This window comes from Vulpes lagopus, chromosome 3, assembly GCF_018345385.1.
Source record: "Vulpes lagopus strain Blue_001 chromosome 3, ASM1834538v1, whole genome shotgun sequence".
NCBI lineage: Eukaryota > Metazoa > Chordata > Mammalia > Carnivora > Canidae > Vulpes > Vulpes lagopus.
In genome coordinates, this window is record NC_054826.1 from 53,453,648 (window position 1) to 53,515,201 (window position 61,554).

A 61,554-nucleotide genomic window follows, 5' to 3' on the forward strand; every position below is an offset into this window, starting at 1 on the left:
ATGAAGAATCACACACACAAAAAAATCAGGTAAACATGACATCACCAAAGGAAACAAATATATATATAACTCTAATAACCTATCCTAAAGAAATGGAGAATTATAAGTGTCAGATGAATTCAGGATAATCTTGTTAAAGAAGTAAACTGCAAGAACACACAGAGAGATGACTAAGCTTAAGGCAACAATGTATGAACAAAATGATAAATTCAACAAAGAAATAGAAAATATCAAAAGAAATCCAACAAAAACCCTTGCATTGAAAACTACAATGAAAAAAAAAAAAACTACAATGACTGAAATGAAAAATTCAATAGGGAGCTTCAAAAGAAGACTCATTCAATGGTCCAGAAGCCAGGACATTTGAAATTATCCAGTCAGTGGAGCAAAAGTCAAAAAGAATGGAAAAGAGTAAGGAAATCCCATATCTGCACTATGGTAATTCCAGCATGAAAAGAGAATGAGAAGGGGACAGAAAGTATATTTAAAGCAATAATGGCCACAAGATTCTCAAATCTGGGAAGAGTAGTGTACATCCAGATCCATGAAATACAAAGGACCCTAAACAGGTTAAATCTGAGTAGGGATACACTGAGACACATTATAATTAAATTGTAGAAATCAAAGACAAAGAATTTTGAAAGCAGCTAGAGAAAAGAAGTTACATAGGAGAAAACCTCTTTAAGACTGTTGGCAGATTGGGCACCTGGGTGGCTCAGTGGTTGAGCATCTGCTTTCAACTCGGCATGATCCCAGGATCCTGGGATTGAGTCCTGCATCGGGCTCTCTGTATGGAGCCTACTTCTCCCTCTGCCTACGTCTCTGCCTCTCTCTCTCTGTGTCTCTCATGAATAAATAAAATATTTTTTTAAACAACAATAACAACAACAAAGGTAGCTATACTTAAATGAGACAAAATAGACTTTAAACCAAAAACGGTAAAAAAGAAACAGAGGTCATTATATAACGAGGGATCAGTCCATCAAGAAAATACAACAATTGTAAATATTTAGGCACCCAACTTCGGATCACCTAAGTGTATAAAGCAAAAATTAACAGAACTAAAATGAAAAGTGAACATCAATACAAAAATACTTTGGGGAATTTAATATCCCGCTCCCAATAGTGGATAAATCAAGACAGAATCAATATGTAAACAGTGGATTTGAACACTATAGACCGGACCTAACGGATATATATACAACATTCTATCTGAAAAGAGCAGAATTCAATTCTTCTCAAGAGCCCATGAAACTTTTTCTAGAATAGACCATGTTTTAGGCCACAAAGCAAATTTTAGCAAATGCAAGAAGACTATAATCATACCAAGTATCTTCTCTCACCACGATGGCAAGAAACTAAAAAATCAATAAAAGGAGGAAAACCAGAAAACTCACAAATACATAGAAATTAAACAATGTCCTGAATAATAGATCAAAGAAGACCTTAAAAGAGGAACTTAAAAGTATGTTGAGATAAGTGAAAATGGAAACACAACAAGCCAAAACTTTTGGGATGCAGCAAAAACAATTCTAGGAAGTTCACAGCAATAAATGCCTACTTTACAAAACAAGAAAGATCTCAAATACATGACCTAACTCTGCACTTTAAGGAACTAAAAAGAGAGGAACAAACTGAGCCCAAAGTTAGCAGCAGAAAAAAAAATAATAAAGATTGGAACAGAAATAAATGAAATAGAAAACAGGAAAACAATAGAAAAATTACCATAACTAGGAGTTGGTTCTTTGAAAAGATAAACTGAAAAACCTATAGCTAGACTAACCAAGGAAAAAAAAGAGGACCAAATAAAAAAAATCATATATGAAAAAGGAAACATTGTAACTGATACCACAGAAGTACAAAGGACCATAAGAGTCCACTATGAATAAATACATACCAACAAACTGTACAACCTAGAAGAAATGGAAAAATTCTTAGAAACATATAACCTACCAAGATTAACTCAGAAAAAAAAAATAGAAAAGCTGAACAGACCAATTACTAATAAGCAGACTGAATCAGTAATCAAAAATTTCCCAATGAAGAAAAGCCCAGAACCAGATGGCTTCACTGGTGAATTTTACTAAATTTTTAAAAAGAATTTAATGCCAAATCTTTCTCCAAATCTCCCCCCCCAAAAAAAAAAAATCAAAGAGGAGAAAATACTCAGAGACTCATTTTATGAGGCCAGCATTACCCTCATACCAAAGCCAGAATGGATACTACCAAGAAGGAAAACTACAAATCAATATCCTTGATGCAAATATAGATTCAAAATTCTCTTGTTAAAAAATTATTTATTTATTTATTCATGAGAGACACAGACAGAGAGAGAGGCAGAGACATAGGCAAAGGGAGAAGCAGGCTCCTTGCAGGGAGCACGATAAGGGACCCGATCCCAGATCCCGGGATCACAACCAGAGCCAACGGCAGGTGCCCAACCACTGAGCCACCCAGGCGTCCCCGATTCAAAATTCTCAATAAAATACTAGCAAATCAAATTCAGCAGCACATTAAAAGGATCATTAATCATGATCAAGTGTCATTTGTCCACAACATGCAAGAATGGGTTCACCACCCAGAAATAAATAAATGTGATATATCACATTAATAGAATGAAAAATCATATGACCATCTCAACAGATGAAGAGAAAGCACTTGACAAAATTCAAACTTACTCATTATAAAAATTCTTAACAAATTAGGTAGAGAAGGAACATACTTCAGCGTTATAAAGGCCACATAGGACAAACCCATAGCTATCATACTCACTAGGAAAGGTTGAAATATTTTCCTTTAAGATCAGAAAAGAGAAGAATATCCACTCCCACCACTCCAACTCAACACAGCACTAGAAGTCCTAGCCAGACAGAGCAATAAGGTAAGGAGGAAAAATGCATCAGAATTGGAAGAGAAGAAGTAAAATTGACTCCATTTGCAGATGAGATAATTTGTATATAGGAAATCCCAATGACTCCACTTAAAACTATTATATCTAATTTTGAATACAAAATTCAAAGTAAAGTTGCAGAGTACAAAATTAACATATACAAAATAGCATTTCTATATGAATGCAAGTATTTAACAACAAATTACCCAAAAATAAATAAAGCAATCCCCTTACAATAGCATCAAAACAATGAAATACTTAGGAAAATTTAACCAAGGAAATAAAAGATCTCTACATTGAAAACTTAAAGACATTAATGAAAGAAATTAAAGACAAATAAATGGAAAGGAACTATGATCATGGGTTGGAAGAATTAATACTATTGACATATCCATACTACCGAAAGCCATCTATAAATTCAATGCAATACCTATTAATATTACAATGGCATTTTTACAAGAATATAAAACATAATCTTAAAACTTATACAGAACTACAAAAGACTCCAAGTAACCAAAACAATCCTGAGAAAGAAGAGCAAAGAGAGAAGCATCACACTTCCTGATTTTAAGGTGTATTATGAAAGCTATAGCGATCAAAACAGTATGGTACTACTACTATAAAAACAGAGACACAGACCAGTGGAACAGAATCAAAAGCCTAGAAATAAACCCATGAATATTCAGGCAGCTAATATTTGACAAGGGAGCTCAGCATACTCAATGGGAAAATGATGATCTCTTCAATAAAAGGTGCTGGGAAAATAGGATTCACATGTAAAAGGATGAAAGTACACCCCTATCTTATCTAATAACCCTCACAAGAATTAACTCAAAATGGATTAAAAATTTAAATATAAGACTTTAAATCATAAAGTTCCTAGAAGAAAACATAGGAAAAGTCTTCTTGACATTAGCCTTGCTGATGATTTTTTGGATATGACATCTAAAGCACAAGCAACAAAAGCAAAAATAAATGAGTTGGAGTATATCAGAATCAAAGGCTTCCAAAGAGCAAAAGAAACAATCAACAAAATGAAAAAACCTACAGAATGGGAAAAAATTTTGCAAATGTCCATATGTCTGATAAGAAGCATTTAACCACACATTATCCAAAAAGAAGTAAATAAAGTAATCCCATTTGCAGTAATATCAAAACAAGATACCTCGGAATAAATTTAATAAACAGGCAAAAGATCTCTATACTGAAAATTTAAAGATATTAATGAAAGAAATTTAAGAAGACACAAATAAATGGAAATGTATCCCAAGTTCATAGATTGGAAGAATTAATATTGTTAAAATGCCCCCAAATATATATAAAGAACGCATAACTCAATAGCAAAGAAACAAATACTCTAATTCAAAAAATGAACAAAGGATCTAAACATTTTTCCATATAAAATATATAAATTGCCAACAAGTACATGATAGGTGATGAACATCACTAATCAAAAGGGAAATTCAATCACAATCACAATAATGTTTCACTCATGCCTGTTAGAATAGTTATCATCAAAAAAATAAGAGGTAACAAGTGCTGGTAAAGATGTGGAAAAAGGTGAACATTTATGCACTATTGGTGGGATTGTAATTTGGGAGCCAATATAAGTTTCCCCCAAAATTTTAAAATAGAACTATATGATCCAGCAATCCCAGTTCTGGGAATATATATGTGGAAGAGATATCTGCACCCCCATGTGTATTACTCCATTATTTACAGTAACCACGACATGCAAACAACCTAGTGGCCACCAAGTGCTGAATGAATGAACTAGTTGTGGCATATGTATAAAATGGAATATTATTCATCCAGAAAAAGGAAATCCTGCCATTTGCAACAACATGAATGAAACCTGAGAGCATTACGGTAAGTGAAATAAATCAGAGACATACAAATATTGTATGGTCTCACTTATATGTGAAATCTAAAAAAAAAAAAAAAGTTAAAAACATAGAAGAAGAGATCATGTTTGTGGTTACCAGAGGCAGGAATGGGAGGAGGCACTTGTTTATAAAATAAACAAGTAACAGAAGTGTAAGCACGACACTGCTTTACTGTATATTTGAAAGTGTTTAGGACAGTAGATTCTAAGAACTCTCACCACAGGAAAAACTTTGTTTCTTTTTCTTTTTTGTATCTACATTAGATGATGAATGTCCACTACATTTATTGTGGTAACCATTTCAACACTGTATCAAATTATTATGCTGTAGGCATTAAACTTATACAATGTTGTATGTCGATTACATCTAAATAAAACTGGGAAAAAGAATCTTGGTTAATAAATGCAGAAGAAAAAATAAAATTTGAAATAACTATTTTGCAACTCTTATTGAAATTATAGATTCAGATATCTATAGTAGTTTTAACCATCAGATAAAATGTCAGAGGATTTAATCATGAGTTGAAATGCTAGAGGATTTAACAGTGTAACAGACTCACAAACCTGATCCCATTGACTAATGGGATCTTAGCATCAGTAAAAGTGCAACTATCAACATATGTCTCCACATGTAATGCAGGAAAAATAATATCAACAATACCAAAATGAACCAAAAATTCACCAAGCTTCTAGCTTCTAACTACTGGCCTACGGGAAACTTGATGATAGTATAAAAGGTAATGAGATGATTAGAAAACAATTGACCAAATCTGAAATGTGGGAAAGTCTACAAAATGCCTGTTTTTTTTTTAACATAAATTGGATTAAATAAAAGGCGAAATAATAGTAACAACAACAACAACGATAATGGAGATATATTCTATATCTCTTTTTGTGTTGTGCTTCATACTTTTAAAAAGTTAAGACTAATTTTCACCCTCAGGAGGGTGAAAATCGTCCCTGTTGTGAATGCATACAGTAAGAAAAGACTAAGTTACAGTAGAAATTATAAAGATTAGTACAGACAGAGCAGAAATATAAAAATCAAGTATATTCTGAACAACTTTATACCACTATATATGACACCCAAAATGATTTATGAAAGAAATAGAGGGGTACCTGGGTGGCTCAGTGGTGAAGCATCTGCTTTTGGCTCCGATCATGATCCTGGTCATGATCCCTGCAGGGAGCCTGCTTCTCCCTCTGCCTGTGTCTCTGCCTCTCTCTGTGTGTCTCTCATGAATGAGTAAATAAAATCTTTTAAAAATAAATAATAATAAAGAAATAGAAACACTAAAATAGCACAGTATGCTGGTCTGCTTTGGTCGCTGTAACTAAGTACCACAGGCTGAGTGGCTTTAACAACAGAAATTTATTTTCTCAGTCTACAGGCTGGAAGACTAAGATCAAAGTGCAATCAGGGCTGCCTTCTGATGTGGATTCTCTTCCAGGATTATAGGTGGCCACTTTCTTGGTATGTCCTCACATGGTCCCATTCTCTGTGTGTCTGTGAAAAAAAGAGCTCTAAGATTTCTTATGAGGACACCTGTTCTTTTTTTATTTTTATTTTTTTAATTTTTATTTATTTATGATAGTCACAGAGAGAGAGAGAGAGAGGCAGAGACATAGGCAGAGGGAGAAGCAGGCTCCATGCACCGGAAGCCCGACGTGGGATTCGATCCCGGGTCTCCAGGATCGCGCCCTGGGCCAAAGGCAGGCGCCAAACCACTGCGCCACCCAGGGATCCCGAGGACACCTGTTCTATGGGATTAGAGTCCACATGTAATGATATCAATTAATCTCAGCCACCTTCTTAAAGACCATATCTCCAATTACAGTCACATTAGCATTAGGACTTCAAAATATAAATGAGGGCAAGGGGCAGAATTCGGTCCACAACATTCAGTATATATTAAATAAATTATATCAGTAGTTTATCAACATCACAAAAAAACAAGCATAGATGATATCACACCAAATATTCAAGGGGTAGATTATTGTGATCATATTCAAAGTCTTTCCAAGAGAAAATAAAGTAAAAACACTCCCAAGTGCATTTTATAAAGCTAGTATTACATAATATCAAAATCAGATCAGAACAGGACAAAAATAGGAAATTATAAGCCAATTTTTCATGGTAGGTAAAAAAAAATCTAAGCTAATAGTAAACTCAATCCAGCAGTACTTTTAAAAATTACCAAGGCCAGGATAGGTTTTGTCTGTTAAATGTTAAAATTAGTTTCACATGCACTAATGCAATACATCATACTAATAGATTACTGGTGAAAAATATATATTCATCACAAAATATGCAAAAAAATATATAAAAAATTCATCACTTATTCAAAATTTGTAGCCAATAGGAAATACTCTAATCTGATACAGAATTTCTACCAAAAGCCTTCCATCAATATTATTCTTAATAGTGATACATTAGAAGTATTCTTTTTAAAGTCAAGAATGCCTCCATCACAGGTTCCAGTCAACATGTCATTGGAGAACTAGTCAGAGCAATGTTTTTGGTTTCTGGTTTTGGTTTCTATAAAAACCAAAAGATATATATTTCAGAATGAGGGAGCTTAGCAGGTTGTATGAATAATCAATAAATTAATATAACTGTCCACAACACCAATAAAGTTTGAAAGCATTAATTTTTAAATGCCATTTCCAATAACAAAAGAAACAAAAGATATTTAGGGAAGGCACTTGACAAAAAAGTTAAGATCTTCATAGGGAAATTCATATGGAAGGCACTGGAAAAGGTGTAAATAGAGACATTGCCAGGTTCGTTGATTTTGGTAGTCCAGATGGCAGATTCAAATCCAACCAAGGGTATCTATATATTTAATGTTACTGTGATCATATAGTTTGAGGGACTTTTCATAAAATCAGACAACTAAAACAAATGACAAATGCCAATATGAATTCAAAATTGGACAAATGAGGAACAATGGACATGTTGAAAGTATAGCCCATAGCAATCTCAGCTCTTACTGTTATCAAGGGCTGAGGGTGTGATCACTAGAATCAATTTAGGAAAATCATAAGCCTATGATCTACATAAAATGTAAGAGGTTCATCAAGAAGAAGGAGGAGGAGGAGGAGTTGAGGGAAAGAAGAAGAAAAGGAGATGAAAAAGAAGAAGGAGGAGGAGGGGGAGGAGAAGATGGTGGAGAAGAAGGAGGAGGAGTTGGAGGAGTTGGAGAAGAAGATAAAGAAAAAGAAGGGTGGAGAAGGAGGGGAGAAGGAGGAGGAGGAAGAGGAGAAGGAGGAGTAGGAGGAGAAGGAGAACAAGGAGGAAGAGGAGGAAAAGGAGGAGGAGGAGGATAAGAAGAAGCTGTAGAAGGAGGAGGGGGAGGGGAAGGAGAAGACAGAAGTAGTAGTCCTTTGCGGGAAGCGAAGAGGATGTGCTACTTCCAAAATTTATATGAAAGAGCAAGTGGGTTTTCTGTGTTTTCCGTGAAACAGGGACAAGCCCTCCCCACTCGGCCCTCTCTGCGAGTCTGATCCACAGAACCTGCACACAGAGGAAACGATTCTCTTCTATGTCACCTGTCCGAGTGGCTTGTTACACAGCAGGAGGTAACCGGAATATCCCCCATTCACAAAGGACTTTGGAATGCTTACACGAACCTTCTAGACCTTCTAGATGCTTCCATGCCCATGAATGACTTCAGTGTTCCCACAGATGACCATTACCATTCTGGAGCTACATAGTTCTTGACCTCCTCATCTACAGGGACGTCCTCATCTAAGCCACCTCAGCGGCCTGCTTCGAGTTATAAACAGGCGGGGTCTCGAGGATTAATGGCCACCTGGGGGGGGTTGGGATAAGGGACAAAAGGCGGCCTCATCTTGCCGCCCGTCCAGAGATGCCAGGACTCCCGCCTGGGGCTGTGGGCAGGCAGGACACTGAGCAGAGCTACAGGTCACAAAGTCACCATGCCAACCCTCCTGCTCATCACACAAGGCCTTCTGCCCCGGGGCGCGGGGAGAGGCCGCGCAGGTAGTGGGGCCATCGCCCCAGAGCCAGCCGCTTGCCTCTTGCGCCCGAGGGCAGGTAGCAGGTGGAGTCGAAGGGCGCCTGGGAAGGGCTGGAGGGGCGGAGGCCCCGCGGGAGGGCTGCGCGGAGGCGGCTGCTGCGCGCCTGGGATGGGGAGCTGCAGCCTGGGGGTGCCGGGCCCCGCGCTCCTGCTGCTGCTCGTGCTGCCGCCCCCGCCGCTCAGAGCCAGGAGCCTGCACCCCACGGTCCGGGGCGGCTCGGGCGACCTGCACGGCCCGGCGCAGAGGGACAAGGGCCACCGCTACCACCTGCACACGCACGAGAAGGCACCGCACCACCGGCGGGGCCCGAGCCACTCGGCTCCCAGGGGCCACGGCGAGGAGGAGCCGGGGAAGCCCTGCCACAGCGAGTACGACCTGTACTTCATCCTGGACAAGTGAGTGCCCGCCCGGCCCGGGGGGGGGGGGGCAGGCTCTGCCCAACCAACGCCAGGCCTGGGGAGCGGAGGGCGCGGCCTTGGCACCCCCAAGGAACCTCTGCAGCCCCCTGTTCCCGGGGTGGGAGAGCTCCGCAAACTGGTTCTCGGGCATTTTTCTTTTGGAAAAGAAAAAAAGGCGCCATGGGTTCGTGGGTGGCTCTCAGTGCGTCCTGTGACAAGGCCTGGCCCTGTGCCCCGCGGGCGCCTCGAGGAGATGGAGGCGCTGCCGGTGGAGAGCTGCCCTGGGCGGTTCCACGAGCTGCCTGGATCTCAGCTCCTGCTGTGTGGTCCTCTGCTGTCATGTTACTGCTTACATGAAGGGGCTCAAGGAGACCCCAGCCTCTGGAAAAGGGGAGGTGGGGACAGTCTTGATCAAACCCAAGATAAGACCCTCTGCACGCCCCTTAAGCAGGGAGAGGGGCAGGTGATGGCCAGGAGCTCCTTCTGGGCAGTTATTAGAAACTTGCTGGGTTTGTGTCTGCGTGGTCCTCTGCTGTGGTGCTTTTCCCTGGAGCAGACTCTCTTTGTGCTGGGTGCCAGGGAGATGCCCTGTCGCCTCAGGGGGCTCAGAGCGGCACTGCTTAGAAAGTCCTTGGCTTTCCCTCCAAGGCTTTTGCTTCTTTCCTCAACCACCTGGACACCGTGTCTCAGCTTGTGTGTGCTTTGGGACAGCTGGGTCTGACAGGTGTCATCCTGGGGAGCCAGGCTGTGCGCTAGGCACCTTGTGCCCCTCAAAGAAGGGAGGGGGTCGACAGCCATGCTTGGAAAGATCGGAGACGTTGACCTGGTGCCATTTCCCACTTGTCTGTTGGGTTGGGAATGAACTTTACGGGGTCAGTACTATCCGTGGTGTGACTGTGGGTGTGACTGAAGCGTATTTGGCTTCCAGAGCCCTTCCACTGCACTTCCCTCATCCTCAAAACCACCCCAGAATGTAGAGTAGGGAAGACCTTTGCATTTGCAATCTCCTGGGAAGGGGATGGGGTCTGGAGGTCAGTTGGAGTAGCCCCAGGGGGGTGGGGGTGACAGGACTCAGGCTTCCCGGGTGCCCCGCTTATAGCCCCCCAGGCTACAACACCTCGGATTTTTCTTATACTCCATGGAGGCTGATGACTAGGGAGATGTGTGCCCAGCCACCAGCTTCCAGCAGAGCCGACAGAGCTGGGAGCCCCCCTGCCACTGGAGTAAGTCCCTCCTCACTGTCCTGTGGAGGGACTTCGGAGTTGTTCTGGGCAGGTCTTCCTCAATGATATTTGACACAGTCCAGGGGGATGTGACTTCTTAGGCATTAGGGTTGGGGGTAAAAAGAGATTTTTGATGACTGATTCAATATCCTTGCTGGTTATGGGTCTGTTCAGGTTTTCTCTTTTTCTTCCTGTTTCAGTTTGGGTAGTTGACGTGTTTTTAGCAATGCATCCATTTCTCCCACACTGCCAGTTTGTTGGCATATGATTGTTCATAATTTTCTCTTGTAATCATATTTCTTCAATGTTGGTAGTGATCTCTTTGCTTTCATTCATGATTTTTATTTATTTGGGTTCTTTCTCTTTTCTTTTTGAGAAGTTTGACTAAGAGTTTATCTATCTTGTTAATTCTTTCAAAGAAACAGCTCCTGGTTTGGTTGATCTGTTTTTTTTTTTCTATATCATTGATTTCTGCCCTAATCTTTTTAAAATATATTTTTATTGGAGTTCCATTTACAAACATACAGTATAACACCCAGTGCTCATCCCCTCAAGTGCCCCCCTCAGTGCCCGTCACCTCATCCCCCCGCCCACCTCCCCTTCCACTATCCCTTGTTCGTTTCCCAGAGTTAGGAGTCTCTCATGGTTTGTCACTCTCTCTGATATTATTTATCTTCTCCTGCTGGGTTCAGGCTTTATTTGCTATTCTTTTTTCAGCTTCTATGTGTAAGTTTAGGTCGTGTATTTGAGACTTTTTTGTTTTCTTGAGGAAGGCCTGTATTGCTGTATACTTCCCTCATAGGACCACATTTGCTGCATCCCAAAGGTTTTGAACTCTCGTGTTTTCATTTTTATTTGCCCCATGTATTTTTTCAATTCTCCTTTAATTTCCTGGTTGACTCGTTCATTCTCCAGTACAATGTTCTTTAACCTGCATGTATTTGTGGTCCTTCCAATTTTTGTCTTGTGGTTGAATTCAAGTCCTATGACATTGTGCTCTGAAAATATTCAGGAAATAATTCCAAACTTGGTACCAGTTGAGACCTGATTTGTGACCCAGTATGTGATCTCTCCTGGAGAATGTTCCATGTGCACCTGAGAAGAATGTATTCTGTTTCTTTAGGAGAGAATGCTGTCAACATCTCTGTGAAGTCCATCTGGTCCAGTGTGTCATTCAAAGCCCTTGTTTCCTTGTTGATCTGCTCAATCTGTCCATTTCTGTGAGTGGGGTGTTGTAGTCCTCTACTGTTATTGTACTATTACCAATGAGTTTCTTTAATTTTGTTGTTAATTGGTTTATATATTTGGCTCCTCCCAAGTTAGGAGCATAAATATTTACAATTTCTAGATCTTCTTCTTGGATAGAACCCTTTACTATGGTATAGTGTCCTTCTTCATCCCTTATTACAATCTTTGGTTTAAAATCTAGTTTGTGTGACATGAGGATTACTGCCCCGTCTTTCTTTTGATGTTCATGAGCATGATAATAAATGGTTCTCCACCCCCTCACTTTCAATCTGGAGGTGTCTTGGGTCTAAAATAAGTCTCTTGGGGCACCTGGGTGGCTCAGTGGTTGAGTGTCTGCCTTCTGCTCAGGGCATGACCCTGGGGTCCTGGGATCGAGACCTGCATGGGCTCCCCACAGGGAGCCTGCTTCTCCCTCTGCCTGGGTCTCTGCCTCTCTTTGTGTGTCTCTCATGAATAAATAAAATATTAAAAAAAAACATGAGTCTCTCATAAGCATATTGATGAGTCTTAATTTTTTAATCCATTCTGGTATTGTCTCTTGGAGTATTTAGTCCATTTACCTTCAGATTAATTAGTGAAAGATATTAATTTATTGGATTACCTGTAAGTCGCTGTTCCTGTAGACTGTCTCTGTTCCTTACTGGTCTTTGTTATTTTGGGGCTCTCTCCACCCAAGGGATTCCCTTTAATATTCCTTAACAGGGCTAGTTTAGTGTCCACAGATTCCTTTAGTTTTTGTTTGTCCTAGAAACTCTTTACCTCTTCTTCTATTCTGAATGACAGCCTTCCTGGATACAGTATTCTTGGCTGCATGTTTTTCTCATTTAGCACCTTGAATGTATCACGCTGGTTCTTTCTGCCTGCCAGGTGTCTGTGGACAGGTCCACTGCCAGCCTTATGTGTCTGCCCTTGTAGGTTAAGGACCTCTTGTCCCCAGCTGCTTCAGGATTTTCTCTTTATCTTTGAATTTGCAAATTGCACTATTATATGTCAGGGTGTTGACATATTTCTGTTGATTTTGAGGGAAGTTCTCTGTGCCTCCTGGACTTGATTGCCTGTTTCCTCCCCCGGATTATGGAAGTTCTCAGCTAGAATTTGTTCAAATAAACCTTCTGCCTCTCTCTCCTCTCCTCATCTTCTGGGATTCCTATTATGCAGATATTAATTTGCCTTCTGGAATTTCCCTTCGTGGGAAGTTTCCCTTCATGATCTAACAGTATGTTTCTTCTCTCTTCTTTTTAGCTTCCTTACTTTCCATAATTTTATCTTCTGTATCACTGATTCTTCCTTCTGCTTCATTCATTCTCATTTTATAGCCTCCCCTTGGGACTGTATCTTGGTAATAGCATGTTTAATTTTGGCCTGACTAAATTTTAGTTCTTTGATTTCTACAGCAAGGGATTCCATAGTGTCTTCTATGCTTTTTCAAGCCCAGCTCATATCTTTAGAATCATTGTATTAAATTCTAGTTCAGACATCTTACTTATGTCTTGATTAAATCCCCAGTAGTGAGTCCTACCTCCTGTTCTTTTGGGTTTTTTGTTGTGGTTGTTGTTGTTTTAAAGATTGTATTTATTTATTCATAGAGACAGAGAGAGTGAGTGAGAGAGAGAGAGAGAGGCAGACACACAGGCAGAGGGAGAAGCAGGCATCATACAGAGAGCCTGACATGAGACTTGATCCAGGATCTCCAGGATCATGCCCTGGGCTGCAGGGGGTGCTAAACTGCTGCGCCACTGGGGCTGCTCCTGTTCTTTCTTTTGGGGTGAATTTCTCCACTTCATTTGTCCAGAAAAGAAGAAAGAAGAAAGAAAACAATAACAACAGAAAAAAAAAAGACAAAACAAACAAAATGAGATCCTCGGTGTGTCTTTGTCTGCTTGTTAAAAGAAACTAGATCCCAAAATAAGAAAGAAAGAATAACATATATAAATTTTATATATATATGTTTATATATATAAAGTAAAATACAGTGGAAAGATACAAAGAAATTTCAAAATATCTTTTAAAATTACATAAATAATTTTATAATTATATAAATAATTTTATTATATAAATAATTTTAAAAGAATTTTTTAATTGAAAAAATAAAGTAACCAGAAAAAAATAATACTGAAAGACTAAAGAATAAAAATGCCAAGAATGGGACGTCTGGGTGGCTCCATGGTTGAGTGTCTGCCTTCGGCTCAGGGTGTGATCCTGGGGTCCTGGGATTGAGTCCCACATCAGGTTCCCCATAGGGAGTCTGCTTCTCCCTCTGCCTGTGTCTCTGCCTCTCTCTCTCTGTGTCTCTCTTGAATAAATAAAATCTTTTAAAAATATATCAAGAATGCTATACAGTGTTTTCCTCCAGAGCTGAAGCTTTGCAGGACTCTGTGATCCATAAACTTGGTGCAAGCCAGTTGTTTGTGCGGGTCTTCGGGGGAGGGGCCTGCTGCACTGAGTCTCAAGTGCTCTTGCCTTGGTGAAGATGCACGTCCAGTGCGTGGGCGCTGGGGCTCTGGGTAAGCAGCATTGGACTCCACTGTGACACTGCTTTGCTCCATGAAGGCTTTTAGCACTGATGGGCCCTGCTCTCTACCCCAGAAGCTGAAAGTCCACTCCTCCCAGTCTTCAGTGAGAAGGAATCACTCTTGTCCCCCTGGTTTCTGTCACAACTCTGTATTCACCTGGCCTATGACTGAGCATTTTTATCTCAGGCGTGGGACTGAGTTCAAAACTCCAAAGTTTTTAGACTCCCGCAGCTCAGACTCACGTCGTTCCTCCCTGGGGGACGGGGGAGGGTATTGCCTCACTTCTGCCTTTTGCAGGACCCTTCCCAGGAGAGTGGCTACACAGCCATGCAGTGGTTTGCAGGCTAAGGATCACAGAGCAGGAAACCGGCCCTGAGACTCACTGTCCCTTGCCAGCTTCCCCCACGTGGACACCGGGGACTGTGCTGCACTCAGCCAGCCTGTTCTTCTTGTGACCTCAGGGATCCTGAGACTGCACTGTCACACCTGGGATTCTGCCCCAAGTCACCACCTGAGCACCCGAGCCCTCTAAGCCAGGGTGCTTAAGCCTGCTCCCCACTGCAGCCAACTTCTCAAGGTTGCGATTTTGCACTCTGCTGCTTGGAGTGCTTGGCGGTAGCTTGCCCCGCTCGCGGTCTTCAGCTGTATTTCCCCGGATTCAGGCCCTTGCACCTCCTACATTCCAAGAGGTGGTCACTTTGCTACTTATAGACTCGCAGCATTTCTTTTCTCAGATCTCTGATTGATTTATTGGGTTTTCAGAATGGTCAGATAACTGGGTATTTGAGGGACCAGACAAACTAGCGCCCACTACCCCTCCACTATCTTTTGTTTGTATATTTTCTTTGGAGAAATGCCCTGTTGAAGTCCTTTGCCCGTTTTTGAATTGTTTGATTTTTATGTTGAGTTGTGGAATTCCTAGTATGCTCTAGATATCAATCCCTTTTCAGATATATGACTTGCCAATGTTCCCTCTCATTGTGTGGGTTTTCTTTTCATTTTTTGGATAGTATCCTTTGCACAAAAGTCTTTAATTTCAATGTCTGGATTAGCTATTTTTCTCTTTTATTGCCTATTTTTCGGTGTGATATCCAAAATACTATTACCAAATCTAACATCATGAAGCTTTTCCTCTGTATTTTCTTCTAAACGTTTAATATTTTTAGCTCTTACATTTAGGTTTTTTATATTCATTTGGGTTAATTTTTGTATAGGCGGTAAGGCAAGAGCCCAACTACATTATTTCGCGTGTGGACATCCAGTTTTCCTAGCACCATTTGTTGAAAATAGCGTCCTTTCCCACATTGAATAATCTTAGTTAGCATCCTTGTCAAAAATCAATTGAACATATATATGAGGGTTTATTTGTTCTCTTTATTCTATTTCATTAATCTATGTGTCTGTCCTTGTGCCAGCACTACACTATTTTGATTATTATAGCTTTGTAATAAATCTTTGAAACCAGGAAATATGAGTCCACAAACTTTGTTTTTATCCAAGATTTTTAAAAAAGATTTTTCCTTATTTGGAAATATCCCAGTTGAGGGCAGAGCCTGCAGGGCTCCATCCCAGGACTCTGAGGTCATGACCAAGCCAAACCAAGAGCTGGGCACTTAACCCACCGAGCCACCCAGTAACCCCAAGACTTTTTTTTTTTTTAACTATTTGATGTCTTTTAAGATTCCATATGAATATGTGATGTCCTTCCAATGATTTGTGTCTTTTTATTTATTTTTTTTTTAATTTTTATTTATTTATGATAGTCACAGAGAGACAGAGAGAGAGGCAGAGACACAGGCAGAGGGAGAAACAGGCTCCATGCACCGGGAGCCTGATGTGGGACTCGATCCCGGGTCTCCAGGATCGCGCCCTGGGCCAAAGGCAAGCGCCAAACCACTGCGCCACCCAGGGATCCCCGATTCGTGTCTTTTTAAATTGCTCCCAGCATGGATTACGGTTTTCAGTATACTAGTCTTCTGCCTCTTTGGTTAAATTTATTCATAAGTATTTTGTTCTGTTTGATAATTTGTAAATGGATTTGTTTTCATAATTTCCTTTTTGGAATGTTCGTGGTTAGTGTATATCAAAATGTAACTGGTTATTATATGTTAATTTTGCATCCTGCAACCTTGCTGAATCCTTTTCTTAGCCAGTTTTTTTGTATGTGGAATCTATGGTGTTTTTTACATGTAAGATCACATCACCAAAAAACAGAAACCATTTTATATTTTCCTTTTCAATTTGGATATTTTTCTTTTCCTTATCTAATTGATCTGCCTAGAACTTCCAATATTCCATTGAATTGAAATGATGAAACTTGGCATTTTGGTATTACTTTTGATCTTAGGGAAAACTCAGTCTTTCACCACTGAGATGTTAGCTGTGAGTTTTTCATATATGGCCCCTATTATGTGTATCATAGGCTTTTTTCCTATTCCTAAAAAGAGTGTTTTTATGAAGGAATTATGTTGGATTTTATCAAATGCTTTTTCTATGTCAATTGGAATGATAGTGTCGTTTGTTTTTTGATCTATTAATTCTATTCTGTTAATTACATTGTTGTTGTTGTTGTTGTTTTTTTTTTTTTGCACTGAACAACCAGGTTTCCCTTGTGGAAATAAACCCTAAATCCTACTTGGTCATGGAATATAAGTCTTTTAACGTGCTGCTAAATTCAGTTTGCTAGATTTTTTTGTTGAGGGCTTTTGCATCCATGCTCATATGGGATATTGATCTGTACTTGTAGCATTAGTCTGGTTTTGATATTAGAGTAAATGCAGGCATCATAAAATGAGACTGGAGGAGTTTGGGGGGGGATTGGTGTTAACTCTTCATTAAATATTTGATCACATTAACCTATGAAAAACCAGCTAGTCCTAGGCTTTTCTCTTTTGGGAGATTTGTGATTACTGTTTCAATCTCTTTACTGAGGCTATTCAGGTCGATAGGTCTATTCAGATTTTATGCTTCTTCATGTTTGTTTGGGCAGGTTGTGTGTTTCTAGGAATTCATCCATTTGCTCTAGGTTATCTAATAATGTTGATATATAATTATTAAGAGTAGTTTATGAATTTATTTCTGGGGTAGCAGTTGCAAGTCTCCTCTTTTCATCCTAATTTAATTTACTTCAGCACCTTATTATTTTGTTTCTTCTGCTAACTTTGGGCTTCATATGTTCTTTTTATCCCCAGTTCCTTGACAGGTAAAGTAAAATATTTTGATATTTTGCTAATTCCTTAATATGTGCATTTCTCATTGCACATTTTCCTCTCAGAACTGCTTCTGCAGCATTCTATAGGTTTCGCTGTTTGTTTCCATTTCCATTAGCTTTAAGGGTTCACGTTTCCCCATTTGGTGTTTTTTCACATTCTTATCTTCCTTGACCCATTGGCCATGCAAAAGTATGTTTAATTTCCACATATATGTAGATTTTCCAAGTTTCCTCTTGTTTTTTATTTCATGTCATTGGAAAAGATAGCTGCTCTGATTTAAATCTTCTTTAAGTTTGCTAGGACTTGTTTTGTGTCCTATCATAGGATCTATCCTGGAGAATAATCTGTGTGGACTTGCAAAGGATGTGCATTCTGCAACAGTTGAATAAAATGTTCTAATAGGTCTTTTAAAGCCATTTGGCCATAGTGTGGTTCAATTCCAAAGTTTCTTTGTGGATTTTTTGTCTAGATGATCTATCCATTGCTAGAACTGAGGTATTAAAGTTGCCTGCTATCATTGTAGTGTTCTCTTTTCTCCCTTCAGATCTGTTAGTATTACTTAACATATTTAGCTGCTCATATGTTGGGTACATATATACTTATGATTTTTATACACTTTTTACATATTGACCCTTTTATCATTATATAACTTTCTTTGACTCTGTTACCATTTTTGGCTTAAAGTCTATTTTGTCTGATATAACTATACAGTTTGTTTGGTTTCCACTTGCATAGAGTATCTTCAATCCCTTTACATTGAACATACATGTGTCTTTAAAGCTGAATGAGTGCCTGATAGGCAGCAAGTAGCTGGGCCTTGTTTTTTTATCTGAAATTGTAGATTTTTCTTCTGGGATTAAGACCCTGCTTCTAATACCATGCTAGTACTGATGCTGTTTTTTGCTGTTTGAGGTTTACTCATTCTCTATTAAGTTCTTTCAAGAGAATCTGGCTTTCTTAAAGCTGAGCTCCCTTATGTAATTATTCCTGATGCCTTCCATTCTCCCAGTAATTTATATCACTAGGGTGTTTTGTCCTCAAGCTTCAAAGACAGAGATTCGTCAAATGTCTGCTGATCTTCTGCATCTCATTTAAGAGTGAGACAGTAGAACATGATTGGAGTTCTGTGTGCTGGAAGCCCACACAGTTGCTGTTCCATACTGCCTCCTTCCTAGGGAACTGTGGGTCTCTGTAGAATTTTCCAGTGCCCAGGTGCACTCATGTTGAGCTATATTCTAGAGTCTATAAGCCTTCCTTCAAAATCATCACAAATTGGAAACTTCTCTGGAGTGAGTTGAAGACCTTTGTTTCCTATCAATCTTCTTTGGAAAATCCTCTTCACTCAGGGGGAAAACAGGAGAGAAAAGTAATGAGGAGAGTAGACAGGGTTGCCATTAAGGAAATTGCCTTTCACTTTAGCATGAAAGCTTCTGAAAGAAAGTCTGCATTGTGTGTTGTCAGAGCCTAGTACTTTCCTACACGGCAGTTGTCCACCTCAACCAGCGTCATCCTGACCTGCCTAGTGCAATGAGTAGAGCATGGGTTTTGAAGCTAGATATGGGTTGATGGATTTGAACTATTGAAATCATGGCAAATGCCATGGACCTGAGAGTCTCACCTGGAAAGTGGGAATACTGCCGGTATCATAGAGTTGTTCTGGAATTGGAAACCATGGATGTAAAGGGCCTGGTATATATATGCTCCATGAATGACAATCCTGACATAATTAGAAACATCTATTTTTAGTTTCCTTACCATCTACTGACAGTTTTAGATGTAGCCTAGAGGAAGCAGAAGGAATGACAGAAAGGGAAAGCCAGGAGCATTTTGTGGAGATGTGCTTCTGCTTCCCACCCAATCACACACACCTTCAAGGGGCAGACACCTGGGAGACAATGAACAACCAAGAGAGCCAGTCAAATCAAAATTGGCTTTGACAACCAATGCACCCTCCTTCATTTGTCCAACAGCCCCCGCTGAGCATGACCAAACATCCTGGTTTGCCACCAGAAGTCCCTCATCCTTGGAAGTCCCTCAGTCCCAAGTACACAGGTGTCACTAGACAACCTTCCCAGGACTCACACTGATGAAAGTCACCCCTGAGGTCACTGAGGGTGTGTGGCGGGCATCAACCACGTGGGTGAGGAGCTTGCTAAAGGGCCTGCCCAAAGCCAGAGAAGGCAGAAACTATTCCTACATGACAGATATAACTCCTCTCTCTGACTCATGTTTCTTCATTTTCAGGTCAGGCAGTGTGGACAACAACTGGATGGACATTTACAACCTTGTGGAAGATTTGGTCAATAAGTTTGAAAAGTATGGCTTCTCTGTGTTAATAGAGTGTTCTCTTCTGCCAGACCCAGTACGGAACCTGTTTAGACTCGGTGGGCATGGGAGTCCCTCCAGCTGGGAACACAGAGCCCAAAGTGAAGTTCTGAAGCAGGAAAGGCCACATCACAGTGATTCCAAGGGTGTCAGCAGCTTTATGTGGCTTCTGCCTGAGAGTCAGGCCATCTTATAGGGACATAGTAATATGCCCTGAGGACCAAACAGATTAGGAAACAGGCAAACAAGTAGCATGGTAATTAAACAGCTGGTGTCAGGGACAAAAAAAAAAAAAGGCAAAGAATGTATATGATGAGCTTAAAGGAAAAGGAAGAATTTTAATTCAGGATGGCTTCCCAGAAGATGTGGCAATGTTAAGTAGGTTTCCATGGGTGGGAAAGACAGGGGGACAGGAACCATCAAGGAGGCTTCTTAGGGAACGAAGGGTCTGTTTGGCTGCAGAGTAGGGTTACCTCAAGGGAGGGCTAGGAGATGAGGCTGGGCATGTCAGCTTGGAGCTACGGCCATTACAGCTCATAATGCCAGGCCATGGGGCCTAGATTTCCTGCTATGAGCACTAAGGAGCTACAGATGATTCTTGTTTAAGGGTCTGACACGAACAAGTTGTGCAAGAAGAAAAATCCAACAAAAGTGGGTAAAATGAGTGGGAACAAGAGCCAGAGCAGTAGGGAGCTCAGCTAGGGACCTATGGTACCAATTTAGCCCAGGATAATGAGGGTCAGCAGACCAGAAGACAATAGCCAGGAGCAGGAAAGGAAGGGAATATAGATGAATGGCTGCCAAGAGGGAAAATCATTTCTTTGAAAGAAGAGTTGGGGTGAGGAAGGCAGGCAAGGAAGGAAGGACAGTGAAGTTCCAAAGAATGTTACGGAAGAAAGGCCAGGTGGGAGCTCCTCCTGTGGGCGTGTGTAGATGTTGGTCTGTCTCCTTGTGCATGCAGCTGTCTGAGTGAGCACCCGCGTGGGCATGTGTGTGCACACACATGCACACAGAGAAAGAGACAGGCAGACAGACAGTCACTACTGGGGTGCTGCGAGTGTAAGGGTGGATTCAGATGCTCCTCTGGCACACTCTTCCAGAAAAGCCAGATGTCTTACAGGCCTCTGAATTCCTCACTAAAGTTATAGGAAGGTCTGGTGTTTGGGAAATCAGCTCCAAAGGAGTAGAGTTAGGGTGGGGACAGGGGAACTGTCATGTGCCCCCTCCCTGATTACTCACTGACATCATGCTGAACTTGTTACTACGACTTCTCAAAAGCACGTGTTTTCTCCCCAGCCCAAATGTGCGGATTTCCTTCGTCACTTACTCCACAGATGGCCACACGCTCCTGAAACTTACGTCAGATAAGTAAGTGATACTCTGACCCCCAAGGCAGGCCAGTGGGCGAGACTACAAGAAAACGCCAGGGAGCTAGTGGGATCCCTGAAACCGCAGTGGGGAGCCCACTGGAGTGCAGGCTGGGCTGGCCTGGGCTCCCCTCACTGTGCACCCTGACCCCCAGCTCTGGCTCGCCAGCCCTCTCTGACCCCTGGCTGTTCTCACATGGGCCAACCTGGGCCACTAGGTCATTTCTGCTCCCTAAGCTCTGCCTTTTACCTGTCTTGAGTCCTTCTCTCTGCATTCTTACCTGTTCTCGGAACAAGCTAGCTGTGAGGACTCCCCAAAATGTATGGAGCAGGTGTGGGGTTCCCTTACTAACAGTGACCTGCATTTAGCACCTGCTATTACGTGTCACTCTCTGCCCTGAGCCAATGAGGTCGCCAGTGAGACGAAGTCATAACCAGGGAGGAAAGAATGAGCAGCATCAAGGTACTGATGGTCTCAGTGAAGGGGATCTTGGTTCCTCAGTGGTTCTGAGAGAAGGAAGCCCATGAGTGGGTCCTGAACACCAGGCCTGAGGAAGGCATGACCTGCCCACATCCTAGATGGGCCATGATGGGCCCAGCAGTTTGCCCAAAAGCCTGAAAGTGGGAAAGATATAGAGCTTTTGGGTAGCTGGTGAAGGGAGTGGAAATTCTTGAGGCACACAAATTACTAGAACCCAATTCAGAGAGTGAAGTACTAAACAAGGTTTAGTAAACAAGAACCCTTAGGGCCGGATGTGGCGGTCCTGGGGGCCCAGCAGCCCTGTCAGCACCATGGAGAGAAGCCAGACAGCAGAGGGGCTAGGAAGCCCCAGGGCTGCTGGCAGGAGGGTGACCACAGGGCAGAGATGGAGTGGCCCCAGGGCTGAGATGGGTATTAAAGAGGAAGAGGGACCACCAAGGACACAGAACCTGGGGCCCCTTCCATGTGCAGTGCTGGGAGCAGGGCTGGAAAGACAGTGCTCCCTGGAGGGAGCCTATTGGGCAAGAACAACACCTGGCCTGGGGCTCATGGGCCAGACACTGGGAAGAGCGGAGAGTTCCCCGTCCTTGGGGGCATAACCTTCGAGCATGGGGTGAGCAAGGAGCAGGGAGAGGGCTCTGCTGGGCAGCCAGCACCTGAATCGGCCCCCACTGGCCATGGCTCCCAGGCCTCACAACCCAGGCGGGGCTGGGGCTCTCAGCACATCTCCAGTCCCCACGGTGAGAAGCCTTCTTGGGGGGCACACAGTCCTCGCCTTACTGGGCCAGCTCAGCTGGTCACCGGGGATTGGCTGGAACCTAAGCCCCCTGCCCATCCTGTGCCCAGTCCCACCTCTGAAACCTGCCTTAGCAGCAGCTGCCTGACCAGAGGCCAGCCACAGCCTGGAGTCACTGCTCTTCCACCTGCAGGGACAGCCCTCAGGGCCACTTCCCCAGCACTGGGCCTTTTCTTCAGGAGCACATGAACTCAGGAGCCCTAGTACTCTCACTAAGCAGCTTGCAATCCAGAAAGGGAAGGGACCGGGTCCACGTCAGGAGTCCGTGGCAGGGGAAGACAGGGCAGGGCACGAATAACAACAGGATGACTGTCCCCAAACTCGGCCTCACCTGTTAGAGGATAGTGTGACTCCTTGGGCACCTGGTGGGTTCTAGCAGCCCAGCCAGTTATCCCGTGAGTGCAGATTCCCAGTGGCAGGCCTGTGAGTGTGCCCCACGTTCACCACGGGCAGGCAGGGCTGGGCCCAGGGGTGCCTGAGAGAGTAAGGAGTGCAGGGAAACCCAGGTCATGGCCATGAACCAACAGAGTAGCATCCCTCCAGCTGTTCACCAGATGGAGGAGAGAGGAGGCCTGAGCAGGTCCTGTCAGTGTCAAGGGCAGAAGGTCATGACCAGACTACTGGGCCTGTGTCCTTTTTCAGCCAGACAGGACAATACAGGGCCCAGCGGCTCCGGGATGGCTTGGGGCCACCCGAAATCATACCTCAAGCCCTTTTCTGATTTTTTCAGAAATAAAATCCGCGATGGTCTTGCTGAGCTCCAGAACATAGTGCCTACGGGAGCCACACACATGCAGGAAGGATTCATAAAGGTACCAGGTCCCGGGGTCTGAGGACCTGTGCTTCGTGGCGTCCTTACAGCATTCCTGGGTCCTCTCACTGGCCTCCCCCAACGCCGCTTTGTTTCCTTGCAGGTAAACGAGCAGATCGAAGAGGTAAACTCTGGAGGTGAGCTGCCTGGTGACTTCACTGTGGGCAGGTGCAGGGACAGAGCCAGGCCCAGGCCAGCGAGGTCTGAGGCGGCCCTCATGGGTCCCTTCCTGGCACTGAGCCACGGAGCAGGGTGCTGTCCTCTCTGGGCCCCGGCTTTCTCCTCTGTGCAGCAAGGATGGAAACCCCCCACCCCCCCCCCCCCCCAGAACGCCCTGGGACTGGGCACGTACCTCCTCAGTTCTTGGTAACCATGAAGTGCGTGACCTACCCTTGGCTGCCTCGCCAAGAAAGGAAGAGCTGGGGAACCTGGAGCAGACAAAATTCCAGTTTTTGAAAAAAAGTGCTGGGTTTCCCTCTTGCTGCCCACACTATGTGATCACATCTCTGGCCCTGGTCCCTTTTCCCTTCAGTCCCTTCCCCTTGGCACACGTCGTCCCATGACTGTGTCTCCAACACTGGACGAGGCCGCGCTCTGCCCAGAACCGTGTTCATCTGGACTGTGGGGTGGCAGCCCTTGCCAGGAAAGGAGGACCTGGTGGGGAAAGGTGGGGAAAGGAGTGGACCCCTGGGCCTGCAGACCCGGCAGGACTTCCCGCAGGTGCTGCCCCAAGCCGGAGCCGGAGCCAGGGCCGGGCTTCCCACTGCACTGCGGGCATCTGGTACAGTCGAGTCTGGCTGTCCGTCCCTTTGCTCACCTGAGAGGCTGATGCCTGTCCAGGGACGTGGCTGGGGTCACCGTGCGGGCCACGGTTGCACGTCTGGTCAGGTGCCGGTTCAGGAGGCAGGGCCAGGGAAGGGCTGAGTGTTGCCCCGGGTCACGCAAGTCCTGGCTGCAGCCTCCTGACCCTCCGGGCGTCCTGCTGGCGGGCCCCTGGGGCGGCCTCTGGGCTACAGGACTGGGGGGCGGGGCAGCCTGTGGGGTCGCCCCGGGGGCCTCGCTGACCAGGATGCCCCCTGCCGCCTCCGCAGACAAGAAGTTTCCGAGCATGATCATCGCCCTGACCGACGGGACCCTGATGCCGGAGCCCTACGAGGAGACCAAGATAGAGGTGAGCTCGCCCGGCTGGCCCCGCGCCCCACCCGCTCGCACCCCGCCGAGACCTGTGCTCAGCGCTTCCTTCCCATCAGGCCGAGAGGTCCCGGCAACTGGGGGCAACGATTTACTCCATCGGTGTAATGGACTATCGCAGGGACCAGGTAACTTAGGGGGGCCGTGGCGCCCGTGACCGGGCAGGGCGGGCGGGGGGCAGAGGCCGGCGTGGGGTGGGCGCCCCCGGGGCGGGGACCCCTGCACCCTGCAGCCCTGGCCGCTGTGTCGCAGCTGCTGAGCATCGCGGACAGCCCAGATCACGTGTTCGGGGTGGACAACGGCTTCAAGGGGCTACAAGACATCGTGGAGCCCGTGAGTGCGGGACGAGGGAGGGGAGGGCAGGGGGGCCCGGGGCGCGGCCCGCGGCCCCTCACCAGCCGCCCCCCCCCCTCTTGCAGCTCACAGCTAAGTCTTGTATTGAAATCACAAATTTGGAGCCTTCCACTTTCTGTGCCGGACGTAAGAGCTGTAGCCACAAGCCCCGGGGGTGTGGTGCACGCGGGGCGTGCGAGGCGTGTAGGACGTGTGCGTGCGGGGCGTGCGAGGCGCGCTGTGCTTGCAAGGCGTGCTGTGCGTGGGGACGTGCTGTGCGTGTAGGACGTGTGCGTGCGGGGCGTGCTGTGCTTGCAAGGCGTGCTGTGCGTGGGGACGTGCTGTGTGCGTAGGACGTGTGCGTGCGGGGCGTGCTGTGCTTGCAAGGCGTGCTGTGCGTGGGGACGTGCTGTGCGCGTAGGACGTGTGCGTGCGGGGCGTGCTGTGCTTGCAAGGCGTGCTGTGCGTGGGGACGTGCTGTGCGTGTAGGACGTGTGCGTGCGGGGCGTGCTGTGCTTGCAAGGCGTGCTGTGCGTGGGGACGTGCTGTGTGCGTAGGACGTGTGCGTGCGGGGCGTGCTGTGCTTGCAAGGCGTGCTGTGCGTGGGGACGTGCTGTGCGCGTAGGACGTGTGCGTGCGGGGCGTGCTGTGCTTGCAAGGCGTGCTGTGCGTGGGGACGTGCTGTGCGCGTAGGACGTGTGCGTGCGAGGCGTGCTGTGCTTGCAAGGCGTGCTGTGCGTGGGGACGTGCTGTGCGCATAGGACGTGTGCGTGCGAGGCGTGCTGTGCGTGTTGTGCTTGCAAGGCATGCTGTGCGTGGGGACGTGCTGTGCATAGGCGGCGTGGTGTGCGTGCTGTGCGTGTAGGACGTGTGCGTGCGGGGCGTGCTGTGCTAGCAAGGCGTGCTGTGCGTGGGGACGTGTGCGTGCGGGGTTGTGCTGTGCAAGGCATGCTGTGCGTGGGGACGTGCTGTGCACGTAGGACGCGTGCGTGCGGTGCGTGCTGTGCGTGTAGGACGTGTGCGTGCGGGGCGTGCCGTGCGTGCAGGGCGTGCTGTGCGTGTAGGACGTGTGCGTGCGAGGCGTGCTGTGCGTGGGGACGTGCTGTGCGCGTAGGACGTGTGCGTGCGAGGCGTGCTGTGCTTGCAAGGCGTGCTGTGCGTGGGGACGTGCTGTGCGCGTAGGACGTGTGCGTGCGAGGCGTGCTGTGCTTGCAAGGCGTGCTGTGCTAGCAAGGCGTGCTGTGCGTGGGGACGTGCTGTGCGTGTAGGACGTGTGCGTGCGGGGCGTGCTGTGCTAGCAAGGCGTGCTGTGCGTGTAGGACGTGTGCGTGCGGGGCGTGCTGTGCTTGCAAGGCTGCTGTGCGTGGGGACGTGCTGTGCGTGTAGGACGTGTGCGTGCGAGGCGTGCTGTGCGTGGGGACGTGCTGTGCGCGTAGGACGTGTGCGTGCGGGGCGTGCTGTGCTAGCAAGGCGTGCTGTGCGTGGGGACGTGCTGTGCGTGTAGGACGTGTGCGTGCGGGGCGTGCTGTGCTTGCAAGGCGTGCTGTGCGTGTAGGACGTGTGCGTTGCGGGGCGTGCTGTGCTAGCAAGGCGTGCTGTGCGTGGGGACGTGCTGTGCGCGTAGGACGTGTGCGTGCGGGGCGTGCTGTGCTTGCAAGGCTGCTGTGCGTGGGGACGTGCTGTGCGTGTAGGACGTGTGCGTGCGGGGCGTGCTGTGCGTGGGGACGTGCTGTGCGCGTAGGACGTGTGCGTGCGGGGCGTGCTGTGCTTGCAAGGCGTGCTGTGCGTGGGGACGTGCTGTGCGCGTAGGACGTGTGCGTGCGGGGCGTGCTGTGCTTGCAAGGCTGCTGTGCGTGGGGACGTGCTGTGCGCGTAGGACGTGTGCGTGCGAGGCGTGCTGTGCGTGGGGACGTGCTGTGCGCGTAGGACGTGTGCGTGCGGGGCGTGCTGTGCTTGCAAGGCTGCTGTGCGTGGGGACGTGCTGTGCGCGTAGGACGTGTGCGTGCGAGGCGTGCTGTGCTTGCAAGGCGTGCTGTGCGTGGGGACGTGCTGTGCGCGTAGGACGTGTGCGTGCGGGGCGTGCTGTGCTAGCAAGGCGTGCTGTGCGTGTAGGACGTGTGCGTTGCGGGGCGTGCTGTGCTTGCAAGGCTGCTGTGCGTGGGGACGTGCTGTGCGCGTAGGACGTGTGCGTGCGGGGCGTGCTGTGCTTGCAAGGCTGCTGTGCGTGGGGACGTGCTGTGCGCGTAGGACGTGTGCGTGCGGGGCGTGCTGTGCTTGCAAGGCTGCTGTGCGTGGGGACGTGCTGTGCGCGTAGGACGTGTGCGTGCGGGGCGTGCTGTGCTAGCAAGGCGTGCTGTGCGTGTAGGACGTGTGCGTTGCGGGGCGTGCTGTGCTAGCAAGGCGTGCTGTGCGGGGGACGTGCTGTGCGTGTAGGACGTGTGCGTGCGGGGCGTGCTGTGCTAGCAAGGCGTGCTGTGCGTGTAGGACGTGTGCGTGCGGGGCGTGCTGTGCTTGCAAGGCTGCTGTGCGTGGGGACGTGCTGTGCGTGTAGGACGTGTGCGTGCGGGGCGTGCTGTGCTTGCAAGGCTGCTGTGCGTGGGGACGTGCTGTGCGCGTAGGACGTGTGCGTGCGGGGCGTGCTGTGCTTGCAAGGCGTGCTGTGCGTGTAGGACGTGTGCGTGCGGGGCGTGCTGTGCTTGCAAGGCGTGCTGTGCGTGGGGACGTGCTGTGCGTGTAGGACGTGTGCGTGCGGGGCGTGCTGTGCTTGCAAGGCGTGCTGTGCGTGTAGGACGTGTGCGTTGCGGGGCGTGCTGTGCTAGCAAGGCGTGCTGTGCGTGGGGACGTGCTGTGCGCGTAGGACGTGTGCGTGCGAGGCGTGCTGTGCTTGCAAGGCTGCTGTGCGTGGGGACGTGCTGTGCGCGTAGGACGTGTGCGTGCGGGGCGTGCTGTGCTTGCAAGGCGTGCTGTGCGTGGGGACGTGCTGTGCGTGTAGGACGTGTGCGTGCGAGGCGTGCTGTGCGTGTAGGACGTGTGCGTGCGAGGCGTGCTGTGCGTGGGGACGTGCTGTGCGTGTAGGACGTGTGCGTTGCGGGGCGTGCTGTGCTTGCAAGGCTGCTGTGCGTGGGGACGTGCTGTGCGCGTAGGACGTGTGCGTGCGGGGCGTGCTGTGCTTGCAAGGCTGCTGTGCGTGGGGACGTGCTGTGCGCGTAGGACGTGTGCGTGCGGGGCGTGCTGTGCTTGCAAGGCTGCTGTGCGTGGGGACGTGCTGTGCGCGTAGGACGTGTGCGTGCGGGGCGTGCTGTGCTTGCAAGGCTGCTGTGCGTGGGGACGTGCTGTGCGTGTAGGACGTGTGCGTGCGGGGCGTGCTGTGCTAGCAAGGCGTGCTGTGCGTGTAGGACGTGTGCGTGCGGGGCGTGCTGTGCTAGCATCCTGAGGGACGTCCAGCCCGGCCTGCACGGTCGGTTTCCTCAGTGGTCCTTGCGGGCCAGTTGGCGCAATGAGCAGATCGCAGGACGGCTGTGTCACAGCAGACCCCGCGTGATGGGCTGCGGGGAGGGGGCTGCCTAAGGGGGGCGCTGGCCCCCAGGGAGCCCCCAGGTTGAAGCCAAACAACACAGACCCTGGGATGGCAGGTGTTCCTGTTCTAGAAGCCACTTTTCTGGGACCTTCACCCCTGATCTTGGAAGGGGGGGAGGGAGAAGGCCTGAAGTCCGGGCAGCAGGCAGACGACTCGGAACCCCGCCTTGGTCCGCAGGCGGCACAAAGCCCTGAGGCCGGCGGCCCTGCAAGGCCCTGCTGCTGTGCAGCCCGGGGAGTCACTGAGCGAGGGCGGAGTGAACCGCGGGGACGTACTGGGCCGGCTGGGAGCTGCAGCCAAGGTGGGAGCTGACTGCCCGGGGCTCCCGGGAAACTCCTCCGTCACCTGCTGGCTCTGGGCCAGGCCCTAAGTGGTCCTCTCTGGCCTCCCTGCTGTTGGCTTCAGCCCCGGGGGCTGCTGGCAACCCCAGGATGTCGTGCATCCATGTGGAGGGGAAGCACTTCCCTAATGCCAGGTGGGGGGGTGAGGGTCCTTGCGGCCTGGGGGGCGGGGGCACAGGGGAAGTGTAATCCTCGGCAGACTTCCAGAACTGCGGCTGAGACAGGACTTCTCTGTCCCCAGGGGATTCCTTTGTGGGGTCCCAGATCATAGCATAAACAGAGGAGGTTGGGAGCCTTTAATGGGCTCCAAGTGTCAGGGGTGAGTGTGAGTCTCCCAGGAACCTGGGGCTCCCTCGGTGCTCAGAGTGGATCTTGGTGGCACCCGGTGAGGATCCGGCCCTGGGGAAAAAACACATCTTGTTTGGACTCGTGTGCTTATTCACAGACACCCCTCAGTTCCACTTGGGGGTCCTGTGTTATGTGAGCCGAGGATCCTCAGTCTCACCTCACCCAGAGGTTTGATCGTTGCCTTTACAGAAAACTATGAACTGATGGTTTCTGGAAGAGGTTTTAATAACGCAAGGAACCCGGAGGAAGTTATTTGTAGATTCATTTTCACGGATAAGAAATTCTATGGTAAGCAGCTCCCTTGGTGCCTGCATGTGACACATGCCCCCCCCCGGGGGGCTGCCTCCCCCAGCCGCCCGGCCTCCGGAGCCCTACTGCCCCCTCACTGTGGACATGGTGAGCATAGGGTGTGTGCGCAGTGCCAGGGCCCCCTGCTGGGAACCTGGCCACCTGAACCCGAAGCTGGGCGGTCCTCAGCCCCCAGTAGCACCACAGTCTCCTGGAGCAGGGCTTCACCCCTGCCAGGGGCCTCTGGCTGCCCCCCGTGCCCCAGAGCTGTGTGCTCCTCCTGCCCTGAGCGGCAAGGACCCCAGGCCCGGGGCTCCCTTGGGGCCAGGCGCACAGGGCTTCCCAGGAGGGTCTGCACGGTCCCGGGGTTGAGAGAGGGCGCCAGCTGCCAGGCCCTGGCCCCGGGATTCTGGTGCTGGCCGGGTGGCCTGAGGAAGCCACGAGTGGCAGGCAGATGTGCCCTCAGCGTGGAGGGCATGTGGCCCTCCCCAGAGGTGGGGCTGGGGCCCCCGTGTGTGCTGCCCAGCCCCGTGGCCATTGGACCCCAGTACATGGTGTTCAGAGCCCTCTGGTCAAGCCAGAGCTGCTTACGTCATTGTAGGCACGTCATTGTAGGTCGGCATCTCTGTGGGGTCAGCCTCTTCTTCTCCTCTTGGGGCCTCCCAAGACTTCTTGCTGTGGCAGAACTTGTCACTCTGCACTTGTCACTCTTTTGTTCTTGCTTATCTCACAGTCCCTCTCTCTCCAGGCCTTCCCAGGCGAGGTCCTTGGGAGCGGGCCCTTTCCCTTCCAACCGGAGCACTGCCCGGGGCCTGGTGCGCGGGGGGCGGGAGGGGGTGAAGGGCAGGAAGAGAGCCGGTGTGCACCAGAGAGTGAGCTCTGGGAGGAGGGGGACGGCTGCACCCACTGAGTATTCCCTCCTGATTTTCTCGTAGATAAAAAAGCGATCACTATGGACGACACCACGGTGATGTGCCCGGGAGTAACAATAGACAATCCAGATGAGTAAGTACTCAAGTCGGCCTCACCATCGTTGCCCTGAAGTAGGTGGAGGGTGGAGGCCCCTCTGGAGGTAGCACGTGTCCCTGTCCTGAGGCTCAGGGCCTCTCCCACACTGTCTTGTTGGTCACACGACGTGCTCAGGGATCTGCTGTGCCCCGGCCTCCCCTGAGGAGCGCAGATAAAAGACTGATGCGCCCGGGGACCATACCCCTGTTCCACATAGCTGTTTGCAGCTAAGCCAACAATTCTGTAAACGGAGAGGAATCAGGTGACACCAGGCCACTACCCCTGGAGACTTAGTGCATGGCCTCGAGGGCATCAGACCCCACACAGGGCTCCTCATGCCTGGTCAGGGTTCACTGTACAGGTTGACCCCCACTTCCCCTGCCAGGTTCTCCCTGGGGACCCCAATGCCTAACGACCAAAGTCACTACACTGAGAGGAGCTGTGGGCCGTGGCTTGGGCTCAAGTGCAAGAACTGCCTCTCTGGGTTGTTTGTCACTTTCCGAAACTTCTGTTCTATAGGGCGGTCTTAGTTGAAGTTAGCCTGAATAACGGCATCAACTTCATCAAGAGCAATGCTAACATCACCAGCAAGAACTGTGTGACTGCCAGGGTAAGGCTGCAGCCTCCCTCCTGGGCTGTTCAGAGGGGCACGCTGCAGGAGCACACACCCGGGGAGTCAGCAGGGCTCACGACCCAGGACCTGGGGGAGTGGTTGGTGCAGGCCGCCCAGGGCCCTCAGCGCTTTGTCAGCAAGCTGTCCCCACACACAGGCTGGAGCTGCCCTAGAGTACCCCACGAGAGCTCCCTACACGCACCCCCTGTGCAGGGCCTGCAGACACTCTGTGAACCAAGGGTCCTGGGGGCACAGGAAGGGGACGGTCAGAGCTCCGAGCAGACTCTAGAGGTGGTGCTGAGGCTGTGACACCTGCTTGCCCCCCCAAGCCACCTGCCCTGGCCCAGGCTAGTGCCGGGGAGCTCGGGGCCCCACCCTACATCCCGGCTGGGCACTGTGTGTGAGGGGCCGAGTCCAGGACCTGGGGGACACTGGGGCACTGCAGGCCCAGGCCCCAGGCAGAGGTCTGTGGGGGGGCCAGCCGCGGGCCTGTGCAGCCCGGGTGTGTTTCCAGGGCGTGTGGGCATCTGCTGACGGCCCCGAGCCCAGGCCTGTGTGGGGCACCCCCGGTCGTTTGGCAGAGGGCCTCAGCCTCCCCCTCTGAAGGCCCCTGCTGTCCTGCCGCGGGGGGCAGCCCCAGGACTGCGTGGAGGGCCGGGGGCTCTGCTCAGGGACAGGCCCATGGAAAGGAAGGTGCCGCTCCAGGTGCCCGCTCCTCGGAGCGGCAGGTCATGTGGGCACGGGGGCAGGGCAGCGGGACGTGGGTGACAGTGTCAGTAGGGAAGACCGTGCCTGGGAGGAGGGCGGCCATGCCCTATTGCCACCACAAAGTGTCCAGTGCCGGCCTGGGAGGGTCCCGGCAGTGCGGACAGGCCCCTGAGTCTGCACGGTGCCCACACCTGCCCCTCAGAGCCACCCGCCCCCAGAGCCCGCCCTCAGCAGGCACATGCCCGGGGGACTCAGGAGGAGCCACAGTTCCCCGCAGCCCCACGGGCCCTACCCTGCCTCCCCTCAGCCGCCCCATCCCCGGGGCTCAGACGCGCTCCCCACTCGCTCCCTGGTCCTGGGAAAGCAGACAACTTGGCTCCGGGCAGGGCCATGCTGCCGTCAGCCGAGGCACGTGGGGAGGACTGTCCTTGTCACAGCACAGAGGCCCTGGATCCCCTGTCAGGCTGCAGGGCCCAGCCTCTGAGTGGGGCCAGCAGGGCCATCTGTGGCTCAGAGCTGCCAGGGTGCCTCAGGGTCCAGCCCAGCCTCCTGGTGCTCTGTGCTCTCTGCAGGTGGGGAAACCTGAGGCCACTGGGGCAGGCAGGCGGGAGGTGACTGCAGGGTACAGGGCTTGCGCCCCCAAGCCAGTCACACCCACCCCGGCTCTCTGACACCTGTGTTGTCTGTAGGATGTGCCGGTGGAAGTGCCAACTGTTATTCCTCCAATACCAACTCCGCACATCGATCTTCCCACACCGCCTGCCACCTCAAATATGCCAAATGTCAATCCTCTGTGCCTGGCTCTGCTCCTGCTGGCCCTGCTTTTACTGCCGTTCCTTATCTGGTGCTGCTGGCGACATTGCTGCAAAAAGGTGAGTGTCATTTGGGGCACAAGGCCATCTCCTGGGACAATGCCAACAGCTCCAGGACTCAGCCCCTCACCCCACCCCCACCCCAAGATGCCTGTGGGCAGGTTCCCCTCAGCTCCCAGGTCATCACACGAGCATACAGAGGCACAGACTGGCTTCTATTCCAAAGCGGAGACTCCGCCCCCATTTAAGGCTCAACCTGCCTCCTGCGTGTCTCTGCAAGTGCCTGTGAGCTGCCCTGGCTGCTGGGGAGAAGCCACTGCAGGGCCCGGGCCCCAGGGAGGCCTCCCAGCAGCCCGGCTTTGGGAGGACTCGGGCCCCAAGCTCCAGAGGAGGCCTCTGGTGCTGAGGGAAGGGGCCGGGTCCTACGGGAGGCACTGAGGGCCCCGAGGGGGGTCCTGCTGGCCAAGAGGATCCCTGGCCTCTGAGGCACTGAGCCCCGGACACCCACGGGGTCTCTGCCTGTGTCCCCTGGGTCCGGCTCGTCTTCCTCAGCCATCACTAAGGGCCAGGGTGCGGGCCCCGTGCTGGGCACCCAAGACAGGACTGCGGCTGCCCCTGGCCGGGCCCCCAGGAGCTCACCGCCTGGTGTCTGCCCTGCTATTGGTACCTGGGGCTGGAAGGCAAAAAGGTTACCTGCAGGGGCGTGGCAAGCAGAGCCCCAGCAGAGGACAGGCAGTGGCCCCGGCAGGGAGCGGGGCAGACACCTGGCTGCTGGGTTTGCCAGGCCTGGGGCCAGAGCAGGTGCAAGGGGAGAAGCGGCAGAGGGAGGCGAGGACAGAGCACAGCAGCAGGACAAGGCAGTCCCCCTGCTGTGAGGGGTGTGGGGGCACGGAGAGGGCGTGGGTGCTGCCATACCACAGGGGAGGCCGGGGAGGAGGAGGGCTGTGGGTGGGAGGAGGGGGAGCGGGCGAGAGCTCCCATCTCCCGTGATGGACAAGCTGCTGACCTAACCACTGGCTGGGGTGCCTCTGCCGGGAAGGACCAGGCGCCCCAGGGCGCGTCTCCCAGCCCAACCTCCAGCAGGTCCTGCCCCCTGATGCCCCGGGAGCCTGAGGCTCAGGGCGGTGCAGCGGCTGGGCCGAGACCCGCAGGCACAGGGTGGCAGAGGGCTCCCCGGAGCCCCTGCTGTGCCCCCCGCTGCTGAGCAGGGCTCCTGTGTGACGTGGAGCCGGCCCCGCACGCCCCCAGCCCGCGCTCCTGTCTCTTTGACATTCCAGCCTTGCAAGGAGCTACCAGCAGTGCAGATAATACAAAGGGTAAGTCTGCCGTTGGGCCTGATGGTCAGCGTGCCTGGCACCCACGCCGACCTCTGCCCAGGGGCTCCTGTTGCCTGTGGGACCCTGCGCCCCAGCCCCGCCACCTCCCAGCTACCTGCAGAGAGGGCAGCAGAGGGGAGCCCTACCCGGGGGGGCGGGGCAGGGGCCCTGGGGAGGACTCGAGGACCCTAGCCCTTCCCCAGTCAGCGGCGTGGCTGCTCCGGGGCCTGCACCCCTGAACCCACACTGGAGGTAGTCTGCGGCAGCAGGTGCAGTGACCCAAAGAAACGGGGCTTTGTCACTTCCCCGAGGACAGTGTGGGGCGCTGCTGCCCCAGGTCTCATGTGAGTTTTTGGGAAAAGAGCCTCTGGCCTCAGGACCAGATCCCCCCTTTGGCTCTGGTGTATGTTGGGCTTCATTTCCTTGATCTCCACCCCTGTCCCCTGGCAGGAGATGGGCTTGGCTGGGGTTGGATGTCAGGGACCACAGGTGGGAGGTTGGAGGGTGTGTTACCTGGCATCCAGCTGTGAGGCAGGCCCCGCCCAGGTGGGCACAGAGCAGGGGCAGGGGAACAGGTGGTGGATCCCCAGGCAGGGGCCCAGGCCAGCCCCAGGAGAAGTAGTTGGGTGGGGACACCGCGTCCTGAGTAGGGCACCTGAGCCTCAGAGCTGGTAGGACACAGGCCTCCCTGCCCGGGGCGGTTCAAGGACAGGGTGCAGTGTCACCTGCTGAGAATGGAGCTGCCTGGGTCAGGTGGGTGCAGCCTGGTGCCCTGCACATTCCCCCAACAGCCCTCCGCACCTGCAGGCCCGACCAGGCTTCTCTACCAAGGGCAGCAGAAGCCGTGTCTGCAAACCAAAGCAGTTTGCTTGTTGCCCCATTGAAAACACTGTCATCTGCAGGCTGCTGCTCATTGGTCCTTGCAAGTTCCCTCACCCCGTTTTGAGTCACGAGTGTTTGACAGGTGCTGGGGCAACAGATACCCTGTGTCTGTACCAGGAAGCTGCCCACCAAGGGGTAAAATGTGCTTTCTCCTCCTAGGAGCCCATGGGCAGATGTGTACCACCACCTTGCCCCACATTTATTGTCCCTTGTGCTTGCCAAGGAGGTGGGATGAGACGGATAGAGGTGAGAGGGGCCCTGGGGAGGGTGCTGTGACCCCCAGGCTACGCTGAGGGATGGGGTACAGCCAGGTCATGCATCCCATGAACTGTGGTTTCGGGGGGAGACGACCTTTCTGGGCACTGACCTGATCCCTTGCACCAGAGGGCAAAGGGCGTCACGATCCTGGGGCCCAGGGTCCCCCCTTTGGCAGCCCGGGGTTTGCAGATGTGGGCGGCTGGCTGCAGCCCACCCCTATTAAAAGTACCCAGAAATGCCAGCGGCACCTGTGAGCGGGCGTCTGCTGCGCAGGGTGAGGACGGAGCTGACAACGTTGTCCTCGGGGCCCAGTGAGGTGGGGGGACCAGGGCCTCCCGCAGGTCGGGGCCTGAAGGAGAGGTCCTTACGCCGGGACCTGCCAGGGCCCCGTCCTTGAGGGGGCTCCCGGCCCAGCAGGTGGCCCTGAGCACAGGGCTGGGGAGACCCGGGTGCCCAGTATGAGGGGCACGTGCTCCAGGTCCCAGGGTCGTCTGTGACAGGCAGCGATGCTGGCCCCAGGCCCTGCCCCCCGTGGGGGCTGTGGGGCAACTTCAGCGTGTGCCCACGGCCAGGGTGCTCCGGGGTGTCACTCCAGGGAGTCTCCACGCCTCTGCAGGGCACCCCGTGCCTTGGAGCTCCCTCACGGCCACATCTGCTTTTCAGGGGAAACTGGACACCTTGTGTGACTTTGTTCAGTGCTGCAATCAGATGCCGTTGCTGTGGTGTCAGCCCAGGAGCAAGGTGAGCGGGCCCAGGGGTGCTCCCATGGGCAGGGGCGTGTTTGCTCTTTGCCCGTGACCGCGGCACGATGAGTCTGTGGCTCGGAGCCCGTGTTTGGGTATCTGCCGACGCAGGAGAGCTGGTGCCCTTGAGCCGTCCAGGCCAGTGCCGGGCTCCGCACTGCGAGCTTCTGACTTTGAGGGACTCGGTGTGTTGTGCTGTGGAGGGGGAGGCAGGGCCCTGAATGACCTGGGTGCTCACAGCAGTCGGTGCTCCCACTCCTGTGTTACAAGGTCCAGACGATAGAGAAGCACGGGGAGTGTATGTGTGTCCACTGTGCAGTGTGTTAGACGTGCGAACAGTTCTCCGCATCAGTATCTTACTCTCAGAATAAGCTGATCACAGACCTCAGGATGAAACAGGGCCGGACACAGAGGGGCCTTATGATGCATCCACGGGGAGGAGCCTCCTGCCACTGTGCCTCAGGGGCTCCCCAGGGAGGGGCGTGTGAGGACGCTGGGCAGGGCTCCACCCCTGCAGGCAGGCTGACCTTGACCCCTGTGCAGCCCAGGGGCTGTGTGAGGGTCTCCAGCGATCACTGGGATGGCAATGCCAGTGGCTCCCCCGACCACATCCACAGCTCACAAGGCCGCACACACACAGGCCGGAGCTTGTGCGGGGACAGATGCGCATTCCTCGTGTAACAGCAGCAAGTGCAGTGCGGAGCCGGTGCTCCAGAGCACCAGCCGTGGGGACTAGCAAGAGTGGCCTTTTGGGGGTCCCAGTGAGTCCCGTGGCACTGACCTGAAGCTGAGGAGCCCTGGGGGAGAGGAAGCGGGGCGGCCCGGATGGCCGGTGGCGGAGTAGAGGTGAAGTTGTGGATAAACGATCCAGCGACTTGCTGGACGCAGACAGTGGGGACTCCCCAGGGTGCTCACCGTGCTGTGGGCCGTGTGGCCCCGGGCGCTCTGCGATGAGCAAGTAAAAGCAGGAACACTTGCTTAGAAAAGACCAAGTGTGTGTCCTTGAGGCTCCGTGGAGGCTGCTCAGGGAGTGACAGGCGGCCAAGCCCTCGGCCTCGCTGTCCTGCCGGGGGTGTCCCTGCGCGGGGTCCTGATCCCTCTGGGCCTGTCGTTGGCTCCACGTCCTAGGGGGTGCACCGCTGGGCTGGAGGCGCCCCGGGTTCCTTATGACCCGAGGCCCAGGGCTTTGAGGTACGATGCTCTGGTCGTGTTGCTCCCTGGGAGGGAAAGCCCGGCTGTTCTGAAGGGCTTGTCGGGGTTCTTCCAAGCATCAGTTGGGGCCACAGCGGCCTGTGCCCTTCGTGACTCACCCGGCCCCCAGCCGATACTCCAGGTGAGAGAGCGCGGGACAGGTTTACAGATGCACCCGGTGCACCCACCCTGTGTGGGGACTGGGGGGACCAGCAGGCCTGCCCACACCCGTCGAGGCTACTGTATGAGGAGCACCGTGGCCCAGCCTGCTGGCAAGTGCATTGACAGCAGCTGCTCAGTGACAGTGTCTCCTCTTCCCGCAGCGCCGGTGCTTCAACTTCAGCCTCCAGCCCTGCAGGCGCCTGCCCTGTGGCCCCAGGATCTGCCTCCCGGCCCCCCAGGAGTGCTTCCCCCTCAGCAGCTGCTGCTCTCGGTACCAGCCCGCCCCCCGTATCTGCTCCAGGCTGCCCTCCAGGATGCTGCCCCCGCCCCGCGCCCTCTGCGGAACCGCTCTGTCACTCCCGCCCCCGTAGCCCAGCCTCCGACGCACCAAAACCCCAAGATTATTAAGAGCCCTTTGTGCACTAAATTAGACACCTGTATTGAGTCTTGGTTTACAGTCAGCGGAGCTGGAATTAGTTGCTGCTCTGCACAAGCCTGTTGCCTGCAGAGCATCGCTCCGCTGTCTGTACTGCTGCTGCAGGGACACGGCTCCCCCAGCCCCACGGCCTGTGACGCCAGGGGTGGGGGCCAGATCCTACTCTTGGAAAAAAAAAAAAAAAGCCCCCAACGTCTCTGAAATATGAATACGATGCTGTCTCCTTCTCTAACGTTATGCAGAGTTTGACTAGTCTCCCCTCCTTCACGGCATGTTCTCAGGTGTCCAGGGTGGGTGTTCCACACCCTGAATGTGCCCTAGACAGAGACCGGCATGGAAAGCTCTGCAGCTGCCGGGCGGCGACTCCTTGCAGACACCCTGAGGTGTCGCTGAGTCTGTAGAGCTGCCCCTGCGGTCCCAACAGCCCTCCTACCCCCTGTTGACAGGAAATGAAAGTCCCTCAGCCTTCACCCTCCCATCCTGGCTGGTCGCAGTTCCGGTTCCAGTTCTGGGTGGAATTCCTGGAGATGAGTGTAGGTCACTATGTCAGGCTGGGGTTTGTCGTCTGTTTGGGGGTTGACCGTCGTTCTTTAAGAAATAAAAGGTTTTCTGGTAAGGTTGGTGTGTGCGTGGGGGGGGGGGTGGCCGTCAGGGCGGCCCTGCGGAGCCCGAGACCCTGCAGCTGCCGGCGGTGCCCCCCCCCATGGTCCCCGCCGCCGCCTGGTGTGTGTCCGCTGCCCGGCAGGACAGGACGGAGCCGAGTGGCCCTCGCCACCTGGGGGCTCCGGCAGCGCGTCCGTTCTCCGCAGGCTGCTCTCAGGCTGCCCTGGGTACTGACGCCAGGCTCCGGGCCGGGGGCTCCCGCACCTCGAGATGCAGGACGTGGACGCAGAGGGGGCCCGCGGGGGGTGGGGTGGAGTGAGACTGGGGGGGGGGAACCCCTGGGGGCGGGCTGCCCTCCTGGGGGTGGGCCACCCAGGGATGGGGACACCCGGGGTGGGGATATCCTAGGGGTGGGGCGGGGACCCCAGGGGGCGGGAAGGGGTGGGGCAGGGACCCCAGGGGCAGGGTCTGCAGGCCACACGCCCCTGAGCCCACAGACGCGGCGTCCACGGCGGCCCCACTGCGGGGCCTCGGAGGCCCGGGGAGACGCCGGCCGCAGCCGCGGTGTGGGACAAGCGGGGAGCCGCTGCGTGTGCGGACAGAGAGGGAATTAGAGCCACGGCGGGCCCGGGCCAAGGGCGGCTGCTGGGTTCCGCTGCCGGTGGGCAGCTGTGGCCGGGCGGACCGGGGCCGGGATCAGGACCTCACGGAAGCCAGGCGCATTCATGGTGGACGCCGCCAGCCTCGGCCTCGTGGCCGCGGGAACAAGGCCCGTCGGTGCTTGCTCGTCCCTGAGCCGACGGGGGCCGCCCGGCCCGCGCCCTGAGCCCCGACCCCGACCCATGAGCCCCGTTCCCTGAGCCCTGCCCAGGGTCTCAACCCCCCCCAACGGAGCGAGGCCCGCCTAGCGCTGCACCTGCCACGGCTCCCGGGGCTCCGCCTCCGGCCCGAGGCATGGGGGGCCGCCCACAGAAGCAAGGGTGACATCCCTCTTGTCTCCGAGCGAAGGATGCAAAGCTCAGACATTCCCTGGATGACACTTGGAGTCACGGACGCAGGTCTTGTTGGCACAGAGTGGACGTGCCTGCCTGGGCCCAAGGAGGTGCCTCTGCAACCAGGGGTCCCCGGCAGCACGGGCCCATGGGAACGTGCCCCCAGCCAGCTCTGCCCTCCGGCCTCAAGTGCCGAGGCAGCCCGCCCGACGGCCTGGCACTGTGCGGGCTCCATCCCTGCGACCCCTGCCGGCGTGGGAGTGAGCGGGAGTGAGCGGAGCTGAGCCGGGGCCCGCCGCCTGCAGCTGTGCCTGGGTGCCCGGCACCCTCCGCTCCTACCGCTGCTCCCACCGTCCTCCGCTCCCTGATGCCCCAAGAAGGGGCCCAACCCTCAGGGCCGCACCTGCCACTGCCTCCACCCAGGCCACATTGTCTAACGCGACCACGGTCTCCTGCCTGCACATCGTGAGTCCCGTGTCGGTGGGAGGACACCAGTCATGTTGGGACCCCCCAGGGAGCTCACCTAACTATGCGATCCCCTTAGAGCCACGTGCCAAGGCGGGTGCCTGACGGGGGTGCAGCTGACGCTCCCGGGTGTCCCCTTCCAAGGGCTGGCTTCTGGAGGACACGGCCCCGTGAAGACGCCACGGCAGGGACAAGCCAGGTGACCACAGGCAGGTCACTCTCACCTCTGCAGAGACAAGGCTGTGTGGAGGCTGCACGTGGTGATGTGTGTAGTGACCCGCGCACACAACACACACCCATGCACACGCACGGGCACATGCATGGCGAGGGCTCCCAAGGGGCAGCTGGGCATGACAGCTTTCTAGGAATTTGAGGCAGGGCCGGGTGCGGACCAGACTGCTCAGGTCCGATGGCCAGATCAGGAAGGGACCTCGGGGACTCCTCCTTCTCTTTGACAAATGAGCTGAAGACCGTGGGGGCCTCAGCTCCTGTGGGAATCTGGGGGCTCCCATGACGGACACAGTGCCTGGTATCGCGTGCAGCCCGTGAGCCCCAAGGTGACCTGGATTCTCCGTGCAAACACGCAGTTCCTTGGAACTGGAAATCGGAACCTTCACCCTTCCTTCCCGCGGCCACGGGTGCTGGGTGGGCATCCCCAGGACGCGATCCGGCTCCCAGCAGAGGCTGCGGTCATGAGGGGCGGAGGTTCAGGGCAGGCCCACTGTCGCAGGGGCCAGGCGGGCGCCCACTCCGGGCAGGCAGGGGCTCAGTGCGTGAGGCCCCTGGGCACCCAGGGCACAGCAGGCACTGGCGGGGGATGGGCAGTCCTTGCAGGCTTCCCGCTGCCTGGTAGCCTGGGCCTCAGGTGCCCGGTGCCGAATGACAAGGCGGGTACAGGTCAGCGGCCGGTGTGGCAGGAGGCTGTTCCAGGAGATGGCGCTCACAGCTCACAGTCAGCCACCAGCCCCATTTAAGAACCCGGTTTAAAACTTCAGTCTCCGTAGAGCCACGGAGAGCTCAGGGTCACCACGCAGTTGACTGCACGCCCATCGTGTGTCACTGTCACCTGGCAACGGTGACGCGACTTCGCCCTATTCTACAGATATGTCTTGGGAACGTGGAGAAAGGGCAGAGTACTTGGAGGGGAGGGGCCTGCAGTGCCCTGACCCCTCGGCGCACCTCCAAGCCCCAGGCCTCGCGCAGACACGCGTGACCCCCCCCAAGGCTCCCGTTAGAGGAGTGGACCGGGCTGGGGCCCGCAAGTGCCAGGCCCGCCCGTGTCGGGAGCCGCCGCCGCCCCGACCCGGGCCCCCACCTCAGCACCCGTCTGCCCTGTGCCCCCCAGGACTTCGCGCCACGGGCTGCTGCTGCCCCCACACACCCCAGCCCCAGGCTTGGCCCGCCCAGCACTGTCGCCTCCCTGCCCAGGCCAGCTGCCTCCCCGGCCCCAGGCTGTCACCTCCCTCTCGCCAGCACCCAGCTTACTGACTTATTACTCCCGCCTCTTGGTTTTAATCCCGTGGGGGCCTCTCACCCACAGTCATTCCTTCCAGCCCAGGCCCAGGGCCCAGCACCCAAGTCGTCTCACTCCTATAGGCTGCACTTCTCTGGCCCCGTTTCTGCATCACACGCTTGGGGGAACCTTCTGACCCCAATGGATGGAACCAGGTGTTTGCCTCTCCTGTGCCTGTCCTGGCCTTCTGGAGGCTCCCGGGGTGGGGGGGGTACATGCATGCCCCGCAGGCTGGGCGCCCACACAAGTTCACACCCACCCGCCTCCTCTGAAGCCTCGGTGCCTAGCATGACTTTTAACACAAATTCCAGACAAAACAATAAGAAAAGGCATTTCCTAATTGCCCTAGATGTAAGAAGAGGAGGAGAAAGAAGAGGAAACTTGACGTTAAGTCAACTCACTGCAGTGAGTGGCTTGAACGCCCGAGCGTGAGATTTTTGAGTCAAGAGTCTGGGCCCGACGAGCTGAAGGCCTCGGTGTGCAGGTGCGCAGAGGACCGGCTCTACTCCCTTCTGTGTCACCGCGATGGGCCATGCTCCCCATCTTCATCCCCGGCCCGAGCGGGACACGGAGAGAGGCCATGTGGCCCAGGCTCCTGTGGGAAGTTAGGGTCCTGGGTCAGCAGTGTGGTGGGCATGGCAGGGAAAATATGACCTGAGACGCTGCCATTAAAGTCCATCTGGATCTAACAAACAGAATCCACCAGGTTCCAGCAAAACCAACATAATCCTGTCCCCCTGGGGACACCTCCCCCCACCCCCCGCCCAGGGTCCTGGGGGCCTCGTCGAAAACATTTCCTGCGAAGATGAGCTCAAAGGGGAAAAAAAGTCCTAGGTTTCTACCCAAAGAGAGCCCACAGATGAGAGAAACAGAGACTCAGAGCCCAGAAAGTAGAGATAATAAAGCAGCCTAAAAAGGAAATTAAAATCAGAGTGTGTGAAATGTTCAAGCAAAATTTAAAAAGAAACAAAAACTACAAGGACAAGAACAACTAATTATGAAAATGGCAGAGTTTAAAGATCAAAGTTTTTAAAACAGCATTAAATTAGAAATGTAATGTGACTTGACATAATTGAAGCGGAAAAAAAATGGAGTAATCGGAGAGACGGATCTGCAGATGCTGGTCCTGCTGACCGAGATGGAAACCAGAAGTGGGAAATTAATAAACGAGGAAAGAATGAGAAGCTGCAGCCACTGCAGCTCGTTCCTTCATCCCCAGTGGTCAAAGGCTGCAGTGAAGGCCCTGAACGCCAACCCATGGGGGAACAAAGCCACGCCTGCTGACCCACCAGGCGGGGCGGTGGGGTGCAGGCACCCAGAGGGAAACCCAACCAGTGGTCTGCTAAGAGTGAGAGTCAGCAGACTCTCCAGAAGGTTCTGGAAGGATGGAGGAGGCTGATCAAGGACGGAGAACCAGCCTTCTGGATGGAACAGGCTGAGTCCCTGGGTCTGTGCTCAGCTGGCCAGAGCAGCCCCGTGCCTGCCCTGAGGCCTGGCTGGGGGAGCGTGGCCGGGGACCCGCAGGCCTTCACCGTGGCGCTGCTGGCAGCCCCCGACTTCCCCTGACCTCGCTCCTGGGGCACACTGCCCTCCTGCTGACAGGCCAGCAACCCCTCCACCTGCCGTCCTCTGCCCTTGCAGTAACCATCACAGCCCTGTGGGCGGGGTGTGGGTTCCCCCCAGCTAATGTTGGCCCCACGCATGTGCCCTAGCTCCCACTCCCCACCCGCTTTCCCAGGAGCTGGCCTCCCCTCCCTTCTCCCCTGCCTCTTCTCTCCTCCTCCTCCTCCTCCTCACTTCCCAGAGCACTCAGCTCGCTCAGCACCCCTGCCCTAGAATTGCCCTCCTTGGCCCACCCCACCTTCCAGATGAGGCCCCCTCTGCTCCGGTTGCCCTCACACCCGCGCCCTGGCCCCTGGGCGCCCCCGCTACCTGGCTCCCTCCCACGCCCTCCCACACCCCCCTCAGTAGAGTGTTGGCACAGAAGCTCCCGTCACCCTCTGCCAGGAGCGTGCTCTGCGGCTGGCCCCTGGCGCTCCACCGGAAGATCGTAGCCCCTGAGAAATCCAGCTCAGCTGGGCTAGACGCGGGCACCCCCAGAACCGGGCCCGCCTCTGGAAGCCTTGTGGCTGGTGGGGACGGGACACTGTCAGCCCGAGTGCGGGGGGTCGGGCTGCCGGTGCAGCAGAGCAGTCACCACCACCACCACTCCCCACCCCCCATGCGGCCCTGACCCTCCCGTCGTGCCCAGGCCGGGGCTCACTCCGCTGGGCTCAGGGTGGCTCCCGGCAGCTTCTTCCTGCCTCGCCTGCTGACACCAGGGCCATGGCTAGCCGAGTGACCCAGGGTAGGGGGCGCTCAGACCGGGGGTGGGGGAGAGGGCACATGTCCCCAGGGCTGAGGAAAGGCCCTCAGGAGGGGGAAGTAGTCATAGGGGCACAGCGGGCACAAGTGGGCACAAGTGGGCAGGTGACAGGCTCCAGAGTGGACCTGGGGACGACACAGGATGTCAGATCCCCGGGTACATGGGGCCCAATGGATGACCCAGGGACCCTGCAGGAGCAGGTGGGGGCCCCAGGGTGTCCTCTCTGGGGTGGGAGGTGCCCAAGTGACTTCCGAGGGCAGCCATGGTTCAGGGCCTCTGATGAGGAGTGGGGGGCACAGAGAGCCCAAGAAGGAGTTCTGGGGGCCACTTGGGGGCACTAACAAGACTCGAAGGGATGGCAAGGGTGCTGGGGGTCCCAGAAAGGCAGCCAGAGGTTGGCTTGGGACGGAAGGTGAGGTCCTGGCTGCGGGAGCTCAGGACGGCCGGGAAAACAGCGCAAGCGCTGTTGGGGCCTGGTCCTGTTGGGGGCCCCCTGGGTCACTGTGCACGGAGCACCCCTCCATCGGTTGCCCTCGGAGGGCCAGGTGGGTCTGCACCGATCCCTATGGCCAGTACTGGTCCCCACGTCCGGCCTGGCTCTCCGGGCTCCGCTCTGGGCCGAGCATGCAGGTCCTCCCCCAGGGGGCCTGCTCCTCCCAGGACCTGATCCTCCTGGGACCTGCTTCTCCCTGGGGACTTGCTTCTCCCCGGGGCCTGCTCCTCCCCAGGACCTGCTCCCTACACACGCACGCTCGCCGCAGCGCAGGCACGTGCACCCGGGCTGGACAGCTAAAGCCCTGTCCAGCCCCACTTGCAGGGGCACCTCATCCTACCCGCGGACGATGGGGATTCTGGGCCCCCAGAGCCAGGGGCAGCCCCCTCCGCAGGCCCGACCGTCCCTGCCGGTGGCATCGTGCAGCGCTGTGCATAGCCACCCTCTGGGTGCCCCCGACCCCCCAGCGCGTGTACCCCCGCCCGCACATCAGAGGAGCAGCCTGGAGACCGAGCGGAGAGTGGGGTGGAGACTGAGGGTCGGTAGGCCAGGGGCTTGTGCCTCAAGGGACGTGAGTTGCTCTGAAAAGTTCCCTGGCCCTTCCCTCAGGGCAGCAGGGCTCCCAGAGGCCCCGGGGGAGGCTCCGCAGGGTGGGGGCCCAGGGCCGCCCGGCTGAGAGCGGGTAGAGAGAGTGGCCATGGAACATTCTGGTCAGGGGACCCAGGGAGGGCCAGCTCCAGACAGGGAACAATCATCCCCTTCCCTGGGAGCTGGGCCTCCCCTGGGCGGCAGGGTCCCCCCGGGGCGGTGGGGTTGCAGGAACTGGGGTCAGGAATTGGGGCACAGGGCGTGTGTCCCTGCAGCGCAGGGACTGCACCTGCCCCCAGGGCTTGAGGCCGACAAGGACGGTGGGGGGGGGGCTCGGGCGGCTGGGCCGGGCGGGGGCTCCCCTGCTGCTGGCGGGCCTGCTGTCCTTCTTCCCTAGGGAGGCCCCAGCAGAGACGGACACGCGGCCAGCGAGCTCTGTGGGCCTTGTGGGTCCCAAGGCTGGGACTGTGATTTCCCGTCCACAGAACAGCCCAGCCCACGCCCTGGCAGAGGCGGCACATTCCAGGCCCGGGAGGTGCTGGGAGGTGCGGGGTGGGGAGGGGGGGGGCAGGGCGGGGCTGGGTGGGGCCGCAGCTGCTCGCCTGCCACCCCCCTCAAAGGACAGCCTGGGCCAGTCCTGCGGACTCTGGAGAGAGGGAAGGCCGCCCCCAGCTCCGCATCCCTGGGGACAGGCAATCCATTGGGAGGCAGCAGGATGGCCTGGTGGAAAGCCTGGGTGAGTGGGGAGCAAGTGGCCGAGGGTGGGGCTCCTGGGGGGCTGGGGAGGGGTGCGCTCAGTCACCATCGCCCAGCACGGGACACCACACCAGACAGAGGGGACAGAGGGGCGGGCGGATGAAGGGAGAGGGGAGCCTGGGGGCTAGGGGCTGGAGGGGAGGCTGAAGGGGGGGTGAGGGGCAAGGGGATGGGGAGGCTAGGGGGGCCTAGAGAGGGGCTGGGGGGTGGGGGGAGATGGGGAGACTGCGGAGGGCTGGGGGAGCCTGGTGGGGGGCCGTGGGGGCCAGGGGTTGGGGGGTAGGCTGAGGGGGGTCAGGAGGGGGGCTGGGGGCCAAGGGCTGGGCCCAGAGGCAGAGCCAGGCAGGCAGGGGTTGTGTTTGAGGCACTCATGCATGTGGGGGGTCTGTGTGCACACGCGTGTGTCAGAGGAGACCCAGGCAGACGGTTCCCCCGTAGAGGGAACAGTAGTGGAGGCACAGAGGGGGGGTGGGGGAGCCGGAGAGAGGCCCCAAGGAGCAGGCGAACAAGCGTGTCCTAAAGCCTGAGGGGCTTGGGCTTTCCCCTCAGAGCAGCAGGGCCACTGGAGGTCCTTGAGCTGGTGCCAGGACTGAAAGCCCCACCCCGGGGCATGGGGGCAGCCCACGGCTCCACCGGGAAGGGGACGAGGGCCTGGGGACGAGGGCCTGGGCGCGAGTTGTCGGCTGGGCCAGTCTGTGCCTCCTTTACAGAGACCGAGTCTGCTCAGGGTCCCCGGGTGGCCTCATGTCCGGAAAAGGCCAAGGTGTGGCTGCTCCCCAACCTGACAGTCACAGGCAGAGCTGAGTCACCTTTCCAGGGTTACGCCCCTGTCTGGACACGCCCACGCAGGCCCAGGGCCCAGGCCGACCCCCTACTGCGGGCGCTTCGGGGCGCCTGGGGCCCACAGCCCACCACAGATGCTGGGGCTCTGCTTCCGGAGTTATACCTCTTGTTCCCCGAAGCTCCGGGCTGGGGAGAGGCTGAGGCTTCTCGGGGCAGCGGGTCACAAGGCTCCCTCAGGCAGCGCCAGCTTCGGGTGAGACAAAGGCCCCACGGTGGTGCCAGTGCCGAGGCCCACGTCGGGGAGGGCCTGAGTCACCAGCCCGGTGGCGGTAGCAGGAGGAGGCAGCTGGTGAGTCAGGCCCTGAGCAGGAGCCAGCAGCGCCTCTCAGCAGCCGCGCCCCCCCAGCACCCCACGCCCAGCTCCTGGGCAGTCACGCTCACGCTCCGCTGCCCACCGACATGGCTGCTGTCAGGGCGTGAGCACGGCACCCCTGGCCTGGCAGGAAGGAGCGACTCAGGCAGTGGTCGGGCAGCTCAGGCCACACAAGCAAGGGGACAGCACAGGGTGCACACAACCGGCAGCGGGAGACCGAATGGGCTCTTCTGGCTGGAATGCGCACGGGGACCCCTTTCCAACGCTGCCGGCTGAGACACGGGCACTAAGAATCGAGATGGGAAATTTGTTACCAGACATTCGAGACTCAAAGGAAGAGTTATAGAGTTTCTCCTCTGTTAGTCAAAAGGAATATCCCTATAGACCCCCCCCCCAGATGGGGCGTGCTTTCAGGATCTCATCAGGGCTTGAAGGATGCGTGGATGGTGGGTGGGTGGGTGGGGGTGGACGGATGGATGGTGGGTGGGTGATGGATGGATAGAAGGATGGACATGGTGATTAAATGAATGAATAAACGGATGGGTGGGTGGGTGTGGCCATTGAGTGGGTGCAGAATGGATGACTGGGTGAACGGATGAGTGGACTGGGGGGTGGGTAGCTGGGAAAGTAGGTGAGTGGGTGGGGGGCAAATGGAGCAATGAATAGGGGAGAGGGAGTAGGGAAACAAGCCAGGACTGAGCTCCTTCCCACGGGGTATCTCTGAGGCTCCTTTGACACCCGTCTCGTCTCCGCACTCCTCCACCATCCCTCTCTCCACGACACTCACTTGAGGAGGATCGTTCACTTTCACCTTCGAGGTTCTAGGGGCCCGGGGCTAAAGTGCCCTGCGGCCGGCCCGGGTCAGGGGTCCGGATCCGGGCAGGGCCCAGGCGCTTCGGTTAGCTTGTTTCCCAGCTTCCAGGGCGTCCTCCAGTTCCTTCTAATCCTGACGCTCTGTCCCCCGTGAGCCTGCGGACTTGCACTGGCCCCGGGACGCCCAGCTGGGGTGCTGGCTCCCTGCTTCTTGCTAGCACCCGCTTCCCGGGAGGAGGCAGCCTCACCTCCAACTTGCCCCTCTTCCCGGCCTGTCTGCTCTCTCTCGAAGCAGCGTGCTCAGCTACAGAAGCCTGTCCTGACTCACCCCGTGCGCTGCGGTCTGGGGGGGCTGTCCTTCCCCAGAGGAGCCTGGGGGTGGGGGTGGCAGTGCTTGCCCCCACATGGCACCAACTGGGAGAGGCCACCGATCCGGAGCCCACACCCCAGGGTGGGAGCAGTGGCAGGGGCAGGGGCACGGGGTTGTGGTTCCGGCCGGTGCAAGCCTAGAGACGGAGGAGCCCCCGCAGAGGGGACACAGCAGCCCCGGAGCCCAGAGGGGAGCAGCACCCTGCAGCAGGCCAGGCAGGCTATGGGCTCTCAGGGGACCCTCACTCAGAGGAGCTCCCCTACCAGGCCTGAGTCACCCCAAGAGTGCGTGTGGCCTGCCTAACCCCGCGGAAGCCGCCTCCCTGGATGTTCACCATCCATGCTCCTTGGTACCCCTGCACCCCTCCCCAGGGCCCCACCCTTCTCCTCCTGAGCTCCCACTTACCCCCCCGCCCCCGAACCTCCCCCAGCCGCAGGGATCCTAGCAGGACAGATCCAGGAACAGCTCTGGTAAGAGGCTTGATGCAGAAAGCTGTAGGGCCCCCCTGAGGACAGCTAGGTGGCTGGGAGTGCAGTGGTGCTGATTGCTGGGCCTGTCACCCCAATAAACCACTACGGCCCTTCCTTGGGCCCCCCAGGGCCTCCCCCTGGCTCTTCCCTCCCCCTGATCCCCCCAGGGCCTCCTCCTGGCTCTTCCCTCCTCCTGACACCAAAGGCCTCAGGAGAGGAGTGGGGGCAGTGCCTCAGGGGCCACAGTGCCAGCCGCCTTGAAGCGTCAGCACACCCCGACCCCCCAGGGCTGGCTGGGGTGAGGGGCTGACAGCTGAGATTCCATCCGTCAGGATGGCTGTGGGCGTGGAGCAGCTCGGCTCTGCCTCACCTTCCTCACGACGCCCCTGCAGCCACCCTGACGGGACAGGCCTGCCTTGGGCGAGGCAGCTGATGGACACACGGGGCCCCCACCCCAAGCCCCGGCTTCTGCAGCCCTGAAGGAGCAGGAGCACAAGCGGGTGCCTGCCGAGCAGATCTTCGTCCGGGGTGCAGGGTCAGAGAGGGCCACCAGGCAGGGGAGGGGGCGGGCCTTGTGCCCCCCAGCAGGTGCAGGGCAGGTGCAAGGTGGGCTGGTGGTCTGCTCTGCCAGCCGCGTGCCCCCCTCCAAACGAGCCCGGGTTCTTTTGCAGATGGAACAGGAGGGTGTTACAGTGAAGGGCAGCCCCCACTTCAACCCGGAGCCCGACGCGGAGGCCCTGTACACAGCCATGAAGGGCATTGGTGGGTGGCGTCCTCACAGGCCCTCTGGGGGGTCGAGTAGGGGCCGCCCTGGAAGCCTGCAGGCACCCCCAGCCTGCCCCGCGCTGGAGCCGAGGGAGGGAGTCTGGGCCTGCCCAGTCGGGGGAAGGGGCACCGGCTGTCTGTGGGCACGTGCGTCCTGCGTGGGCCTGAGCCTGCTGGCCCCCAGACTGGCCTCGCAGCTCCCGTGCCCCGTGGGCTGGGGGTGGGGGGTGGGCAGTTCTGTGGGCTGAACTGGGCCCTGGGGCCTCCTTCGGGGCCAGCGGGCTCGTGCCTGCAGAGGCCAGGGCTGCGTCCTTCCTAGAGGAACCCCCCGCGGCCTCCACTTCTGGGAGGGCTCAGCTCTCACCTCCACTTTGGGAGAAAGCAGGTGCTCCGGGAATGGGCAGCTTGAACCTTCTGCTGGGCCCTGGGTCCCACTTGCTCCCGCAGCAGAGGAGCTTGCAGGGAGGGGGTCTCTCCCTGGGGGATGTCCCAGGCAGCCCGGAAGGAAGGCCACAGGGTCCTCGGATTCCACCCCTGCCCCCCCAGCCCCCAACATGCGGCCAGGAGGGGAGGGGAAGGGAGGGGAGGGGAGGGTGGAGGAGCCTGTGCCTGCTGTCTTCTCCACCCCAGGAGAGCTGAGAGCCATCAGGTTCTGGAGCTGGGAGTGTGTGGGGCTGCCCTCCCCTGCGCAGCTCATGCCTCGCACCCCCACAGGGACCAACGAGCAGGCCATCATCGATGTGCTCACCAGGAGGAGCAACATGCAGAGGCAGCAAATCGCCAGGTCCTTCAAGGCCCAGTTTGGCAAGGTAGGGGAGAGGGGGGGGGAGGAGCAGAGGCATGGCTGCAGCGGGGAGCCTCGCCTAGAGCAAGGCCTCTGGGGGGCACCCGGTGCTACACACACTAGTTGTTTATCTGAGGTCAGTAATTCACCAGCCGCCTGTGCTCTATCTGCTTAAGGTACTTGTGGGTCCCCCACCCCCTCCCCGCTCCCCCAGCTCCCTCCTCCCTGCTCTGCCCCCCCTTCCCTCTCAGCCCCCCTCCCCCCTCCTCCAGCTCCTGCACCCCCTTGGCCCCCTCCCCCTTCTCCCCTCCTCCCTTCCATCCTGGCTGCCCTAGCTCTCCACACCCAAGGCTCCCCACACCCGGGGCTCCCTGCTCCCTACCCCCTCTTCCGCTCCACCCCCACCCCGTCTCTCACCAGCCTCTATAGCCCCATCCTTGAGCTACGTCGCCCCCTCTCTGTGCTTTGCTCACTCTGCTCCCAGAGCCTGGAAGGCCTTCTCTTTCCCATGGTTCCCAGTTCCGGGGCAGAGGTGCGGCCAGGCTCCCCTCTGTCCTGCGGCTGGACCCCCTCTGTACCCCCTTTGTGTCCGCTTGCTCGGCCTCGAGGCAGCTCCAGAGGCAGGGAGCACAGCCACTGGACCCCTTTTCTCTCTCCCCTCCCTCCACCCCCAGGATAGAGCCAGGCATCGAGGGTCCTACCTAAGCACAGGTGCAGGGGCACCCAGAGGTCCTTGGTTTGGGGATTTAATGCCAGAAGGTGACCAACGAAGCCCAATCTTTCCAGGAGGCACCACATGCACTATTTTTTTTTTTAGTAATTTCTTTCTCTTAACCTTCCCAACTGTGCATTATTCTCTTTATTCGGCGTTAGGGAAAACCGATGTTCTAAGGTAAGCGCCACAATCCCAGACCTGTGAGCAGCAAGGTGGGGATTTAAATCCAAATCTGACGAGGCCCTTGGTCCCCGGCTCCACTGTACAGATCAGCAGGGCATGGCCTCGGGCTTCTTGGTGAGACACTGCCCCTGGAAGGAGGCCCAGGTGACACGGGCTCGCCTTTGTTCCTGCACATGCTGGGTGCCTGTGGCCACCTTGGGACTTGACAGCGAGCAACCACAAAGATGCACGTGGGGCTATAATGTGCCCAGCGCTGCCCCGAGAGCTCAAGGGGCCCGTGTCTCCTCCAGCCCCCCTAGCAGTGTATAGGGCAGGAGTGGCACCATCCCCGCGTGGCAGGTGAGGGTCCTGGTGCTCAGAGAGCCTGAGTTCCTGGCCCGAGAAATGACAGCCGTGGCCCGCGGGGGAGCCCACAGAGTCCACCAGAGCCCCTGGGACCCGCCACCACTCGGGTGCACCTGCACCTTACCTTTCCTTCTTCCTGCGTTAGGACCTCACCGAGACCTTGCAGTCGGAGCTGAGCGGCAAGTTCGAGAGGCTCATGGTGGCGCTCATGTACCCGCCCTACAGATACGAGGCCAAGGAGCTGCATGAGGCCATGAAGGTAACTGAGGGGGCGGGGCGCAGAAGCCCTGTGGCCCTGTGGAGTCGCTGCTGGGGATGCCTTCCCTACAGGGGCCTGGCCGTGGGACCCCCGAGCCCCCTTGAGCCACCTTTTGGGATGGCCAAGCCCCGTGAGCCCGCAGCCTGCTGCCCAGACTGCCACTGGACCCAGACTGGCGGGTGTCTGCCATCCCATGGCCACCAGGGAGCCAGGTCAGCACTTCTCAGGACAGCGCTGGAGCAGGGGCGCGGGACATGGGACATCTGTGTGTGTGGGGGGGTCCTCAGATTGCCCACGACCCCCACCGCTCCTTTAGCACCCGCAGATAACGAGGGAGGCAGGGCCGGGGCCTGTCATCGTCTCCACCGAGAGGACACTTGCTGGGTGCACTGGGCACCGTCACACCTGTTACCTCCCATCGTCCTGTGGGGGGGGGGGCCTGCTCTTCATCCCAGGACAATGAGGATGCTTGGGTTCAGCAGGGGGGCATGACCCGGTGACCTGCAGGAGACCACCAGCACGGGGCAGGGCCGAGACACAGCTCCCGTCGCCCGCCCTTAGGATCCGCCCCTGGAGACACGCGTGCAGCTTCCGCAGAGGCCCCACGGGAGGGCCAGGGGCGCAGTGCCCACCGACCCTCCTCCCGAGGCCCTTCCTCAGACGCAGCGGGCGAGCGCAGGCGGAGCTCTCCCACACACCAGGGTTTATCCACAGGGCTTGGGCACCAAAGAGGGGGTCATCATTGAAATCCTGGCTTCTCGGACCAAGAATCACCTGCGGGAGATAATGAAGGCGTACGAGGCAGGTACGGGAGGGCTGGGCCTCGGCTGGGAGCGGCCTGGTAGGCGGCGAGGGGCGAGCCGTGCGCTGGGCCTCCCCGGGAAGGCTCTTCTGCACATGGCCGCTGCGAACCTGCTGGGTGTCCCGTCCTGTCCTGTGCCGGATGCTCTCGAAGCTCCTTAGGCCCACAGGCGCGGCTGGCCCCGGGAGCCGAGCAGGGAGGCCCTGCTGCAAGGGGCGAAGGGGGCCCACAGGCCTGCGATCTGGCGCCCCCGGGACGCGAGGCAGGCAGAAGCCAGCCTGTCCCCGCCAAGTGGAGCAGAGCCCGCAGGCAGCCCCCAAGGAGGTGCCCGGGTGGACCTATCCCTGTACTCTGAGCTCGGCCATGTGTGGTGCGGCATCCTCGTTCTGAGTGACCACCAGGTGCTGGAGCCACCGCCGTCGGGCTTGGCGCAGGGTGTCCCCGCCCCGGGACTCGTCCTTACCAGGAGGCCTCCGTGGAGAGAAGCACGGGAGACGGGGCGGGGGGAGGACCGAGCGTCTGTGCCTCAGGCTCCCATCTCCCCTCAGACTACAGGTCCAGCCTGGAAGAAGACATCCAGGCCGACACCAGTGGCTACCTGGAGAGGATCCTGGTGTGCCTGCTGCAGGTAGCGCTGCTCGGCTTCCTGGGAGCCCCCGTCCGGCCCACCCCAGCAGCTGGGCTCGGGAGGGGGGAGTCAGAGCCTGGCTTCTCGGACACGTCAGTGTGGCTGGGGCCTCGCACCCCTGCCCGGCACGGCCTTGCGGGATGGCCCAGGACGGGGAGGAGGCACTGGTGGCAGCAGGCCCCTACTGCCCGCCCCAGGCGGTGCATGTGGTTTCCCGCGCTCCTGCGTCCCCAGCTCCCAGAGGCTCACTAGTGTCACCTCTGGGTGAGGAATCCGGCCTGGAGAAGGGTACCCGGCCTGCGAAGTCCCTGCGGCCCAAGGGCGCTGCAGCCCCGCCGCCCTCCTGCCGGTCGCAGCCGCTGCTTCTGTTTCTAGGGCAGCAGGGATGATGTGAGTGGTTTCGTGGACCCGGGACAGGCTGTCCAAGATGCACAGGTGAGGCCAGTCACCACGCCCGCAGCTTCCGCCCTGTGGGCCTCCTGCTGCACCCCTGCATCCTGACCCCGGGGGCTGATGCTCAAGGCTTCCATGCGACACTAGGCCAGGCTGGGACCCGCTCAGCTCTCTGGACACCTGTGCCCGCGGAGTTCCAGAAGGAAGGGGCGGCTGTTGGGGAGACCTAGAAATGGGGAGGAGGGCAACTGGGGGGGGTCCACTGAAGCTCAGGAACAGCCATGGACGGGGATGTGGGGCCACTGAGGACCAGAGGGGAGCGTTCTGGTCGGTGCCTAGAGATGCTCAGGGGCAGGGCGGTACCAGAGCAGCGGGGCAGGGCCCAGGGAGGCGGGGCCTCAGCAGAGGCGGGGCCTCGGGTGGGGCGGGGCCCCAGGTGAGGAGGGGCCTCAGCGGAGACAGGGCGGGGCCCAGGGAGGCGGAGCCCCAGGAGGGGCGGGGCCTCAGGCGGGGCGGGGCCTCAGCGGAGGCAGGGCGGGGCCCAGGGAGGCGGAGCCTCAGCAGAGGCGGGGCCTCGGGCGGGGCGGGGCCCCAGGCGAGGAGGGGCCTCAGCGGAGACAGGGCGGGGCCCAGGGAGGCGGGGCCCCAGGAGGGGCAGGGCCTCAGGCGGTGGGGCGGGGCCCCAGGCGAGGAGGGGCCTCAGCGGAGACAGGGCGGGGCCCAGGGAGGCGGAGCCCCAGGAGGGGCAGGGCCTCAGGCGGTGGGGCGGTACCCCAGGGGCGGGGCCTCAGGGTGGGCGGGGCCTCGGGAGGCGGGTCCCAGGGAGGCGGGGCCCCAGGCAGGGCAGGACCCCAAGGGAGGGGCCCAGCAGCTTCTGGGCAGACTTCCAGAAGGGATTCTAATTTCTTGGGGACAGCAAGCCAGGAGGGCAAGCCAGGAGGGCCGGGTGGGTGGATGGGCGCTGACCCCCGCTCCGTGCCCTCTTTCGTGGCCCCTTGCGGTGGCCGCAATGCCAGGATCTGTACGCAGCGGGCGAGAAGATTCACGGGACGGACGAGATGAAATTCATCACCATCCTGTGCACCCGCAGCGCCACCCACCTGCTGAGAGGTACTGGGGAGGGGGGAGGCCCGTCAGGCTCCAGCAGGGCTGGCCGCAGGGCCCGGGAAGCGGGGGACACCGCCAGGGAGCCTGGACCCTGTCCCTGAGAACCGGGCGGAGGTCGCGGGTGGCACGGGGATGTGCAGTCTCCGTCTGCGGTGCTGGGTGCACGGAGATCTGCAGGTCCCCTAAGAGGAGGCGTCTCCCCACAGTGTTTGAGGAATACGAGAGCATCGCAGGCAAGAGCATTGAGGACAGCATCAAGAGTGAGACCCATGGCTCCCTGGAGGAGGCCATGCTCACAGTGGGTAAGAGACGGCTCGGTGCTCAGACACCTGGTGTCCGCAGCCACGGGGCTCCGCGCTGGCCCAGGGCACAGTAGCAAGGGGGTCCCCATGTCCACCTTCAAGGGGCCCGTGCCTCCAGGCCACACGCATGAGCTCCTGGGCCCAGGACACGGGAACTGCTCCACCCTGCTGTCTCCAGGGTGCCATGTCCTGCCCCCATAACCCCTGTGCGGTGTGTGTGCCAGCGTGAGTGTGAGCATTGGTGTGTATGTGAGGGCATGTGCACACTGGCAGGATCGTGCCTGGCCCCAGGCCTGCACACGCCCTCAGCAACCACACAGGGAACGTCTTGGTTGTGATGTTAAGCCCTAAACAAAATCATCCGTCCAGACCTTAGCAGGGGCCCTAGTCTCTGCCTTGGTTGCCCTTTGAAGGGATGATGATGTCTAGTTGCAGTCCAGACTCCACGCCTGATGATCTGACACTGGGGCCGCTGGGCACCTTCCCTCAAGCCTGACGTCAAGTGTACTTAGACCAAGGTGCAGAGCTGAGGTCACAGGGTGCAGAGCTGTGGTCACAGGGAGAGGTGTCCATGCACAGCCGAGGCCCAGGGGCAGAGGGGCTTTTCCTCTGCTCCCTCCCATCATGGAGCCACGGCTAGGGCACCAGGGCGAGGGCACACACCCCCACGCCAGGCTGGCCCCACTCAGGGTCGGTCAGGGGAGCTCCACACATGTGTGGGTGCACTGCGACCTCAACAGTTCCCGGCCGCTTTGACTGCTGCGATGAAAACCAGTCCGGGCTGGGGCGTCTCAGTGCGGACCCTGCCCCAGCGCGAGTCAGCCCATGTGGGGTCTGGACGACCTCCTGGATAAACCTTCAGGCAGGGAAGAGCAAAGGGGCGCGGTGGCCCCACACGGGGCGCTTGCTCCTCAGTTGTCCTTGAGGACGCCCACCGCTCAGTTCCAGGCCAGGGCAGAGCAAGGCAGGCAGGTCAGGGAGTGGGTCACAGCCCTCAGCGGAGAGCTGAACAACGGCAAGGCCCATGCCCTCTCCGCTGCCCTGAGTAAAGTGCCAATCTCCCAGACCCAGGTGCCGAGTCTGAAGCAGCACCCACGAAAGCAAACACGGGCTGGCTCCCTGGGCCAGACGTGCCGGTGCCCCGGTGCTCCAGAGCTGGGCTCTGCCGCCACGTGGAAATTCAGACGGAGGAGCCTTACTGACACGTGACGTGCAGAGGGCACCTGAGGCCTGTGGGCACCAGTCCTGGTTCCTCTGTGGAGCTGAGGGCCGGATTCTGGGCAGAGCTGGCTCTGTAGCGTTGGGGCCCAGGGGCTGCCCTGGACAGAGCCGGGCCAGGTGGGCCAGCCCTACAGACCCCGTGCGTTCGTGGCTCACCCTTGGCCTGTGCCCAGGGCCCCTGGCTTCCTGGCCTGCCCTCCCTACACAGGACAGAGCCTCTCGAAGCCAGGCAGTGCATACACAACTAGGCCAGGAACCGCATGATGCTCCCCCCCAAGATCTGAGGCAAGGGGTAAATCAGTAAACACGTACATGTGCCACCACAACCCGTAGCACTGACAGAGCTTTCCTGTTTGCCAGTGAAGTGCACGCGGAACCTCCACAGCTTCTTCGCCGAGCGGCTCTACTATGCCCTGAAGGTAACGGTTCTGTCCTCTGTGCCCCCCCGTTCTCCTCCCCTCTCGGTTCCGACATCAAAGCTGGGGCGGTCAGAGCCACCACTGTGACACGCGTGTCTCCTCTCACTCCAGCCCCTTGCTGGGCCGAACGCTCTATCGGCAGAGGGTAAACTGAGTCCAGGGAAGGGAAGCCACGGGTGAATTTGAGCAGGTGTTTTCACAGGTGTGCAGTGCACTGACCTCTCCTAACAACCCTGTGAAGCCTGTGTCATGACCGCCATCCCACGGATGGCGCAGCTAAGGCTTGTGATCCAGGTCACGCAGCTGGCACCTGGTGGAGCCTCGGTTTGAACCCAGGCCAGTCCTGCTTCCTTTTCATGCCACCATGTGATGCCCTTGGGTGAGCCCAGGTCGACACGGCCAGGACATCAGGGCGCCCTTTGCACGGACGTGCAGAGGGAGGCTGCCACACGCGGCCCTCCTCCTCCGTGCACGCCAGGAGCGCCGGCCCGGGCTCACCTGTGGCCCAAGAGGCAGCGCTGGGCATCCCAGCCCGTCGGGCCCACGGCTGGGCCGTGGGAGCAGGTGACGATGAAGGCGGGAAGGTGTTGCTGGGGAACTGGCCGCTTAAGCTGAATTTCACGATGTTGCTGCTCTAGGGAGAAGTCTTCCTCCTGGAGCAGGGAGCATCCTGCGTCTCGAATCCCATGTGCAAGCACTACAAACACACACACACACACACACACATACACATACACACACTCGCTGCCCTTGGGGCCTTTGGCTCCCAGTACGGGCAGACATGTGGGCCGGAGGGAGAAGAAATGAAGGGAATCCCCGAGTCACGGAAGCAGCCTTCTCAGCGCTTCCCCCGAAGTAGAGGCCCGTTCCCGTATCCCCGGCCCCGAGGAAGGGCCTGCCCCAGAGCACAGACCTGTATGTTGGCAGGGACTGGACTGGAGAGGCCAGCAGTGACTGTTGACCGCTGCCTCTTATCCAGGGAGCAGGGACGCGCGATGGGACCCTGATAAGAAACATCGTTTCGAGGAGTGAGATTGACTTAAATCTCATCAAGTGTCAGTTCACGAAGATGTACGGCAAGACCCTTGGCAGCATGATTGAGGTGAGCCGCGAGGTCCCGATTCTACCTCCGGGGTGACCCGGGGGCTGGGCCACAGCCCACATCACCTGTGTCCATCCCTTCCCAGTAGGGGTCTCATTCTGCATTTGTTGTCATGCAGTGTGTGGGGACAGGCAAGGGGGTCGGTACGGTGGGGGGGGGGGGGCGAGGGGCCAGGGCAGGCACAAGGCCAGACCACGGAGGCCTGGGCGCTTCACGCCTATGGTTGGCTTTGCCCTGGACTCCCGGGCACCCCTTTGAAAAGAACACCCCGAGCCCTAGCAAAGGAAACCACATCTGGACGCCAGCGACAGGGAGTCGTTTGGGAGGAATCAGGCAGGCGCCCTCGCATCCAGGCTTCGGTAGTCGGAGCAGCACAATTTTAAGGAGATGAGTCAGATGAAATAGCTTTTCTAGTCATTAATGCAAATGAGGCCTTGACTATTTCATTAAGGGAAGCCACACCTGGAGGTAGGTCCCAAGTCTTCCCTGGCTGCTAAGTCAGATCCCTAAGCTATTCTAGAAATGTCTGTTGTCAACCGTATTTCCAAGAAACACGCAGCTCACACTATGTTTAAAGAAAAAAAGGCATTTCTACTTTTTTTTTTTTAAGTATTTCTACTTTAATATGGTTCAGAATGGAGCTGCGGTAGGTGGGGGTGAAGGCTGGTGGAATTATTCTTTGTTTCGTTTTTGGCTTCCCAGCCAGTCTTGCCAAAAGACAGGAGGGCTCCCCGCAAACCAGCCCGGGCTACTGATGGCTCCCCAACACCCAGGCCCACCGAGGGTTAGGAATCTTTTTCAACCATACATAGCTTCTGGGGCCTCAGGGAGCTTCCTCTACCTTCTCAGCATCAGTTAGAAGGAGCCGCAGTCAGACGTCAGAGGAACAGCCACACTGAGCAAAAATGGTGACTTTGACCCATCCAGGGTGTAGACTTCATGAAAGGGAGAGACTTAGGAGGCTAATTGGTGCATGAGCAATAATCAATCACAGAATCCCCTGTCTACACATACAAGAAGCCCACCTTCTTCAGGCCTTGCCTGCATTTAGTTGGAATTGTGGCAAAGGTGGCCAAGTGCTTTCTTTGCGTACAGACCACTCTCTGTAGATGTCGTCAGAGAAAAAAAAAATGATTTCCAACAGCGATACCTGCATTAAAAACTCCTGCATAGAAATTAATAGGAAAATTGATTAAAAATCTTACTTATAACGTTATAGGCATGCATTTTAAAAGATAGACAAATTGGTTTTCAAAAAAAATACAGAAACAAAACTAATGTATTACAGAAATTGTTCTGTCAATAGAAAAAAAAAAAAGGGAAGGAAAGGAAGGAAGGAAAGAATTTGAAATGTGGTTAAAAATCTACCAGGAAACTTCAGGCCCAAAGGATTGTACCAGCAAATTTGAGTGAAAGTTAAGGATCCGTTGATTCCCATGAGTGGGAAGTGCCCCGGCACGTAGGACGTAGGATGTGGAGCTGGCCCAGGCCCTCCTGACCGAGCGCCCCCGGCAGCTGCGGTGCCCCCCGCTGCCCTGCTCCTCGCACACGGTGAGCTCCCCCCGTGCTGCGCAGACCCCGGCACCGCGCTCTCAGGGCCTGCCTCGCAGCTCAGGCGCCGGGTGGCCCGGAGACGTGGGGTCCCGCCGTGGGCCGTGCGGGGTCAGGCGTACCCGGATACAGGTGCCATGTGGCCCCCACGTGAGCTGCGCGGGCGAGCCCGCGCCTCCCTGCCTGCACCTCAGCACGTCTCAGGAGGCTCCCAGCCGCAGCAGCCAGAGCGGGGTGTTAGATGAGGCGGAGTCTGGGGTGGTGACAGGAGACTTGTCCCAGCTGCAGGGGCAGTGAGCGACAGCTGTGCTCTGGGTGTGCGTGCACCCGGACCCAGGCCCCGCACTGGGTGCCTTGCCTCCTGCCTCGGTTCCCTGATCTGTGACAGTCGCTGTTGAGTAAAGGGGCAGCCAGGCAGGCGCAGGGCCTGAACGGACCGTGGGGAGGCCCGCGCAGCCGGTGGAACCAGGGGCCACCAAGATGCCTTCCCCGCCCCAGAGCAGGACGGTGTCTGTGAGTCATTTCCTACATTGAGCTCCCCTGTCGTTAGGAGGAGAGTCAGAGACACAGGCGAATGTCCTGCAGTGACACAGGGTGGGCCTGCGTCCGGGGAAGGAGGAGGTGCCCGGCCTCGCTCCCCAGGGAGCACGAACGAGTCCTAGCAAGAACCTCAGCTGATAAATACCCCCGTGACTGTCTTGTCCCCGTCCCCAGGAAGACACCAGCGGTGACTACAGGAACGCCCTGCTGAACCTGGTGGGCAGTAGCGCCTGAGGGCTCAGCGCGGAGCCCGGGCTGAAAAGCTGGAGCCCCGGGGCCCTTCGGCCCACCCTTGGCCAGGGATGGGGGTGGGGTCTTGGGGCGCCCAGCTAGCCTTTCACTCCTCTATCTCCCCGCTTCTGAGGCAGCTCCAGGTGTGAGCACCGTGCTGGCCTCCCCCCCACACCCCCCAGCTTGGCCGCTGCAGGGCCACTGGGCCCGGGTTTCGCAGCTGCGCAGCCCCCCACCCCATCGACTAAATCAGGATCTGCAGAGAAAAGCCCGGAGAATGAGGCATCTCCATGCACACCTCCGCTGAGAAGTGTCCCGGAAAGGCCGGCCAGAGGCTGCGAGAACCGCGGCCTTCAGAGCACACACATGTGCACACATGTGCAGCCGACGCACGGGCCCTCGGGCCACTGGGAGGCCACCAACATTCATGCGCCAAAACCTGAGGCTGGAGGCAGGATGTACATTTGCCCTGTGTCTCACCTGCAGAGGAAAGCTGCAAACCCTTGTCCCGCCGAGGGCACATCCCCCACCCAGGCTGCACTGGCCCTGCAGGTGCCCTGCCCCTCCCTCCCCTCCACCAGCCTGCAGCTTCTCTTATTCTGACCCAGTGCCCGACACACAGATGCCTGTGTGGTGCTTTCCAGAATAAAGGTTGTGTATTCGACTCTAAGTGCCTCAGGGATTTTAGCAGTGACCAGGGAAGGACCAAATTGATCAATGTTCATAAAAGAAATCAATGATAAGATTTTGGGGGATGAATCAACCTTGAGTGCATGGGTGGGCATTTCCCAGCAAGGACACGCTGAGCTCAGAGCCTGCGGTCGCCCTAGGATAACTCAAGTAAGGATACTTCCTGCCGCTAAATTAGGATCTCTCAGAGGCAGGGGTCTTGGGCTCCTCTTCCAGCCTGTAGCTCACCTAGCTCTCAAGGGGAGTGGCTTGTGGGGAGCTGGCTGCCCTCAGCTGGTCCAGATGTGGGGTCTCCCGGCCCTAAACTAACCCTAACCCCAACCCCAAACCTAACCGCAAACCTAACGCGAACCCTAAAGCTACCACGAACCCTAACCACTAACCCCTAACCCCTAACCCTAACCCTGAACCTAATCCTAACCCCTAAATCCTATCCCTAACCTTAATTCTAAACCTAGCCCTAACCCTAACCCGAATACCAACCCCAACCCTAACCCAAACCCTAACCCCTAACTCTAACCTCAAAATTAACCCTAAAACGAATCCCTAACCCTAACCCTAACCCTATCCCAAACCTTAATATTTTTTAAAAATTATTTTATTTATTCATGAGAGACACACACAAAGAGGCAGAAACACAGGCAGAGGGAGAAGCAGGCTCCATGCAGGGAGCCTGAGGTGGGACCCAACCCAGGACTCCAGGATCATGCCCTGAGCAGAAGGCCCCACTAAACCACCTAGCCATCCAGAGATCCCCCTGTAACCTTAATCCTAACCCTAACTCCTAATCCTAACCCCAACCTCAACCGCAACAATAACCATAATCCTAAACATAACCTAATCCCTAACAGGCCAGCATAGCTAACCCTAACCCTAACCTAACTATAACATTAACCCAGAGCCTAACCCTTAGCCCATCCCCAAGCCTAACCCTACACTAAACCCTAACCCTAGCCCTAAACTAACCCTAACCTAACCCTAATCTTAAACCTAAATGCTATCCCTAACCTTAACCCTAACCCTAAACCCTACCCTTAACCCTAACCACAACCCCAATCCTACCCTAACCCTCAACCCTAACCCTAACCTAGCCCTAACCCTAACCTTAACCCTAAATGCTATCCCTAACCTTAACCAACCCTAAACCCTAACCCTAACCCGAAGACCATCCTTAACAATAAGCCCTAACCCCTAACCCTAACCGTAACCATAACCCTACCCTTAACCTTAACCCTAAACCCTATCCCTAACCTTAACCCTAACCCCAACCCCAACCCAACCCTAACCCTAAGCAGCCTCCAGGGGAGGACACGCGGTCCCCAGCTGCCCGTGGGAAGAGGGTCAACGATTTGGGGCCGTTAGATCATCAACGAGCAGGGCAGCTAGTGGGTGTGAAGTCCTGACCCCATGAGGGCAGCGGCAGGAGGGGCCGAAGTGGGGCCCCCAGGGGCCCTGCAGACTGCACGACAACCCGTGTGGCCCTGGCCAGGTCTTGGGGTCGTCCTGGTGCTTTTTTTCCCTTCTTTTCTTTAA

At 56.0% G+C, this 61,554-nt stretch overlaps 2 protein-coding genes across 2 annotated transcripts; both read left to right on the top strand.

Moving 5' to 3' along the window:
• Window positions 1–8,927: 8,927 nt before the first annotated feature.
• Window positions 8,928–38,829, top strand: ANTXRL (ANTXR like). The gene is made up of 20 exons (XM_041748485.1): window positions 8,928–9,214; window positions 19,658–19,729; window positions 21,035–21,106; window positions 23,113–23,194; window positions 23,297–23,330; window positions 24,285–24,364; window positions 24,444–24,512; window positions 24,637–24,717; window positions 24,804–24,864; window positions 29,173–29,271; window positions 30,207–30,276; window positions 30,799–30,889; window positions 31,222–31,292; window positions 32,064–32,172; window positions 32,290–32,472; window positions 33,690–33,728; window positions 34,770–34,856; window positions 35,532–35,609; window positions 37,126–37,252; window positions 38,501–38,829. The coding sequence occupies exons 1-20, from the start codon at window positions 8,928–8,930 to the stop codon at window positions 38,827–38,829; spliced, it is 2,121 nt and encodes a 706-aa protein (XP_041604419.1).
• A 6,208-nt stretch (window positions 38,830–45,037) lies between these two features.
• On the top strand, window positions 45,038–59,995 carry LOC121487511 (annexin A8). The gene is made up of 12 exons (XM_041749315.1): window positions 45,038–45,155; window positions 48,656–48,746; window positions 49,464–49,558; window positions 50,922–51,035; window positions 51,750–51,840; window positions 52,386–52,465; window positions 52,841–52,900; window positions 53,875–53,968; window positions 54,172–54,267; window positions 55,849–55,907; window positions 56,887–57,009; window positions 59,275–59,995. Exons 1-12 carry the CDS (start codon window positions 45,135–45,137, stop codon window positions 59,332–59,334), a joined length of 984 nt encoding a protein of 327 aa, XP_041605249.1. The 5' UTR covers window positions 45,038–45,134; the 3' UTR covers window positions 59,335–59,995.
• Window positions 59,996–61,554: the final 1,559 nt, after the last annotated feature.

Bases quoted from the DNA above. Each gene is read 5' to 3' on its own strand.
- LOC121487511 (XM_041749315.1), top strand. From the start codon at position 45,135: ATGGCCTGGTGGAAAGCCTGG. The intron at 52,466-52,840 runs GTAGCGCTGCTC...TTCTGTTTCTAG, and splicing joins TCCTGGTGTGCCTGCTGCAG to GGCAGCAGGGATGATGTGAG. The intron at 52,901-53,874 runs GTGAGGCCAGTC...CCGCAATGCCAG, and splicing joins AGGCTGTCCAAGATGCACAG to GATCTGTACGCAGCGGGCGA.
- ANTXRL (XM_041748485.1), top strand. From the start codon at position 8,928: ATGGGGAGCTGCAGCCTGGGGGTGCCGGGCCCCGCGCTCCTGCTGCTG. The intron at 24,718-24,803 runs GTGAGTGCGGGA...CCCCTCTTGCAG, and splicing joins TACAAGACATCGTGGAGCCC to CTCACAGCTAAGTCTTGTAT. The intron at 29,272-30,206 runs GTAAGCAGCTCC...ATTTTCTCGTAG, and splicing joins CACGGATAAGAAATTCTATG to ATAAAAAAGCGATCACTATG.